Raw genomic sequence first — 72,089 nt, 5'->3', positions numbered from 1 at the left:
TCAGTAGGGAGGCAAAGAGTAGGCAAAGAGTAGCAGCCTGTTCTTTGCCACTGCCCTTCTGATGTCTCCTGGATCAATATGGAGTTGCAATTCTCCCTAGGGGAGAATGCCACACACCAGTGGCATTATGAATAAGCATCAAGATGACAGCGATTACATGGGAGTGGGCAAGAAGAAAAGGGGCATTTGTTCTGTTTTCTCGAGTGACATAATCCTTGAGGCTTATGATGTGTAGATATGGCTGAGGGAGTATAGGCAAAAGTAGAGAAGGGTTGTATGGAAAAATGATTGCAGCTGGATTCTCCACCAACTGTCAGGTGTGGGGTGAGCCAATTACATATTAATTTAGAAAATGATGGAATGTGATATTTCTTGTACCTGAGTGCCAAGGAGATTTCTTCTGAGGATCTTTGCTGTTAACGCCCAAGACCCACTTGGGTCGATGCAGACGGTTTGTGTACAGCTGTGCCTATTTACTAGACCACTGTCTACTAGGACTGTACGTTAGCTCTTTAAGCCCTCTTCCCCTTCCCACCAGCTCATCTCCAATATGTGCCAGATCATGTCCCATTGCATTCCCCTAGCTTTAAGGGAAAAGGAAAAAGCCAGTCGATATTCCCTATGGAATGCCCACTGGCTTTTCTTGAAGGCAGTAGTTAGTAGTTCTTAACTCTGGCTGCAAGTTAGAATCACCTGGGAAAATTTTGGAAAAAAGGATTATGCTCAGGCCCAACCTGTAGCCAATGAATCAGAATCTCCAGGTGTGGAACCCAAGTGTGAGAGTTTTTTGAAAGTTCACTATATAATTTTAACACATAGCCAGTGAGAGTGGCTGATCTGGGGCCCCAAAGTAGACCGTAGTAATGTAATTCAGAACTGGAGGCTTTGCTAGGATAGTTAAATATCACTAAGCTGAGAAACAGACTCTCTTTTAAAGTCTTGATATTATAATAACTTTCTAAGAACATGATGCATGGACACAGTCACTTGACCCTTTAGAGGAGAGGCCAGCCAATGAGTGAAGGGCATGAGTGTGGCTTTGACGAGGGAAAGTACTGGAAGTTTGGGGCCTTTTGGAATATGCTTACTGCTTGAGATAATGTCTGAAGGTTGAGACTGATATGAATTTTTTAGACTTTTAGGGAGATTCTTTACAATGGAATCAATTTTTCTTATCTTTTCTTTGCATAGTCAGACTGAAATGGTCAAACCTCTGGAGTGAAACTGACTTTACCAACAGCAGCAAAGAGAAAGTTCTGATGTTCACTACCGTGTTGCTGATAAAACCTAAAATTGATTGAGATGCCCCTTGGGAGGAAACTTAAATCCTGTTGCTATAAAGTGTTATAATAATCTCCTTTGTATGTTATATTCATGAGATGTGTGATATGCATTTAATGAGAACTCAGACGAGAGGGTAGAAGCTTGCTCTCTTTAAAGCAATGTAGAATAAAACTCTACATTGTTCTAAAAATGTAAAAAAAAAAAAAAAAGCAATGTAGAATAAAAACTCAGAGGTTGTATGGCAAGTTCACATTTTATTTTTTTCTCGGGAGGTTTTGGCTTTCTGTCAGGTCTAAGAGGTTATCTGTTTTTGGTGTGACTGAAGTGACCGTATGTCCTGATTTGCCCCAAAGGGTTTCAGTTTACACCTGTTGTCTTGTCAATAGCCCACCTTTTCATTTTCTAAAGTGTCCTGGTTTAGATGATAAATCACATGGTCACCTTTGTCATCCTATAGTGTACCTCTGGACTGGGAAGAAGAGAACTGTGTTCTAGTACTATTTCTTCCACTAACTAGCTCTGTGCTCAGTAAATTAATTTTCCTCATAGGGATTTAGGTTCCTTCTCAGTCAACAAAGGGGTATTTAACCCAGGGATCCAGGGACTAGCCTCCTGGCCAGTGAACAACATTGCATGCTTTTGTACGAATTTTGTATGTATGTCTTCATATATAACTTTGTATGTATATTTTTTTTCTGGAGAGAGTTTTTGTAGCTGTCATCATATTTTCAAAGGGTTTTATGATCCCCAAATGGTAAGGAACCACATTGGATGAACTCTGCAGACTTATTAATCTCCAGAATTCTGTGCTTCTGTGATTATGTTGCTTTTAAAATAGAACTTGGGAGTCAGTTAAAATATTGTCTGAGAATATCTCCACAGTGAGAACTGTATCATAATTGATTTTCCTTGTACCAAACAAATAAATGGAATCTTATTTTTAGAGACAGGCAGCCCACGCACTGCAGTGATGAAAGGACTCTCCAACGAGGCAGACAGGAACCCTGCAGTTGGGAATACAAAGCCTTCTCCTATGGGAAGACCACAGGAAAAAGAAACACCCAAGGGGGAGGCATGGGTCTTTGTGAAGTAAGGATGATTTACAAGGCAACCAAAGAAATGTCTTGGCTTTCTTATCTAAGGCTGATAGAAAAGAGAATGGAAGATAAGTAATTAAGGAAGTAATTATATTATAGACCAAAAGAAGGGACAGGGAGCTAGGAGTCTGCGGATGTTTTCCGTTCTGCCATTAAACTAGAGCATGACCTTGGGCAGATCAGTTTCCTCTGCTGCAAAATCAGAATCAAACTCTGTGATTATTTAATTGTCATGACTCAAATCTCTGTAGTTGCTCATTTCAGCTCATTCTCCCCCTTTCAGTGACCTTGATGAAATTTTCCTGTGCCCCTTTTTATTTTTTCAGAATCAATCCACTTGCCAAAGTCCTTGCTATACTGCATTTTTTCATAAAGGATGCCTCACGGAGAACATTTTATATTTTAAACACACGTATTTATTGTAGAGAGAAAATCTGCTTTGAAATTATGGCCAGAACTTTCCTAGTGCATTCTTTTGAAGAATGTAGCACTTGAGCAAGAAAACCTAGAGGTCGTTTTTTGGTTTAGAGTGACCACTGAAACAGTGATGAAAATAGCTATAAACAGCTCAAAAAGTGATTTGAGTAAAATTGTTCAGAGGATCAGACTGGAGCCTGGGAAGTCCTAGAGGCCTAGCCCTGATGGTAACAGGAAACGTTTGGTACTAACACAAAATTCCGTTCGAATTTTTCATCAAGTAACTCATGGGTGATGATGAAGAATTTTCTATTTACCTTGTTTGCATTGTTGAACAACTCTCATTCACAATTTCTGCTATAATATTTAGATTCAGGGACAACTCAAAGCACAACAGTAATAATTGTTTGTCAGGCAGCATTATCCAGTAGACTGGCTCAGTGGTCTCTGGAGTGAGGTGTGAGCACCTCAGGCGAGGTGCAAGATGATCCATTGGATCATGGGGAAAATGTTAAACTCTTATTTAAACTTCTATTAGGTGTACTATCAAGCATGTTTAGGGGATCCCCAGGCTAAGCCATTGTTTATTCTTTGTGAGGTGTTTGTCTTGGGAGATATATATATATATACAATGTGGTGTTGCTCTAATGAGTGCTAAGATTTCAACCCTATAAGAGACATGGGCTCTGGAGAATGTGAACTGGGACATTTCTAATGTGATGAGGATTGACAGGTTGTGTCTGATACTATGTGCTAACAGCCTGAAGATATTGAGAAAAAAGACTACACAAAATGAATGACCAATGGACAGTGGATTTGATACACGGTCCCTTGATAGTGACTTTTGAGGTAAAAGTCACACAGTTCAGCTATCTGAGGATTCTGGCAGGCATCACTATAATCACCACCCCCTACCCCTAAAAGGACTCATATTTTTCCTTCTGTGTTTTCTTTTATCAAGTGGCAGGTAAAACAAAATCTCAAGTTGATTATAGCTCTAGTATCACTTATGTCAATGTCATTCAAAATAATAAAGAATGAGGGGGAGAAATGGACAAACTCTTATGAGGAAGAAAACAGAATCCAATAAAAAGGTAGTATCCAAGGTAACTTTTAATGTTTGGCTGAGGCTAGTGGCTTCATTAGAATAATGTGGGAAAATTTTAAAAAATACTAATGCCTGAAACCCACCCCCAGAGATTCTGTCTTAATTGTCCGGAGTGGAGCCTGGCATCAACTTAACCTCCCATGTTTTGCTGGTTTGAAGACCTGCAAGGAATGTCCTGCCATCAGTTAATTTCTGTAATAAACATTAAACATGCTGGCTCTCTTTCTCTCAGACTGTTAGGAGGAGCCATACTTTTCCCAACCCATTAAATATTCATGGCCTTGAGAATTGATAAAAGTAGGAGCTGGTACCTATATAACGTAAAAGCTACATTAGAGAAAGTAAGAAACTTGGCATTTGATAGAAGAAACATTGGTCGTTCTATCATAAATTATTTACTCTCATGCTGTTCCTTTAAAGACATACTTCCTGATTTAAAATTCCCCTCTCCCTTTTTCATATTCAAGTGTGGACATTAACTTCTTCCTTGTCTATCTGGTGGTGCAACTCAGTAAAGAAAAATGTTGAAGAATCATGTAATGTTAAAAGAACTCTAGGAAGAAAAAAAAAAAAGAATTGGTTACCTCAATTCGTTCACTATTTTTTCAAGGGAAATGAATATTCGGATTTCCCTTTTAAGTTATTAGTTGCTTTGGGGATGATATATCTAAGGTTGCTCAGCCATTCTTCTCAAATTGGAATCTGCAGATGGAACTCATCCATTGTTTGGGTGTGCTTCCCCTTTGTGGTACAGATGCTTTCCTTTTGAATCCCTTCTGATGACATATGGAGCCACAGGAAATTTAGGGAACAAAAATGGTTTCTACATAAAACAATTATATACACTTTTGGAGAGATTCCTCTTTTTGGTTTATTCTTGGCACTTTGAAGTGTAAAAAAGAGGGAAGTTAAAAGTACAACAATTGGCATAAATACACATGGATGAAGGAAGAAATCTGATTGCTCTCCAACTCTTTCCACTCTTACGTATAATCTGTGTATCCCTGGGGTCGGTCAGGAAAAGAGAGTATGATAAGAATAGTAGTTTAATAAAGGGAATTTATTATTGGAAACTAGTAAAAAACAATGTGTATTAATCTGTTCTTGCATTGCTCTAAAGAATTACCTGCAACTGGATAATTTGTAAAGAAAAGAGGTTTGATTGGCTCATGGTTCTGCAGCTGTAGAGATAACATGACTGGAGAGGCCTCAGGAAATTTACAACCCTGGTGGAAGGCAAAGGGGAAGCTGGCACATCCTACATGCCTGGAGCAGAAGGAAGAGAGAGCAGGGAGAGGTGTTGCACACCTTTAAACAACTAGATCTCATGAGAACTCACTCACTATCATGAGAACAGCAAGGGGGATCTCCCCCATGCCCCCGCCCATGATCCAAACACCTTCCACCAGGCCCCTCCTTCAACACTGGGGATTATAATTCGACATGAAATTTGGGCAGGGGCACAAATCCAAACCATATCACAATGGTATTGGAAGAGAGGAAGAAACCAAACAGGGAATGCAGGGGTAAAACAGAGGTTAGTGGCAGCAGCAGATCAGTACCAGGAGGCATCTGGGTAGGAGATAGTGTGAGCAGAGGCAGGAAACCAGGGCTTCTGGATGCAGTCAGTAACCATGGCAAAAGCTGCCTTCTGGAGCCAGGTGGGATCAGGGAGGGAGGAGCTTCTTTGCTAGACTAGAACCAGAAAAGGGAGGGAGCAAATATCCTGACTTTTCCTTTCCCCAGCCCTCCAATACATCTCTAAGTGCTTACCATTGCCTGAACCTAACAGGAAGCCAATCATTTCTAACTGCAGTACAATTTTAGCAAAACAATACTAATTGTCACATTAAATTAATCTTGTTAATTTGAACTGTATTGGTTTGGTAGTTTTGTTTCTAATTTGTAAATTTGTTTTGGTATTACAATTGTTTAGCATAAAGAGTTTATATCTAGTTTTACATTTGTATATATTTTTTAAGTAGTATTCTAATGAAAGTAATTTGTCAACATTAGGGGCTCAGGAGAATATTTTTCCTCCAAAAAGAGGGTATACAGTACTCAAGTTTGACAATAATGACATAAGATTCTGATAGCAGGAATCACCCGGGACTTAATTGGGAGAACTGGGAAAGAGAATCTGAGGATTGCCTAAGACTTGAGTCACAGAGGGTAGGGAGTTCTCAGTTTTGCTTAGGATGACTATTTTAAAAACACACTTCAAAAAGGGAGGATGTTTACTAAAACTCCAACTCATAGGCAGACTTTGCTTTTTTATCAGAAGTATGTAATAAAATATTTTAAGTGGGGTCAACATGAATGTTGTCAACCATGAGGCTTGCCCCCAAGGTTGATTTTCTACATGGGTGATCTGCAATATGTTCTTTTTAAAAATGACCAGTTTTGCAGCCTTTCTGGTCACCAGCAGGAGGTATTTTTGACAGACCTGAAGGTAACCCTAGAGGCCAGACTGGGAACATCTCGCCTTTAGCCTCTAGTACAATGGGACATGGAGAGTAAGGAAAATCAGTTGCCCCATATTGGGTGAAGCCTTGTGTTCACTGATAGAAGCATTTTGTGTAAATTCCTGTCTATCCCATATGGAAAACAAATACAAAACAAATCCTTACCCAATCCTCCAATGATTGAGATACAAATAACATTTATATAAAGCAGAATAAGTAACTTCATTTTTTTTCTTTTTATTATTATTATTATTATTATTATACTTTAGGCTCTATGGTACATGTGCGCAACGTGCAGGTAAGTTACATATGTATACATGTGCCATGCTGGTGCGCTGCACCCACCAACTCGTCATCTAGCATTAGGTATATCTCCCAATGCTATCCCTCCCCCCTCCCCCCACCCCACAACAGTCCCTGAAGTGTGATGTTCCCCTTCCTGTGTCCATGTGTTCTCATTGTTCAATTCCCACCTATGAGTGAGAATATGCGGTGTTTCGTTTTTTGTTCTTGTGATAGTTTACTGAGAATGATGATTTCCAATTTCATCCATGTCCCTACAAAGGACATGAACTCATCATTTTTTATGGCTGCGTAGTATTCCATGGTGTATATGTGCCACATTTTCTTAATCCAGTCTATCATTGTTGGACATTTGGGTTGGTTCCAAGTCTTTGCTATTGTGAATAATGCTGCAATAAACATACGTGTGCATGTGTCTTTATAGCAGCATGATTTATAGTCCTTTGGGTATATACCCAGTAATGGGATGGCTGGGTCAAATGGAATTTCTAGTTCTAGATCCCTGAGGAATCGCCACACTGACTTCTACAAGGGTTGAACTAGTTTACAGTCCCACCAACAGTGTAAAAGTGTTCCTATTTCTCCACATCCTCTCCAGCACCTGTTGTTTCCTGACTTTTTAATGATTGCCATTCTAACTGGTGTGAGATGGTATCTCATTGTGGTTTTGATTTGTATTTCTCTGATGGCCAGTGATGGTGAGCATTTTTTCATGTGTTTTTTGGCTGCATAAATGTCTTCTTTTGAGAAGTGTCTGTTCATGTCCTTCGCCCACTTTTTGATGGGGTTGTTTGCTTTTCTCTTATAAATTTGTTGGAGTTCATTGTAGATTCTGGATATTAGCCCTTTGTCAGATGAGTAGGTTGCGAAAATTTTCTCCCATTTTGTAGGTTGCCTGTTCACTCTGATGGTAGTTTCCTTTGCTGTGCAGAAGCTCTTTAGTTTAATTAGATCCCATTTGTCAATTTTGGCTTTTGTTGCCATTGCTTTTGGTGTTTTAGACATGAAGTCCTTGCCCATGCCTATGTCCTGAATGGTAATGCCTAGGTTTTCTTCTAGGGTTTTTATGGTTTTAGGTCTAACATTTAAGTCTTTAATCCATCTTGAATTGATTTTTGTATAAGGTGTAAGGAAGGGATCCAGTTTCAGCTTTCTACATATGGCTAGCCAGTTTTCCCAGCACCATTTATTAAATAGGGAATCCTTTCCCCATTTCTTGTTTTTGTCAGGTTTGTCAAAGATCAGATAGTTGTAGATATGTGGCATTATTTCTGACGGCTCTGTTCTGTTCCATTGATCTATATCTCTGTTTTGGTACCAGTACCATGCTGTTTTGGTTACTGTAGCCTTGTAGTATAGTTTGAAGTCAGGTAGTGTGATGCTTCCAGCTTTGTTCTTTTGGCTTAGGATTGACTTGGCGATGTGGGCTCTTTTTTGGTTCCATATGAACTTTAAAGTAGTTTTTTCCAATTCTGTGAAGAAAGTCATTGGTAGCTTGATGGGGATGGCATTGAATCTGTAAATGACCTTGGGAAGGATGGCCATTTTCACGATATTGATTCTTCCTACGCATGAGCATGGAATGTTCTTCCATTTGTTTGTATCCTCTTTTATTTCCTTGAGCAGTGGTTTGTAGTTCTCCTTGAAGAGGTCCTTCACATCCCTTGTAAGTTGGATTCCTAGGTATTTTATTCTCTTTGAAGCAATTGTGAATGGGAGTTCACTCATGATTTGGCTCTCTGTTTGTCTGTTATTGATGTATAAGAATGCTTGTGATTTTTGTACATTGATTTTGTATCCTGAGACTTTGCTGAAGTTGCTTATCAGCTTAAGGAGATTTTGGGCTGAGACAATGGGGTTTTCTAGATATACTATCATGTCATCTGCAAACAGGGACAATTTGACTTCCTCTTTTCCTACTTGAATACCCTTGATTTCCTTCTCCTGCCTAATTGCCCTGGCCAGAACTTCCAACACTATGTTGAATAGAAGTGGTGAGAGAGGGCATCCCTGTCTTGTGCCAGTTTTCAAAGGGAATGCTTCCAGTTTTTGCCCATTCAGTATGATATTGGCTGTGGGTTTGTCATAGATAGCTCTTATTATTTTGAGATACGTCCCATCAATACCTAATTTATTGAGAGTTTTTAGCATGAAGGGTTGTTGAATTTTGTCAAAGGCCTTTTCTGCATCTATTGAGATAATCATGTGGTTTTTGTCTTTGGTTCTGTTTATATGCTGGATTACATTTCTTGATTTGCGTATATTGAACCAGCCTTGCATCCCAGGGATGAAGCCCACTTGATCATGGTGGATAAGCTTTTTGATGTGCTGCTGGATTCTGTTTGCCAGTATTTTATTGAGGATTTTTGCATCAATGTTCATCAAGGATATTGGTCTAAAATTCTCTTTTTTTGTTGTGTCTCTGCCAGGCTTTGGTATCGGGATGATACTGGCCTCATAAAATGAGTTAGGGAGGATTCCCTCTTTTTCTATTGATTGGAATAGTTTCAGAAGGAATGGTACCAGCTCCTCCTTGTACCTCTGGTAGAATTCGGCTGTGAACCCATCTGGTCCTGGACTTTTTTTGGTTGGTAAGCTACTGATTATTGCCACAATTTCAGCTCCTGTTATTGGTCTATTCAGAGATTCAACTTCTTCCTGGTTTAGTCTTGGGAGGGTGTATGTGTTGAGGAATTTATCCATTTCTTCTAGATTTTCTAGTTTATTTGTGTAGAGGTGTTTGTAATATTCTCTGATGGTAGTTTGTATTTCTGTGGGATCGGTGGTGATATCCCCTTTATCATTTTTTATTGCATCTATTTGATTCTTCTCTCTTTTTTTCTTTATTAATCTTGCTAGCGGTCTATCAATTTTGTTGATCCTTTCAAAAAATCAGCTCCTGGATTCATTCATTTTTTGAAGGGTTTTTTGTGTCTCTATTTCCTTCAGTTCTGCTCTGATTTTAGTTATTTCTTGCCTTCTGCTAGCTTTTGAATGTGTTTGCTCTTGCTTTTCTAGTTCTTTTAATTGTGATGTTAGGGTGTCAATTTTGGATCTTTCCTGCTTTCTCTTGTGGGCATTTAGTGCTATAAATTTCCCTCTACACACTGCTTTGAATGCATCCCAGAGATTCTGGTATGTTGTGTCTTGGTTCTCGTTGGTTTCAAAGAACATCTTTATTTCTGCCTTCATTTCGTTATGTACCCAGTAGTCATTCAGGAGCAGGTTGTTCAGTTTCCATGTAGTTGAGTGGTTTTGAGTGAGATTCTTAATCCTGAGTTCTAGCTTGATTGCACTGTGATCTGAGAGATAGTTTTTGTTATAATTTCTGTTCTTTTACATTTATTGAGGAGAGCTTTACTTCCAAGTATATGGTCAATTTTGGAATAGGTGTGGTGTGGTGCTGAAAAAAATGTATATTCTGTTGATTTGGGGTGGAGAGTTCTGTAGATGTCTATTAGGTCCGCTTGGTGCAGAGCTGAGTTCAATTCCTGGGTATCCTTGTTGACTTTCTGTCTCCTTGATCTGTCTAATGTTGACAGTGGGGTGTTAAAATCTCCCATTATTATTGTGTGGGAGTCTAAGTCTCTTTGTAGGTCACTCAGGACTTGCTTTATGAATCTGGGTGCTCCTGTATTAAGTGCATATATATTTAGGATAGTTAGCTCTTCTTGTTGAATTAATCCCTTTACCATGATGTAATGGCCTTCTTTGTCTCTTTTGATCTTTGTTGGTTTAAAGTCTGTTTTATCAGAGACTAGGATTGCAACCCCTGCCTTTTTTTGTTTTCCATTTGCTTGGTAGATCTTCCTCCATCCTTTTATTTTGAGCCTATGTGTGTCTCTGCACGTGAGATGGGTTTCCTGAATACAGCACACTGATGGGTCTTGAGTCTTTATCCAGTTTGCCAGTCTGTGTCTTTTAATTGGAGCATTTAGTCCATTTACATTTAAAGTTAATATTGTTATGTGTGAATTTGATCCTGTCATTATGATGTTAGCTGGTTATTTTGCTCATTAGTTGATGCAGTCTCTTCCTAGTCTCGATGGTCTTTACATTTCGGTATGATTTTGCAGTGGCTGGTACCGGTTGTGCCTTTCCATGTTTAGCGCTTCCTTCAGGAGCTCTTTTAGGGCAGGCCTGGTGGTGACAAAATCTCTCAGCATTTGCTTGTCTGTAAAGTATTTTATTTCTCCTTCACTTATGAAGCTTAGTTTGGCTGGATATGAAATTCTGGGTTGAAAATTCTTTTCTTTAAGAATGTTGAATATTGGCCCCCACTCGCTTCTGGCTTGTAGGGTTTCTGCCGAGAGATCCGCTGTTAGTCTGATGGGCTTCCCTTTGATGGTAACCCAACCTTTCTCTCTGGCTGCCCTTAACATTTTTTCCTTCATTTCAACTTTGGTGAATCTGACAATTATGTGTCTTGGAGTTGCTCTTCTCGAGGAGTATCTTTGTGGCGTTCTCTGTATTTTCTGAATCCGAATGTTGGCCTGCCTTGCTAGATTGGGGAAGTTCTCCTGGATAATATCCTGCAGAGTGTTTTCCAACTTGTTTCCATTCTCCCCGTCACTTTCAGGTACACCAATCAGACGTAGATTTGGTCTTTTCACATAGTCCCACATTTCTTGGAGGCTTTGCTCGTTTCTTTTTATTCTTTTTTCTCTAAACTTCCCTTCTCGCTTCATTTCATTCATTTCATCTTCCAGGGCTGATACCCTTTCTTCCATTTGATGGCATCGGCTCCTGAGGCTTCTGCATTCTTCACGTAGTTCTCGAGCCTTGGTTTTCAGCTCCATCAGCTCCTTTAAGCACTTCTCTGTATTGGTTATTCTAGTTATACATTCTTCTAAATTTTTTTCAAAGTTTTCAACTTCTTTGCCTTTGGTTTGAATATCCTCCCGTAGCTCGGAGTAATTTGATCGTCTGAAGCCTTCTTCTCTCAGCTGGTCAAAGTCATTCTCTGTCCAGCTTTGTTCCGTTGCTGGTGAGGAAGTGCGTTGCTTTGGAGGCAGAGAGGTACTCTGCTTTTTAGAGTTTCCAGTTTTTCTGCTCTGTTTTTTCCCCATCTTTGTGGTTTTATCTACTTTTGGTCTTTGATGATGGTGATGTACAGATGGGGTTTTGGTGTGGATGTCCTTTCTGTTAGTTTTCCTTCTAACAGACAGGACCCTCAGCTGCAGGTCTGTTGGAGTACCTGGCTGGCCGTGTGAGGTGTCAGTCTGGCCCTGCTGGGGGGTGCCTCCCAGTTAGGCTGCTCGGGGGTCAGGGGTCAGGGACCCACTTGAGGAGGCAGTCAGCCTGTTCTCAGATCTCCAGCTGCGTGCTGGGAGAACCACTGCTCTCCTCAAAGCTGTCAGACAGGGACATTTAAGTCTGCAGAGGTTACTGCTGTCTTTTTGTTTGTCTATGCCCTGCCCCCAGAGGTGGAGCCTACAGAGGCAGGCAGGCCTCCTTGAGCTGTGGTGGGCTCCACCCAGTTCAAGCTTCCAGGCTGCTTTGTTTACCTAAGCGAGCCTGGGCAATGGCGGGCGCCCCTCCCCCAGCCTCGCTGCCGACTTGCTGTTTGATCTCAGACTGCTGTGCTAGCAATCAGTGAGACTCCGTGGGCGTAGGACCCTCTGAGCCAGGTGTGGGCTATACTCTCCTGGGGCACCGTTTCCTAAGCCCGTCGGAAAAGCACAGTATTCGGGTGGGAGTGGCCCGATTTTCCAGGTGCCGTCTGTCACCCCTGGAAAGGGAACTCCCTGACCCCTTGCGCTTCCCGAGTGAGGCAATGCCTCGCCCCTGCTTCGGCTGGCGCACGGTGCACTCACCCACTGACCTGCGCCCACTGTCTGGCACTCCCTAGTGAGATGAACACGGTACCTCAGATGGAAATGCAGAAATCACCCGTCTTCTGCGTCGCTCGCGCTGGGAGCTGTAGACCGGAGCTGTTCCTATTTGGCCATCTTGGCTCCTCAATCCGTAACTTCATTTTTAAACTCAAAATAATTATAAACTATTTGAAGTATACAGAAAATAATATAATAGCATTTTTTATATATAGCATCCAGCTTTAAAAACTATGTTTTATGATATTCATTTCAGACCTCTCCCTCTCTTTCTTAAAAAAAATTTCAGATATAACCCAAGCTTAATGTTTATTATTGACCATTTCTTTAAAATTTAATTTTCCATTAGAATTCTTTGACTTATGAATTATTTTGGAAATTAAAAATTTTCCAGATGCCTGGGATCTTTTGGGCTGTTTTTTGGGTTGATGTTGGTCAGAGACTACAGTCCATGTGATACCAATTCTCTGATATTTCCTGAGATTTGATTTGTTGCCTAGGTAATTTTTTTTACTTTTATTTGTTCTTGAAAGTCAATATTTATAATCAAATTGTTGGGATAAGTTTCCATATATTTCCATTAGCTTAATCATATTCATTGCATTGTTCAAATTATCTATATGCTTATTAATTTTTTATCTCTTTGATATATCAATTTCTGAGAAAGAGACATTAAAATATTCCACTGTGGGTGTGTATTTGTCAATTTCTCCTTGTATTTTAATTTTTGTTTTGTGTGTTTTGGAGCTATAATGTTGTGGGAAAAGAAAGGCATAGGATTATGCTATTTTCCTGGAGAATTTTCTTTTTAATTTTAGGTAATACCCTTTATTATTTCGCAAAATACTTGAAGTCTGTTTTGTCTACTTTGTATGCCAATATACAAGCTTTCATTTGTTTATAATTTGCCTGGTATTCAGATGCTCCTTGACTTACAATGTAGTTACATTCTGATGAACCCATCATAAGTTGAACACATCAAGTCAAAAATGTATTTAATATACCTAACCTAATGAACATCATTGCTTAGCGTAGCCTACCTTAAACATGCTCAGAACACTTACATTAGCCTACAGTTTAGCAAAATTATCTAATGCAAAGCCTACTTTATGGTAAAGTTTTGAATATCTCATGTAATTTATTAAATACTATACTAAAAGTGAAAAACAAAATGGTTGCATGAGTACTTGAAGTACAGTTTCTACTAAATGGAGTGCCTAATGAGTATGTATTGCTTTCACGCCATAGTAAAGTCAAACAATCATAAGTTGAACCATTGTAACTCAGGTACCATCTATCTCTCTCTCTATATATATGTGTGTATATATATATATATATATAGTTTCATTTTTTCTGCCTTTCAGTGTCATTGTGTTCTAGGTGGGTCTCCTGTAAGAAGCATTCATGTGGATTATTATTTTGTCTGTTTATTTTTAATCTAATCAGATAGGCTCTGTGATTTAGTAGGTAGTTAGTTGTATTACTTTTTTATGACTATTTACATAATGTATTTTATGATCTCTTCATTTTTTCTGAAAATGAAATTATACTAATGTATGGGTGTAATTCTAAATACTACTTAGACTATATTACATATTTGATCTTGAAACATATCTTATATTTTTCAAAGATAAATTGCTGAGACTTAATTAAACTAAAGAGCTTTTGCATGGCAAAAGGAACAGTCAGCAGAGTAAACAGAGAACCCACAGAATGAGAGAACATTTTTACAATCTATACGTCTGACAAAGGGCTAATATCCAGAATCTACAATGAACTCAAACAAATCAACAAGAAAAAAACAAACAATCCCATTAAAAAGTGGGCTAAGGACACGAATAGACAATTCTTAAAAGAAGATTTACAAATGGCCAACAAACATATGAAATAATGCTCAATATCACCAATGAACAGGGAAATGCAAATCAAAATCACAATGTGATATCACCTTACTCCTGCTAGAATGGCCATAATCAACAAATAAAAAATAGTAGATGTCGGCATGGATGCAGTGAACAGGGAACACTTCTACACTGCCAGTGGGAATATAAACTAGTACAACCACTATGGAAAACAGTGTGGAGACTCCTTAAAGAACTAAAAGTACTACTACCATTTTATCCAGCAATCTCACTACTGGGTATCTACACCCAGAAGAAAAGAAGTCATTATATGAAAAAGATATTTGCACTTGCATGTTTATAGCAGCTCAATTTGCAATTGCAAAAATGTGGAACCAACCCAAATGCCCATCAATCAATGAGTGGAGAAAGAAACTGTGATATATATATATATATATATTTTTTAGTACTGATTTAGAAGTTTTACGTTCTTTTGCAGTCTATTTTTTTTTAGTGGTTACCTGTACACTTTGACACACATACACACAACGAAATACTACTCAGCCATAAAAAGGAATGAATTAATAGCATTTGCAGCAATCTGGATGAGATTGGAGACTATTATTCTAAGTGAAGTAATTCAGGAATGAAAAACCAAACATCGTATGTTCTCACTCATGAGTGAGAATTAAGCTATGAGGATGCAAAGACATAAGAATGACACAATGGACTTTGGGGACTCAGGGGGCAAGGGTGGGAAGGGGGTGAGGGATAAAATACTGCAAATAGGGTGCAGTGTACACTGCTAAGGTGATGGGTGCACCAAAATCTCACAAATCACCGCTAAATAACTTACTCATGTAACCAAACACTACCTGTTCCCCAATAACCTATGGAAATATATATATATCTTACGTTTTTATTTCCTTTTCTCTCCTTTCTTTGAATTGATCAAATTTTTATGTTTTTAGTACTGATTTAGAAGTTTTACATTCTTTTGCAGTCTATTTTTTTTAGTGATTACCTGTACCCTTTTGACACACATACTTGACTTACACAGTGTAAAGTGAATCCTTCTGAACAAGAAAAAGACCTTAGTACATTTTGACTGTAAGCAATCATATTTTTCACACTGACATTTCAGCTCTACCTTATTTTTAAACTCTTCAAATGAAATATTAGAAGATTTTTACATTCAATATTTATTTTTATTTACACTTTTTTTTTGAAGTGAGGTCTCACTCAGTTGCCCAGGCTGGAGAGCTGGAGTGCAGTAACTCAATCATAGCTCACTGCAGCCTTGAACTTCTGGGCTAAAGTATTCCTTCTGCCTCAGCTTCCAAAGTAGCTGGGACTATAGGCACACACCACCATGCCTGAACATATTTACCAACTTTTTTGTTTAATAGTCCTTTTGTTGCCATTATTTCTTCAATTTAATTTGCTTTTATCTTATGAGGGCCTGTGTTTGGTATTTCTTATTCTTTGTTGATTTCAACATTTATTTTTACTTTGCTTTCATTCTTGAATGACAACTTAGCTTGATAAAGGATTCTAGGTTGAAATTATACTTGAAGATATGATTTCATTTTCTTCTGGCCTCTGTTGTTGCTTTTGAGAAGTCTGCTGTAAGTCCAATTATTCCATTTTTTATTTTCCACTGATCTTAAGATATTCTCTTTTTGATGCTACACAGTTTTGCTTTGACGTATTTAAGTGCAGATTTATTTCTATTTTTCCCTTTCTGGCCTCTTTGCACACCCTCTTTGATGTGAGGATTTGTGTCAATTCCAGACATCACCTCTTTGAATTTTCTTTATTTTCTCTATAAACCTTTCTAGAAATCCTGTTAAATAGATGTATCTTGGACCTCTCACTTGAAGGAAACTAAAATATTTCACCCCCCAAATATACTTCTTTTATATATTTCAAGACAGCTGTGCAGAAGGCCTGGAAATATAAGAATAGCTGAAAAGCTGTCTTTTCTAGGGAGATTTGCTTCTGTAGAGAAAATCTGCATTGACAAAGCCAGGCTTTCTCTGAGGCTCTCCCTTGTCCAATTCAGGAAAAATTAACCGAGAATTTGACACCGTTAAGTGCCTAAAGAAACACTTACTACTTATTCTCTCTGAGGGCTGCCACCTGTGAGGTTTCCTCTACATAACAAGACCATCTTTACTAGCCAGGCTTCCTCTCTATTCCTCCCATAACCTGGTCTTGCCATCATAACCTGATTTACCATCAAAACTTGTTTTGGGCCATTCTCTGAGCCCCTGTTATTTCTGTAACTTCAAGATGGTATAAAAGCGTCAAGCATCTTGCTTTTCAGATCTCTGTACATGTCCTGTGCATGCTAATACACTTGTATGCCTTTCTCCTATTAACCTGCCTTTCGGCAGTGTTAAAGCTCTTTTAGAATTTGTCTAGCAGGCAAATAAATAAATAAAATAAAATAAAATAAATAACCGGCCTTTTTCTAGTTGATTTTTCAGCAAAACTTCTAAAGGGAAGTTTTCTCTTGGCTCCTATGCACACCATCTTTCATCTTGCTTACTTTCCACCCTTTATGTTTTTTACATTTAAAAAAGTCTCTCCATGTAATATGCTAGGATTTTTCTTCCAGTTAGCTAATTTTCTCTTCATCAGAGTCCAATCTGTTATTTAACCAATCCATTAATTTTTCTTTTTATCTTTTATTTGCAGATTTCCATTTGGTTCTTTTAAAAATTTTTTGTGTTCTTTTGTCATAATGTCTTATTCTTTCATTATGAATTTTATTCCGTCTTTAATCTCTTTAGTCATTTTAATATTTCTTTTATACTAGCTTCCAGATAATATAAAATTATTTGAAACTGGACGTGGTGGCATGTACCTGTGCTCTCAGCTACTTGGGAGCTGAGGTGGGACGATCCCTTGGGCTCAGGAAGTCAAGGCTGAAGTGGGCTATGGTCACACCACTGTACTTCCAGCCTGGGTGACAGAGTGAGACTCCATCTCTAAAAATATAATAAAAATAAAATAAATAAAATAATTTGGAAATGATATCTGCTTTTCTATGGCAGAGACCTTTGAATCCTGAGAGAGCTTTGGATCCTCACTCATGTTGGATCTTTACCTCATATACTATATAATTAAAAAAAATTATAGCCTGATCTTTAGCAAATTTTTTTCCTCTGTGGTAATCCCCGTGGTAATTCCTGTGGAATATCCTTCTAGAGATATTTTGGATTTTCTTCTTCAAGGAGCCCTGGGCAACCAGCCCAGGAGCAACATCTATGTCAGTCTCAAACTGGGGAAGTCCCATATCACAAGGAAAGTGCAAATTCAGCCTCCAAGCCTAGGATTGCTGTGTGCATGGGGCTTCATTTTCTCGTGGGAAACTTTCCTTTCCCACCCTGCTCTTAGGGCTGAGGCAAGCCTCTTTGCTATTTCCCTGGTGGGTAGGTGGACTTTGTCCAGTTCCTTTATACTGAGGTTGTAGCGCTGTAGGATTCTAGCTTGATGTAGAGGTCTCAGCCGCCACTGTCCTCTTTGCATGGCCCACCCTTGTATCTTGTCCTAGTGTAGATGGGAGGGCCTATTTCCCAGCATCATCTGGGCCCCTCTGCTTCTCCCATCCCAAGGCCACTGCTGCATCCATTTGGACATCCTCTGCCTTTCTGGAACCTGGTCATTTCCGTATTCTTGGAATTCTTCATTATTTCTCATGAGCTTAGCTGGGCATTTAAAAACAAATTCTTTTTTATCCTGTTTTACTCAGCATTTCTAGATATTTGTAGCTGAAGTCATTCTACTTTAGCTTGGCTGGACATGTTGACAGAACTCATTTTTTTTCTGTGGAAAAATGCAACATATTGTACATACTATAGGTTTTTTATTTAACAGCTACATAAGTTGATATAGAGAGTTGAAATGTGTTTACACAGTGCTCAACTGTGTAATTAAGTAACTTACACAAAAAATATCTGCTTAATAGAATGTTTGGTACAAAAGACCTAAAGCCTTTTTAAATTAGCCTTTTTCCTTTTAAGCTTTTAAAAAATTATTTGAAAAATATTCTGTATTCTGTGGACATATTTAAATTATCTCACTAGCATGTGACTATAGACTTAATGGAGAAAAATTCCTAGTGGTTAGATAACACTCATATTGCTATATATGGAGGGATAAGTAAATTGTTGAGTATGTGAAAAGTATCACATGGAAACACCGACAAACCAACAGGTATGTATTTTAAAATTCCCTCCACAAACAGATTCTAGAAGTTGCTACTAACCTCTTCAGAACAAAAAGGGTCAGGGAAAGGCTGGATAAGGAGAAAGACAAAATTCTCAACTGTATCACCCTGGTATAGTGAGTCAGGACTAATCACAGGCAGAACACCCTAAGGTTAGGGGTTAGAATGTCTATTCCTCATCTTCTGGCTACTCCGTTTTCATTCCACCTTTCCACCTTCTTACTCTCTTTTTATTTTTTTTTTTTTAGACAGGGTCTTTCTCTGTTGCCCAGGGCTCAAGTGATCCTTTTGTCTCAGCCTCCCGAGTAGCTAAGACTATGGGCGTGTGTCACCATGCTCAGCTATTTTTTTTTTTTTTTTATTCTAGAGACAGGATCTTGTTATGTTGCCCAGGCTGGTCTGGAATTCCTGGCCTCAAGGTATACTTTCACCTTGGCCTCCCAAAGTGCTGGGATTACTGGCATGAACCACTATGCCCAACCCATTCCACCCTCTTTGATAAAAGCACCAATTTCCTTTGAGGAAACCATTCTCCACGAACCTGTGTAGCTTCCGTGGGACTGTAATTGAAGGGGTGTGATTGTCTCTGGATAATTCCAGATTGGTCCTTTTATCCTGGGAATTTGAAGCTTGAGCTGAGTGAAAAAGATCAGAAAAATGATGAAAGAGGCACTTTCTATCAGTTCTATCTGGATTCCAAGAGCTGCCCTCTTTTTCTGGGTTGGGGAAGGCACAGATTTTTTTGAGCTCTATTTCCAGCTTTATCTTTTATTTAGTGGTCTAGAGGCCACTCCTTAATTTGGGCTTTATGTTTTACGCACACACTATCTTTCTCTGATAATATTCATACAAGAATTTCTGTTTTAACTTAAGCCAGCCAGAATCAGTCTCTGTTCTTGGTCACCAAGCAGCCCTTGGGGTGCTTTTCTTTACACACAAAATATATTTCTGATGAAAATAGCTTTTGATAAATTGTCATTTTAAAACTCACTATTTAAGTGAAACCAATGGTGAAATAAGTGTAAAACAATCATCTTTGTATGTCCATTTTGGAAATCAGTTATTTTCACATTTTAAGTTGTCTTCAAGTGAGTTTTACCTGAATTGTGCTTTTATTTATTTATTTATTTATTTATTTATTTATTCATCGAGATGGAGCCTCACTCTGTCACCCAGGCTGGAGTGCAGGTGCACAATCTCACCTTACTGCAACCTCCGCTTCCTGGTTTCAAGCAATTCTCATGCCTCAGCCTCTCGAGTAGCTGGGATTACAAACAAGTGCCATCATGCCCCATAAATTTTTGTATTTTTAGTAGAGATAGGGTTTCACCAAGTTGGCCAGGCTGGCCTCAGGTGATCCACTCGCTTTGGCCTCCCAAAGTGCTGGGATTACAGGTGTGAGCCTGGACTGATTGTGCTTTTAATGAATATAGTTGATTATGCCATGGCTGTGATATAACTTGACTTGGGGCCTCTCTAACCCTGCATAGTCAATTATGGTATGCATATGAGGCTCCACTGTGTGTACAAAGCAAAGATATTATCTTATTATTAAGCTTGTATGGACAAGACTTAATAGGAGTTGTGTGCAGGCTGGTCAAGCACCTCTTGTGGCCACACATTTGCTGAGTGGAAACAGCAGATTTGGCTTAAGTTCCCTTTTTTGAACTTTCATAATTAAGAAAGGACTCTCAGTGTTTTATCATTTTGAAATTGCAATATGTAATAGGAACTAATGAATCACTTTGCCATTATGAAAACCGAAGTAAAATTAGAATGTTGTTTTGCAAAAGCACATTGGCAGTTGTTCTGCTCAGAGTTGTGTAAGTTGCTCTATGTGTGGCAGTTCCATGAGCCTTCAAATATATCTACACCCTGACTTCTGGCCTCTGTGGTTTGGATCAGCATGTTCTTCCTGTTGAAGTGCCCCCTCCACTGAGACTTTGACTGCTCAATTCTACTCATCTCCTAGGGCCAAACCAAACATTACCTTGCCCTGAAACCTTGCTGAATTTCATCCAGCAGAATTAGTCATTCCATCATTTTATCCTTTCTTCATCCCACTGAAGATCCTATTGCCTCATCTAATAGATTGTGAGCATGTTGGAGAAGTGGGAGAGGGCACTGGCTCAATGCTTTATGCAGACTCAATACCTGTAGTCAAATTAGCTTGTCTCCTTACGTACTGAATACCCTGCTCCCTCACTGAACAGAAAACCCCTTTAATACATTTCTCAGATGATCTAATACACGCAGCATTGTCAAGAGACCACAATTATTTGCAGAAGGACTTCAATAATGCACAGGGTGGAAACCAACATATCCTCATTGCCTTATTTATTTGTTTCAGTTTAAATGCTATCAAATGTTTCACACTGAACACTCTGAATTGGGGAGATTCAGCAATGCTTTTTAGGGATAAATCCCTTTTACTGAGGAAAAAGAACTTCAATTTACCAATCAGATAGGAGAGAGATATTTCATTAGTTTTCTTTTTTCCTGACTTAAAACCACATCTGTTCCAATTTGGAGTTAGCCATGCTCCTGCTCATCTCTTGGTAAATAGGAGTTTGAACAGTGGCCTTCATGGGTCCCTGTGGCTCACGTGATCCAGTGTAGAGGCCACTCCTTAATTTGGACTTTAAGTTTTATGCGCACACTATCTTTCTCTGGCCACTACACTCTTTGTATTTCTGTCTGCTCAGAATGTTCTACCTTTAGTTCTTTGCCTAGCCAAATTCTGCTCATCCTTTGAGACCCTACTGCTACTCTACCACTAACTTTAAAAAAACACTTTGAGTGCCTTTTAGTAGACAGGGAGACAAGGCAGATAAGAACCTGCATTGAAGAGTTTACGTCCCAGTAACGGAGAGAGATAAACAAGTAAAAATAAGTAAGATAATCATCAACTGTGGCAGATTTTCTGAAACAAATGCACACTGTAGTATGACAGCGTGCCTGGGAGCAGGGTTTTTTCAGGAAGTTTGTATTGAAAGGCCTCTCAGAGGAGGTGACTTTGGAGGTTAGCCCCAAAAGGGAAGGTTTTGTTGATCCTTCTAACTGTGTTCAGCACCCCTTCTTGGTGCTTTTATTATCACTCTTGTTTCTTAACACATCACATTGTTAGCCACATCTATGTATTGCAGTGATGCCTGGTAAATGTCTAACAAAAAGCCCAAATTTATAGTGTTTGCCAATTTCTGTGGTGTAAATACTCTCACTCTCACCATGGCTGATTTCAAGCTACTAACTTGATGTCAATGAAGTGGAATTGAGAAGAGATGCAGAGAATTGGCTCTTGGGAGCCAATGAGAGCCAGCTTGAGCCAGCTTCAGCATGTCACTGTGCCTGTCTCTCCCACCAGGCTGTTGACTCTCTTTGAGGTAGTAGTAAATATTTAATGAATCAATGAATTCACCCATGTACAGGTACCTACTCAATCTAAATCCATTGTTTTTAGTGTTATTATTATTAACCATAGACTCCAAAGATGACACATGAATGGGAATAAGAGTTACGTAACTATTGTATGTGCCTTTTTGAAATTCAATGATAAAAATATTTATGAAGCCATCAGAATTCTTTACAATATTGGTTCTTCTCATAAATCAAAGGTTTGAACAAATTAGGAAAGGAAAGAAGAAAGATTTATCTTTACAAGTATACCACATACATCAGTATCAAGGCAAATAATATGTCAGAAAATAAAAATAAATTTAGAAAGGTTATACGTTCTACTCAGACAAAGGAAATCAAAAGCTGTATTTCAGACCTTGTAATGAGCAAAAAAATTTGGCTGTAACCTAACCATCACTGTTTCTCATCAAAATGTGGGGGACATGATTTTATTTTCTGGGCATACCTTAATATGCTTTATGTAGAACCTAAAACATATCCTTATTCATGAAACACATGAAAACATAAGCTAGTGAGTTTTTATGATTCTTTATCTTAGTGGTTATTTCCATAGACTTTGACACAGAAAAATGGTAGAGGAAAGACTTTTAAAAATACATATCTAAGAAAGATTCAAAATGTTTAAAACCAGAATGATTTATAAATGATTCCCCAGACTGATCTAAACACAATAGAATGTTCTCTGGGTATTTGACATGGTTGGAGCTATCCCTTCCCTCCATTTCTAGTACGGATGGCTTTCATCATGCACTCCTCGTTAGCTGAAATTTTATACTTAAAAAGCATAGGAGATTAAAGAGCTTCAATCTTTTTGTTACTCTTCCCATTGAGAGGTGAATTCAATGGTTACACATGAATAAAAACTGGAGCAGAGAGACATTTTTCCTTCCTTCCTTCCTTCCTTCCTTCCTTCCTTCCTTCCTTCCTTCCCTCTTTCCCTCCCTCCCTCCCTCTCTCCCTTCCTTCCCATCCTCCCTCTCTCTCCACCTTCCCTCCTTCCCTCCCTCCCTCCCTCTCTCCCTTCCTTCCCATCCTCCCTCTCTCTCCACCTTCCTTCCCTCCCTCCCTCTCTCTCCACCTTCCTTCCCTCCCTCCCTCCCTCCCCTCTCCCCATCCCTACCTTTCTTTCTTTTTTTTTTTTCTTTTTTCTTTTTTCTTTTAATTTCTTCATTCTTGTGGTAGAATGAATAAATGGCCCGGAGGATGTTTATGTCCTAATGCCTGGAACCTGCAAATATGTTACCTTCCAAAGTAAAGAAGATTTTGTAGATGTGATTAAACTACAGGTCTTGAGATGTGGAGATTATCTTGCATTATCAGGTGGACTAATGTAATCATAGGATTCTCATAAGAGCAGGCAAGAGGGTCAGAAGATAGGGAGAAGATGTAAGAACAGAGGCAGAGGTCAGAGAGGAGAAAAGATACTACACTGCTGGTTTTGAAGTTGGAGGAAGGGGCCAGGGGAATGTGTGCAGCACCTTGTAAACTTAACAAGGTGAAGAAATAGGTCCTCCTCTGGAGTCTCCAAGAAGAAGAAATGCAGCCTTATATATAGATTTTGGAATCCTGACCTCTAGGACTGTATATAATAAATGTGTGTTGTTTTAAGGCACTAATGTTGTGGAAATATGTTAAAGCAGCAATAGGAACAATCTCATCAAAAAGTGGGCTAAGGACATGAATAGACAATTCTCAAAATGTCCAACAAACATGAAAAAATGCTCAACATCACTAATGATCAGGAAAAAGCAAATTAAAACCACAATGAGATACCACCTTACTCCTGCAAGAATGGCCATAATCAAAAAATCAAAAAACAGTAGATGTTGGCATGGATGCAGCTATCAGGGAACATTTCTACACTGCTGGGGGGGAATGCAAACTAGCGCAGCCACTATGGAAAACAGTGTGGAGATCTTTTAAAGAATTAAAAGTAGAACTCCCATTTGATCCAGCAATCCCACTACTGGGTGTCTACCCAGAGGAAAAGAAGTCATGATTTGAAAAAGATACTTGCACACACATGTTTATAGCAGCACAATTCACAATTGCAAAATGGTTACTAACCCAGATGCCCATCAATGAACGAGCGGAGAAAGAAACTATGGCATATATATACAATGGAATACTACACAGCCATAACAAGGAATCAATTAACAGTATTTGCAATGACCTGGATGAGATTGGAGACTATTATTCTAAGTAAAGTAACGCAGGGATGGAAAACCAAACATTGTATGTTTTCACTGATATGTGGAGCTAAGCTATGAGGACACAAAGGCATAAGAATGATATGATGGACTTTGGAAACTTGGGGGGAAGAGTGGGAGAGGGGCAAGGGATAAAAGACAACATATATGGTGCAGTATATACTGCTCGGGTGATGGGTGCACCAGGATCTCACAAATGACCACTAAAGAACTTATTCGTGTAACCAAATACCACCTGTACCCTAATAACTTATGGAAAAAAAATAAAGCAGCAATAAGAAACGAATGCGCTTTCTTCCTTTCTTTTTTTTTTTTTTTTTCTATTTTTTTAAGAGGTAGTAGAGCAGGGTTGTCCAATCTTTAGGCTTTCCTGGGCTACATTAGAAGACGAAGAATCGTCTTGGGCCACACATAAAATACACTAACACTAACGATAGCTAATAAGCTAAAATTTAAAAATCACACACATACAAATCTCATGTTTTAAGGAAGTGCTAATTTTAGCAAATTTTGGAAAGCTTTCCAAAGTATAAGAGAAAGGAAGAGGTGCTAATAATTCTACTACTCTTCTAGGCTCCATTACAGGTAATATTTGGACATATTTCTATCTAGATTATTCTATTTTTAAAGAAATGGCTGAGGTAATATTGTGTATATAGTTTCACATCCTGGTTTTTTTTTTTCACATAAGTAAGTTTATATCACAAGAATTTTCCAAAAACACCATAATGTGGCAATGACTAATGTTGGGTATTCAGCAGTTTTAATTCTTTTTTTTTCTGGAGACAGAGTTTTGCTCTTGTTGCCCAGGCTGGAGTGCAATGGCGCAAGCTCGGCTCATCGCAACCTCTGCATCCTGGGTTCAAGAGATTCTCCTGCCTCAGCCTCCCTGAGTAGCTTGGATTACAGGCATGCACCACCACGTCTGGCTAGTTTTGTATTTTTAGTAGAGATGGGGTTTCTTCATGTTGGTCAGGTTGACCTCGATCTCCCAACCTCAGGTGATCCGCCCGCCTTGGCCTCCTGAAGTGCTAGGATTACAGGCCTGAGCCATTGCGCCCTGCTAGTTTTAAATTCTTATCATAAATAATAATGAAATGCATATTTTTGCATAATTCTTTGTGTATACTGTGGTAAAATATACAGCATAAAATTTACCATTGTAACCATTTGAAACTGTTCAATTCCATGGCATTAAGTATATTCACAATGTTATGCAACTATCACCACTATCTAGTTCCGGAACTGTGCATAAATCTGCCTGAATTTCACACCATTTCTGCATAATAAATTCATAGAGAGGAGAGTATTGCATTAAAAGAAAAAATAAATATTTTAAAGTACATCCAGAAAGGTGGTACTCATTTGCTTTTCTGCATATAAGAATACTGGTTATAACATTCCAGTTAGTCCTTATTTACACTATCATTCAAAATGCCTTTGCTGATTTATGAGTAAAAAATAAGATCTTATCTTTTATTTTGTTTGCATTTGATTATTATGAGGCTGAACATTTTCTAGTATGTTAATTAACTATTTTATTTTACCATGTGAAATGTCCGTATGCCACCGTGGTTCATGAGAAGGTGAAATCACAACTCTGCTCTCTGCCCCACCTTCCTGATTCAACTAGAGGACTGTATTCTTATCTGCTTTTTATCTTAGTTTCTGTGAAGGATTTTATTGGAAGAAAGGATCCCTTGGCTAATGTTTGAAAACGACAAATCTGGACTAATGGTTTTCAAATATTTGTGTGTATAAGTAATACCTGAGAAATGTGTTAAATATACAGATTTCCTAAGACCTATCTCAGAAGTCTCAGAAGCCAGGAGATTTGCATGTTAATCTGGTGCTAGATTATCTCTTGCAGACTGCCCAAAACCCACATTTTGAGAAACGCTGTCTTATCTTGTTTCCCATAGACCAGGACTCACAAGATGATTCTAAATCTAAGATGATCTTGAGTGGGGTTTAATAAAACCAATGTGGTGTTAAATAAAACGGAATCACATAAGATGAGAGATTTTCTTTTGCCTTCTCTTTCAGTCCTTCTGAATAGATTAAGAGAAGTCTCAGTTCGATGTGAGCGCATCTTTAACGTAGCACATATTAACCACCCTTTTAAAAAAAACAGAAACAAGCCTTAGGCTCAGAGCTTTTATCAGGTAATAGTATCCGCTTAAATTTTAATGGCATTATTTTTTATTCAGTTTATTTGTATGGTTACCTTTTAATTATGAAAAATTATATTACAATTTTAATTATGGTAGTGATATTAAGATATTAGGAAATAACAGTAGAAGTATTATGGGTAAAAATAGTGAAGGTTGTAATCAAATGAATCATATCTATGAATTACTGGTTTGGAACATGAGCTGCTGTACAGAAAGAGCAGATCTAAATCCAGAGCTGGGTTGGGGGTGGTTTGGAAGATCCTTTGAAAGGGGACAGAAGTGGAGGTGGCTAAGGAGCTTTGGAAACAGCATTGGACACTATGTTCTCGGTGAAGGGACAAAGAGGGACACTTTTTCATAATTTTTACCTTGTGGCTCGTACTGCCAGCCACTTTAACAGGGGTGATGCACTTTGCTGTTTGTTTCTGCAGATGATTCAGGTTAAAACAGAAGAACTTATGTCTACCTTCAGCGACACATACGTGATTCTTTGCAGGACTGAAGAGTACTAGGCCTTGCCAGCTGGCAGCCCAGGATTTAGCAGAAGGTAAAAGATGCTGCTGTGAAAAGTTACAGATACTTTCCCTTAGCCTCTTCTCTAATGCCATGGAAGAAAAAAAAATCACTGACTCACTATGCCATGTAAGGCATAAGAAAGACTCTAAGAGAGTTTGTAATGGATTCCCTTTTGAAGCTTGGTAGAGACTGAATTATTATTGACTAAGAAAGTTTCAGGCCAAAAAAAAAAAATCCAAATATTATGGATTTGAAAAAGCTGATTTTATTATTTTTTTAAAATTTTTATTTTAAAACATTTTTATTTTACTTTAAGTTCTGGTATACATGTGCGGAACATGCAGGTTTGTTACATAGGTACACATGTGCCACGGTCGTTCGCTGCACCTATCAACCCGTCATCTGGGTTTTAAGCCCTGCATGCATTAGATATTTGCCCTGATGCTCTCCCTCCCCCGACTCCCTGACAGGCCCCATTGTGTGATGTTCCTCTCCATGTTTCCATGTGTTCTCATTGTTCAATTCCCACTTATGAGTGAGAACGTGCAGTGTTTGCTTTTTCTGTTCCTGTGTTAGTTTGCTAAGAATGATAGTTTCCGGCTTCATCCATGTCCCTGCAAAGGACATGAACTCATTCTTTTTTATGGCTGCATAGTATTCCATGGTCTGTATGTGCCACATTTTCTTTATCCAGTCTATCATTGATGGGCATTTTGGGTTGGTTCCAAGTCTTTGCTATTGTGTGTATATATATATACAAACACACTATATATATAAATACACTATATATATAATATATATATTTGAGATGGAGTATCACTCTTGTTGCCCAGGCTGGAGTGCAATGGTGTGATCTGCAACCTCCACCTCGCAGGTTCAAGCAATTCTCCTGCCTCAGCCTCCCAAGTAGCTGGGATTAGTAGCCTCCCAAGTGGCATGAGCCACCACACGTGGCTAATTTTATATTTTTAGTAGAGACAAGGTTTCACCATGTTGGTCAGGCTGGTCTCGAACTCCTGACCTCAGGTGATCCACCCGCCTTGTCCTCTCAAAGTATTGGGATTACAGATGTGAGCCACAGTGCCCAGCCAAAGAAGCTGATTCTAAACCAACAACCACGGTGTTTTCCGATAGACTGTTTAGCATTCATATAAGAAGCATTATTTACAATGCTAACAATTTTCCTTTCACAATAATCATTTATCTAACTGGCTGTAAGGTAGGGTAAACTATAGTTTACCCTATTATCTGATTTACCAAACAGATCTTGGTTTTTAAAATGTTAAATCATGTTTTTGGAATAAAAATTGTAAATGAAGAATGCTTGTCACCACATGTTAGTAATGGAAACATTCTATTATTTTTAATTTTATGTATGTACAGACAAGAGCTATATGGGAAAGTAGCTATTACAGACCCATTATAGTTTCATCATTTATAACCAGGGTTGGTAGTAAAGCAACAGAAATACATCTTCAATGCAGAACTTGCTCCCAGCATCTCTTTCCTTTCATCCTTGACCATATTGCATCCTGGACAGGAGGAAGACATCCTCAGCCCACCGCCCCTTCCCCTCTAATGTGGGCTGAGTGTTGGGTCAACTGATGAGCAGTGGAGACTCTTCATTTTGCTTTGTTGGTGCCTTGGAGGCATGTGAGGGCACAGCCTCAAATTCCAGAGATCTTGCCTTCAGGATTTGAGGCGGGCGAAGATGTGAAAGAAGACCTTTAGCCACTCAGTGTTATCAAAAGCAATCACCAAAGAAGTTTTTGCATCTGGCATTGTGTTGGGACGTCCATCAGCAGTACCATACGGTCTTTTTAGTGGACAAGTATTTACACCTTGTTAACAGCAGTGTACACCTAGTGGAAAACTCCTATTCATGGCATGGCAGAATTGTAAACATTTCCTCCTTCACCAAATTTGTGGATGGAATAAAATGTAGCCTTAAACTTTATTGGCTTCTCTGGTCTTCCATCTGCGGGGCCCAAAAACTTTCAGAAGTGGGAATACTGTGGCATCTGCTAATGATGATTGGAAGAAAGAGTAGACATGACAGTATCTATGGGTGCAGTACCAGAACTATTACGAAATGCTTCCAGCTGCGATTTCAGAGGAATCCCCCCTGAACCCCTGTATGTGGTTCTCCTATTTCAATCACACTTCTAGCTATGACTCTGCTTATACAAGATGAAGTTGATGGATTCATTAGAAAGTTTCCACTGAACTTGTCTGGTCCAATTTCTCTTTCCTCAAGGGCATGGACACAGCTTTGGTTCTCCTTCCTGCACTTACCTGTCTGCTGCTCCCATTCTTCCCATTAGGGCATAGAAGATTACCTAGCAGGTGAAGGCACCCTACACTATTTGATTTTTAATGGAGAAACCCTCCAGTCAGAGATAAATCTTACTTGGAGTCTAGGTAGCTATAAGTCTGAAGTGTCAGTACGGCATTTCAGCACTTTCAGTAGGAGCTCCCAAGGACCAAATAAATCACAGAACCAGCCTTTGAGATACTGAATTTGGCTTGAAATAGAATGTGAGGTGATGATTCTGCTCTATTATACCAGAGGCCAAGTTTTTCCTGAAGTAGCCATAGCCAGGTGAGGGTGGCCTTCTGGAGGAGTAAGGTTTGAGAGAACTATGTTGGAAGTCATTAAGAGAAAGAGCCTATTACCCAGCTGCTTCCTGTTCAGAAGCAAGGGCCCTGGTGGTTGGTACAAGATAAAGCTAAGCACGAAGTCTCCTCTCTTGATAATCTAGATTGACCCAAAACAACTGAGTCTATAAAGAACCCAGATTATGTCATGTGCCAATCTGTCACACACCGGAATGTATATCTCATGATTCAATAGTTTCTGTTGTGTATGCAGTTGTGATGTGCATGTCAATTCCCATCTTTCTTAGGTAATGTGATAGTGCAGAGTCTTCATTGTCCTTGGAGAATAAGATGCATCATGTAAGGTGGCAGTCTGCTAAGATTGCTACTTTAAGGAAGAGGTGCTTCTGCAAAAGAAACGTTGAAGTTAAAAACGACTAATGATCAATTGATTGGGCTTGGACACAGACCCTAGCACTTGAGTACCTTACACTTTTTAACTTGCACTCCAGCTTTGATAAGGCTTTTCCTGTGATTGTACAGCCAGGAAATAATAATTCTCTTGGCTTCGCTCTTGGTTGACATTTGGGAAATGGCTGCCCTTTAGAACTTGGCTCTGATCTCTTTGGTATTTGCCTGATGTCTTGAGACTCCATTCTTCTGAGCTCCTGGTGTCTTAGATTCTCCCTGAAGTTAAGAACACTATCAATCCTCCAAACCTGCCTCTTATACTGTGACAACTGATAATGTACTAAATTCAAATGAAAATCTTAGGCAAGACCCTTTAGGGTCTCCTACTCTTCATATGAAACTGCATTTTTATCAGTATAACAAATATAATTTTCAAAAGTCACATAAATTCTACCAGTTTGAAAGTAAAAGGGGTTCAAATGCTTTGCATCATGTTTCTAGGGTTTCTTAGGAATTTTATATGAAAAGCACTTTTTACTTCCTGGCCAGCCAAGAACTCCAACTGATTTCAGCTGCTGCTATTTGGTGTGTGAAAAAAAAAAATTCCAGAGAATTTTGTTATCAGTAATGCTATGCAACCTGGCATAACACACTTGACAATATCAAAAGAGATGCTATCATATAAATGTAACAGGGAGCAGAATGCAGTTGTGTTTCATGATTTGGCCAGAAAAAACAAATTACCTTGAGTGATCCAAGGCAACCTGACTTCATTAGACCCCCGGCCCTTGTACACATTACAATTCTGTCCCAGTAAGGAGATTATGAAAGAAAGGTTTTCATGGCTCTCACAAAGGAGATCCTCTCCTTTTCAATTACATCTGATTTATGAACTGTTTAAACTATTTCCCAAAGTCTGCCTTCACAGCCTCTCACTTGTCTGATAAACACTGCACAAAAATTCTGCTGGTTTGCAAAATACGACTCTTACATGTCTGAAGTCCCCTTTCGGATCCTGGGAGGAAGGAACATTGAAGTCTCCAAAGAGCTGCTGGTGACAAATGTCTACTGCATTTCCTGATGGCAGAGAACAAAAGTGAGACGTGAAAGAGAAAACATACATGCAGTGGAATCCTCTCTCCTTCAGCTCCTTTGGAGCCAAGTGCTGAGCTATCTGATTTTTATACTCCTACCCTCTCAGCCTTTCTCCGTCTCACACTATGGTCTGTTCTCCACAAATATCTCCTTTTTGGTTCCAAACCAGATGGAATTATAGAAAACAAACTGTAAGTTCCCAGGCCCACAACTTTCTCACAGCCAGGAAGGCAGTAAGTGACAGGACATGGATTACCCTCTCCTCCTCAGCCACCTCCACCTTCTTTTCAAAAGCAAATTCTTTAAAAAATATAGAGAGAGCATAACTCAGCAGTCATTTGGCAATGGGTGAGCATGGTTATCTTTCAAAATAATAATGACGCCAAACTTTATAGAAAAAGGAAACCGTTCTCTTTGTTCCAAAAACCCTACAATGTAGATAAATATCTCTCAAGGCATAAATACAAGGACATTTTTAGAACTGGCCCATTTGCTAGTCTAGACTTATAGGAAAGCATCATAAAACTGTTATTTTTCAATGGGTCAAATTCTCTTCCAATGCAACTCTATCTGCCCCAGAACTGAAAAGAATCCCAGTTTTAGAAAGAATTTGGCAGCCCTAGGCCAGTTCTTTTCTTATTCATCTGCTATAGATCTTGATCCACATCATATCAACAAGAGTTTTGAAGGTTTTTCTGTGTGCTTTATTTTTTAACAACAGAAGCATCTTCTACCTGAGCTCCTCAAGATGATTTCTCAGACTCTACTGAGTGTGAGGTGGTCTGAGTGTTTGGCCGGAAGGCAGGTTTGCTCCTCCTGGACCTAATGTCTTGGTCTTATGAGAGAATTTTGTGGGCCCCTTTGCCTCTTGCTCAAGGCACCAGTGAATATCATTTGCAGAATTAGGGTGTTGGCTCAAAAGAGACATAGTGTATTATCCCATAGAAAGTATGAGAGCATCTGGGAATTTTGAGGGCGTTTATGAGTAACATCTCTGGTAGACACATGAGATCAGCCTTCTTTCCGCTCACCACCACCAAAGATCTGGGGGCGGATGGGCAGAGGTGAGGTGGTGTGGCATGGCAGCTGGAACACAAGTGGAAATAGTCAACTTGGCCATACTAAAACCCTATTTGCCATCTGTGTGTGAGGCCGTTCCAGCATTTGGTGTCCAAGGACACCTAGTCCTGGCTTCACTTGCCTTCCTATTTTTAAGGGGGAAAGGCTTCATATACTTATTTAAGCAAAACGAAAAAAAAAAAAAACTTGAATATCAAGTAATTGTTGAGAAAGCAACACAGTGATAAAATTTTAAAATATACAAATCAAGACTATATGGCATCAATTTTGCTAGAATGATCCATGAACTTTAAATATCAAGGAGCAAAATCTTGGACATTGGGCATTAGTTTTACTAAGATATCTTTCAATTCAGAAGAGGACAAAGTTTTTACGTAGTTCCCTGCATCAGTGATGGGAGTGTTGAGTTTTCATGTTTTTTGAAAAAAGTAGAAGTTAAATTACTTCTTTTGACTGTCCAAGGTGGTGCATTTTATGGAAGAAGAAGAAGGCCCTGTGCTGGGAGTCTTACATTTTGCTATGGCCTCGGTCAGTAGCTGAAAGTGGTGATATGGAGCTCCCCTGCCTATCTGGGCCTCAGTCATTCTTTCTGCAAGGAAAGACTAACGGGGTTGACATTTACTGCCTTCACTGAGGTCTCTTAAAGTGTAATGACACTCTGGGCATGGAGTGGATTTTAGTAAGAGTGATGTGATTCACCTGCCCTCTGAATTCATGTGCAAGATGTGAGCAGAAGCAGGAGCAATGGAGTGTGTGAGTGTGTGTGTGTGTATGTGTGTGTGTGTGTTTAGAGCTAAAAGTAGTGACCAAGGACAGTTGAGCTGCTACAAGTTTCATTTTTTTATATTCAGTAGAAATCTCCTATTGCCAAATCTTTGAGGAGGTAGCTAAGGCTTTTTCTAAGATGCCGACAAATGTTCCTCTTAGCTATCATGATAGATTTTTGACCAGGAAAGCCACTCTCAGAGACATGTGATGATTGTCCTGGGGTGATGTGTCTCCATTAGGAGATAAGTGGTGGTATTGATGCTGAAGTGATCTGGTGGAGGAATGGCCTGAGACAGAGATTGCAAACTACGTAACAACCCACCATAACAACTCTGATCAACCCACAGCGGCTGTTGATGAGCATTCTGCAGGTAAACACAGACTAGCTCCAGAGAGAAGTGTCATAATCAACTTGTAATGCCCGTCTCAGGTGTGACAGGGCAAGTGGTGCCCTTGTGCCATGTTGTTGTCTGTGCCATGTTGCACTGTGGAACATACCAGAGAAAACACAATCAGATGGATCTGGCTTCTAATTAATCAGATGGATCTTGGCAAAGTTGTGTGACTTTGAGCAAGTGACATAACCTCTCTACGTTCAATGTCCTTCTCAAGAAATGGGGATATCTTCCTTGTGGAATTATTGTGAGACTGAAGCAAGATAATGCATGCTTGCTCTTATTCTTGTAATTGTGGCTAGTAAAAGGTAATTAGTGTCAAGTGAGAAAGCTCTGGATTAGAGATGTGGTTTGGGCTTGCACATGCATTTTTCATGAATGTGAGGGGACTTACTGGAGACAGCAAGTCATGGAGGGCTTCAATTCAGACTCGGCATAATAGAAGGCTTGATGATCATTTTCCCCAAACAGGGTCAAAGTCGTGTGAATAGGAGGCATATACATTCTTCAGATGGAGTTAATGACATAATCTTCATTAGGAAATGACTCCCTATGGTTATGAACTGTGCATAATTGTAGGTTTGGTGAGAGAAATCCAACCCCATCCTGGGGCATTGCCCCTGTTACTCTCTTTTATCTACAGAACCAGAGCTCACTCTTTTTTGTTTGTTTGTTTTTGAGACAAAGTCTCACTCTGACCAAGCTGGAGTGCAGTGGCACAATCTTGGCTCACTGCAACCTCTGCCCCTTGGGTTCAAGTGATTCTCCTGCCTCAGCCTTCCAAGTAGCTGAGATTACAGACACCAACCACCATGCCCTGCTAATTTTTTGGTATTTTTAGTAGAGATGGGGTTTAATCATGTTGGCCAGGCTGGTCTTGAACTCCTGACCTCAGGTGATCTGCCCGCCTCAGCTTCCCAAAGTACTGGGATTGCAGGTGTGAGCCACTGCACCCATACCCACTCTTCTTTTGAGTCTAAATCCCGTTCTTCTCTATGAGCAGACACGAAAGCTACTGGCTTTCAGCCTGAGCCTGCAGAATTTGAAACATACAGGAAAGGAACCAGCAACTGGGCATCCAGGGGAAGGGGGATAGAATCAGAAATACTAAATGAGGCAGAGCTCTAAAGGCAAAGAAGATGTGGAAAGAGTGAAAGGGTAGAGTTAGGATGTTGGGAGAGGACCATGTGGTCACTCTCGGAGAGCTGTCGTCTTGGGATATAGAGTGTTCTAGTTGCATCTCCCTATTCCTTAATGGCCTTGGAACAGTTTCCTGAAGGCTGGAAACCTCACAGGGTTCACTGCATCATCTGTTCAGGGAAGGTGGGGAAGTGCTAGTCAGAAATGGTGGTGGGGAAACCAGTTCCTTGTCCATCCAAAGGACTTTGAAAAGCACCATCATTGTGAACCACCAGGCAGCCTGGAGCCTCAATTTCTGTTTACCTACCCAGCTGCAGAGAGAGTACAAAACAGTAAGGCTGGTCCTCTATGAGGTCAGATATAAAACATTACATGGGATAGAGAAAAAGGACTTGTTTAGTTAGGTTTCTTTAACATTATTATCATCATTATTTCCAGACTAAGGTGACCTCTCTACTGGCCAAAGGGACACACTGAACTGTGGATCATCTTTCTGGAGTTCCCTTGATATATAAATGATGCTCAATGGGGACATCTGAATGTATGCTTGAGGACATCAGAGTTTCCCATTATCCATTTTATTGTTACACCCATAAAGATTCTCCCCTTAGGACTGAGTGAGGGCAGGTGCTTTCTTGGTTTCCAGAAAAGGATAAAGGCTTCTCATGGACCTTATAACCAGTAATAACAGAGTTATCTATATACTCAGGAAATTGACTACGTGATGTCAAAGTGTATGTTAACTATGTAACTCCCCATGTTTGTTATTCCCAGCCTGTTTCTCTGTAGTTCTCAGTAAAATCCTGGAAAGGAATTTACAGAGGATGGGTGAGGGGTATGGATGGGACAGAAGAAAGTGGAGGAACCTGGAGACCTGGCCCAAATTAAGACTATCCAGGATGAAGTAAAAATCATGACAGAAGGTGTATAAGATGGAAGGATGGCAAGGTCCTTGTGTCCCACGGAAAGAGAGCAAGGGGTGCCATCTTGGGCCAGAGAAGATGTCTAAGCTGAGGACCCACAGTGATCACCCAAAAGTTTGATATCCCCCTCTCATATCTGCAAAGGACACCCTTTGTAAAAAGTTCTCAGCACAGACCCATCCCAGCAATCATAACACAAGAAGTAGCCAGTCTTCTAAGTTTCCACTTTCTATTCCTATCCTAACTGACCAATCTCTTTTGTAGCTGTTGTTTGAAAGGATTTTCAGTTGCACAACTTTCTGCACATGTTGTAATTTGAACATAAACAGTGAAAATCTTTGGAATGCTTCCCTTTCAAATGTTCGTGGTTGACAAATATCTTTTCAACTAACATTTTCCCACTTAAAATGTAGTAAACTATTTAGTTTCACATTAATCCAAAGTAAGAAGGGGCTTCTCCTCCGCTTGGTTTTCCTTTCCTCCTCCTCCTCCTCCTCTTCTTTTTCCTCCTCCTCCTCCTCCTCTTCTTTTTCCTCCTCTTCCTTTTCTTTCTCTGCCTCTCTCCTTTGATCTATGAGATGGTTGTTGGCTTATCATGGCAGTGTGACATTAAATTTTTTTTCTCTTTGCAAATCCATTTTGAGCAAATCCTATGATAGGGATGGAGAGATCACATTTAGAAAAGCTTCTTAAAACCTTAAAGCTTTCATTTAGTAAATATGACAAGCACTGTAATTTATACATGGGATTATAACATTCTAACCTCTATTTGGGCTCTGCTTTCCCAACTCTTAGGGGTAATGAGATGATGAATAAGTTAATATTTGTTCAAGGATTTGAAGCAAAGCAATGTCTTAAATGCTTATGTATTTTGACCTCAAATTGCACTCCTACAGAATTCCCTGTAAGTAAGAAAAAGGAAGTAGGCAGTGGCAGAAACGACACAAAGCAACTATTTGTGCTTCTCTCAAACCTCCAGAACTCAGTAGAGGAGTAGGGGAAGTGCTTATATTTGACGATCCTTGTTCCAGAGTGATTCTTGCTGGACTTAAGTGAAGGGGCAGCATTGATAGATCTCTCCTCAGTGACTTCTAGTACTTTCTGAGTGAAAAAGTACTTCTAGTACTTTCTTTACCCCAACACCCAGAGCCTTCCTAATATCCAGTGGCTGTGACCCTTCACCAGCACTGTTCAGCATGGTGTGCTTCCTCCCAGGTTTAGACCCTAGTGCCAAAAATTTCTGTCTTTTGTCTTTGGAGCCCAGAGAGATGACTGAGCAGCTACACTGCAAATGCAGTTTGACCCGGGGGATTAATCACTGCTAATATCTCAGGAAAGCTTTTTCAACAGTCATTACAGTAAGGAGAACAAATGCAAATACCAGAACAATAAAAACAGTAATAATAGTGTCAATCATCGAGTCCTGACCGTGGGTAAATGTCTGTGTAAAGTCCAGATGTTATCTAATCAATCCTCACAGCAGTCCTGCGAGTGGGAATTATTATTCTCATATTACATGTCGGGCAGACAGGCTCAGGGAGGTTCACTAATTTGCCTAAAGTCACACAGCTAGGAAGCAGCTGAGTCAGGATACACACCACCAAGCCTCAGGCTTTCTAGGCTATGAGCTCAAGACTTGTAGGTGGCCCTCTCACCCCAAAAACCTTGCACATGCCTTGCAAATAGAAGGGGATAAATAAACGTTTATTATCCAAATTGAATAGAATTATTTTCTGTGTGATTTAGGGAAGTCTCAACCTTCCGAGGCAAACATTTTACATTTAACAGACAAGAAAAAGAGTGACTATTGTTTGTATGTTAAGTCTTATAGCTGCATGGAGAGGAAGGTAGGGGGCTGAGGAGTTTCTCACTCATCAACTGAGAATTATTGAACAATCGTTTTTTTTCCCCCTTCTGGCCTTTGAAGTCAGATCACATAAACAAGTACCTGACTGCATGAAAGGGTGTATTTGCTTGACAAACGTCTGAGAAAATCTTAACAGCACCAACTAAGTGATCAAGCATTTACTAAGCACACAGACTTAGGCAGAAACATGGATCTTGTCTTCTAGGAATTTGTAATCTAACAGAAACAAAGCAGGACCTCAGAGAACTTCCTGTGTCTGGTTTCTTGTCAAGCACACCCTTGGCCAGTACATGGGGGAAACTCTGGAAGTGAATTCTAAGGGGACTTAGGGCTCCTTGATGATAGTTTTAGGAGATGTGAGTTTCTGCTTCACTGGGTGAATTTCCCATTTCCCACTATGTCAAGAATGTGAGGCAATTCCAAAGGAATGTGGTATTGTAATACATCTAGCAGGAAACCCACACAGACAGTTCCTTTTCCTTCTGGAGTTAGAAGATGAAATGAAAAGCGGAAATAGCCACACTGCAAGTTCCAAAGCTGTGCTTTTACAAGCAAAGTCTGATTCATAATATTGACTTGGTGTAATCTCATAGTATATGGACATGTCTCTAGGGTCTGTGTTTAACAAGCTCCCTCCCCGCTACCAAGCCCACCTTAATCCTACTCTTTATCTCCCGGGAACCTCCTCAAAATCAGTTTAATGAAAATAACATTTACTGGGGAAGGTCCTGAGACCCATGAAATGCATGGGTGTGGAACATCAAAGATTAAAAAGATCATATTTCCCAGGAGCTAGAGACCAGCCTGGGCAACATGGCAAAGCCCTGTCTCTATAAAAAATATAAAACAAACTGGCTGGGCATGGTGGTGCACACCTGTAGTCTTAACAACCAGGGAGGCTGAGGTGGGGAGATGGCTTGAGTCCGGGAGGTCAAGGCTGCAGAGAGCCACGATCACGACATTGCACTCCAGCCTGGGCAACAGAACAAGGCCTTCTCTCAAAAAAAAAAAAAAAAAAGAAAGAAAAAAAATAAAAGAAAGACTTTTCAGCTGTAGAGATCCTTTATTCCCACTGCTGCCAGGGAAGGCTTCCCAGAGCAGGAAGCCCAGAAGGCCTCTTGTTTGTGGTTCTTTCTCTGCAGCACATGGATGCACTTCGAAATTCACAGCAAGGTAGACCATGGGGCTACTTAACCCAACTTTGCAGGCACTCTGTATGTTGGTCAGAGACTGAGTATCATTCACTTATTGTGTCCCTCCTCAGACTGGACACAAAGTGAACTAAAGGAAGATTCATAAAATTGTTTTGCTTAAAGATTGAGTGGACACTGTGGAGCAATGCAGATCAGGGCTGGGAATTTTTATTTAATCTGATTGACTTGTCCCTTGTACCACACTGAGGAGGGCCATGCAGCTTGAAGGGTTCTGAATTCATCTGATTTCTGACTTTTCCTTCTTCGCATCCTTCATCTTGTAGTTCTGTGTCCCACCTCTCTCTCCCCCTCACCTCCCTCCCATTTTCCAACATGAAGGAAATTATTTCTTTTGGTTTATAAAACTCTACACTTCAGATTTGGGGCAAAAGCTAGTTGGCTCTACCTCGGTTTTGCTAATTCCAAAGGGCTGGTGGATGAGCTGAGATCTCCTGGTGGGGTGAAGGAAGAAGGCAGCTCAATGTTTGCATCAGTGTGGTGGAAAATTAGGATTCATCTGATTTCCTAATGAATTACAGAAGAGCATGCATAACCTCACCACAGTTGAGTATTTGTTTCTTTCTGAGGATAATACAGGTTAGTTGCAAGTGAGCAAAGCTTTTCCTTTACCCTTAAGATAACTTCAGCCTTATTTCTTATGAAATAATATTTCTGCTGTTATTTTTCTAATTCTCTTCTTGCTCCTTTCTGCTCACATTATAGGGATAAACCCATGTTCTCAGAATGGTCTTTATGGCCGTTTGAACCAGTGACATCTGCTTTATATAGACACTTCATGATCTTTGCTCCATAGAAAGTGTGTGTTTGTGTGTGTGTGTGTGTGTGTGTGTGTGTGTAAGTTTATCCTGCCACTGTTCAGTAGACTGCTTTAAGTGTTACATGAGCTATATACAGCTATGGGTAGGTGGAATAAAGAGAGATTCGGACTAGGTAATTAGGAAAGTTTTCTTAGCCTTTGAGGGCAGTATTGGAATAGGGCCTTAAGAAGAAGTAGAATTTTATCAGAAAGAGTTAAGTTGGTAAATAGTTGGCAGAGATGAGAGTACTTAGGAAACCAGGCAGGAAAATACTCAGACTTAATAATAACAACCAGTTATACTTATTGAGAACTTACTATGTGCTGGGGACAGATGTAAGCAATTTATGTGTTTAAACTTACTTAACTTTCATGAAAATCAATGACAAAACTTTCATTGTAATTAGGGAAGACACTAATTGGATTGGACACAGAAGAGGCAGGGGAGTATATTAAGCAGTGAGGTGAGAAAGATGGGCTGGAACCATATCCCAGAATAACTTGTCCTCTTATAGATCCTGTACTTTTTCTTCCTGTAAGAATCAATTGACTTTTTGTATTTTGGGTTTTGTTTTATTAATGAGGTAGTGATGTGATTGACTTATGATGGAGAACAATCACATTGGTTGCCATATGCAGGATGGTTGGGAGAGGAGAGAAACGAGTACAAAAGTCCGAATGGAAGGGCCAGAACAGGGTAAGCAGTAGAGAGAAGGAAAGGAGGGAAAGGACATCAGAAACGTAACTCATTGTCCAACTCAGGTGTTGAGTCAACACGCACTTACTAAGAGATGATTATGCTAGGTGCTGTATACTGTGCAAAATACCTGAAAATTAGATTACGAGGACTTGGCGTGGAGTAGAAGTTAAAATGAGAAACTGAAGATGATTTAGTTTCGAGTCTCAAAGTATCAAATGGAGGTGACAACATTATCCAGGAGTGGAACATAAGAAAAATAAGAAACCTGAAAAATAGGATTTACACATCTTCATTCCACTATGGCTTTTTTGTATAGAATGCCTTAATTTTTTTTAAAAAAAAATCATGTTCCTCTCTTCACCAAAAAAAAAAAAAAAAAGAAAACAAAATGGGGCCAGGGAAGATTCCCTATTGTCTACTTTCGATTTGGCCTTGAAGACCCCATGTTCTGGCTCCAACCTACTTTTCCCATTCTACCTATTTTTCTCTACTGCCCTACAAGAATCCTTTATTCCAGCCAGGCAAATCTATTTATCTTCTCCTGACACAAACATTATGCTTTTGTATACAGTGATTCTTATCTCTACCTAAAAGTAATCCACCCTGAAACCCTACATTACTGTCCTATTTTCTCCCTTAATATTTTGGAAAACCTGTTATGGTCTGAACATTGGTTCAAAATTTATATGTTGAAACCTAATTTCCAGTGCAACAATATTAAACAGATGGAGTCTTTAGGAGGTGATTAGGTCATGAGCTCAAGAATGGGATGAGTGCACTTATCAAAGAAACTCAGTGGAACTTGTTCACCTTTTCTGTCGTGTGAGGTCCCAGCAAGAAGGAGCCACCTGTGAAGTAGATAATGAGTCCTCACTAGACACCAAATCTACTAGTGCCTTGATTTTAGACTTCCCAGCCTTCAGAACTGTGGGTAATAAATTTCTGTTTGTTTTATTTATTTATTTATTTATTTATTTATTTATTTATAGACAGGGTCTTGCTCTGTCGCCTAGGCTGGAGTGCAATGGCACAATCACAGCTCACTGCAGCCTCGAACTCCTGGGCTCAAGCAATCCTCCCGCCTTGGTCTCCCAAAGTGTTCGGATTGCAGGTGTGAGCCACCGTGTCAGGCCAAATTTATGTTCTTTGGGTTTGGAGTCTGTCTCAGTCTTGTCCTGCTACTGTAATAAAATATTTGAGAACAGGAACAGACTAATACAGACCCTAAAGCCTACGCCTTGCCTGACCATTCCAACCTCAAAGATGGCTCCCTCCTTTATAGGTGCCTTATTTCCTCCAATGGCCATATGAGTGTCTTATGGAAAGATCATGCCTGCTTTATATGTCTGTGGTTCTCAGGATCCCTAGCGCAGTACCGAACGTTCCGTAGTCCCTCAAGTGTTCATCAGTTTCCTAACTGAGGTGAGTTTGTAAGACTTTACATGCTCCACCATGTTGCAGCAGAGACAGCCGGGATGAAGTTCCCCTTCCTTTTGGAGCTTGGCTGTTCAGATTCCTTTGGATGCAGTGATGCTTTATGGGTGCATATAGCTCTGACTTTGCAAATCACCTCCAGAAACAGCACTGTGTTTATCAGTAATCATGCAACACACGTTCCTCAGATAAGGACATAGCTTATTTCCTGCTTTAGTGTTTAAAGATATAGTTCATTGGTTGCTGGTATTATCTTTTAAAAGAAAGAGAATTAAGTACTTTTCTCCAAACATGCTGGACAAACTTGAGAATATATGAATTTCGCATGTTTCTTGTCCTTCAGCCCAATATTCTAAATGTGATATCTGCTAATAAAAGTATTCAATATTCACAAATAAAAATGGTGTCTTAGATTACCTCAAACAATGAATAATCGTGTTTATACAATTATTCATTGTTTTTGAGAAAACATTGAGATTTGAGAAAAACATGTCCTTCTAAACATAAGTTTCAAAATTAATTGCAACTGAGCAGAAAACCCACAGTAATTTAAACTTTTAATTTTAAATGTTGTAATTGGGTGCCTAGTGCTGAGAAGAAAATTGGTTTGTGGCTTTCAGGGAAATCACAGAGTATATTACATATTTACATTTTTTTAAGCCCCAAGAAGACTGTTTTTATAAAAACAGATAATGTATTGATTTGTGTTTAGTTGTTAAAATGAAATAGAATTGGATAAACCTCAGATAGCTTGAATACCTTGAAATAGTCAAGATATTTACATATATTATATTTATAACTACGTTTTTATGTATAAATGCTTTACGTAAAGGTATATATGTGTCTCTGTGTGTGTGTGTGTGTGTAAATGTGTTGATGTGTATTTATTATCTGATTTGAACATATTATATACCAAGTAGCTGCCTGGCATCAGGGATGCACAAATTATGTATTCATAAACCACATGTCAGAATTGCCTTAGACATAGACAAGATTGAACTGAACTTCATTTTGCTATTTGTGGGACATCCAATGCCTTTGGGGGTGACAAACATCAAATTGAAGATGGGGGTTATATCTAGAGTGGAGTGGGAGGGAAATAATATTGAAGAAACACAGGGAGTTTCAAATATATTGATAATGTGTTTCTTAGGCTGGCTGGTGTGTGTACCTGGAAATTTATTGTATTTATCCTTTTTTTTTTTTGCATGACTTAAATGCTTTTTAATAAAACTTTTAAATGCCCAATTCCTTCTTCAGAATTTTGTGAATTCATAGGTGTCTTATGCTTTTGTGCTTACCTCCGATTCCAGCATTCTGCTTCTACTGCATGTGTGCTATCTGAGAAAACTTTCCACCATGCTGATTGGGTTGTCTTCTCTCCACAGTGGCTCAGTGGAGACATGAAATTGAAATTCAGCACTTTTCCTTGGTTTGAACACATGCTGATCCCACAGATGCAGTAGTCTTAAAGTTTGCAGATATAGAAGCATTTACATCTTAAAAATGAAAGCAACTTAAAATTCGCTGCTGCCACTGAGAAAGAGCTTCTGGCCTTTCTACCTCTAGGGATGTTATCACCAGCACTCCCGGCCTAGGCAGCATCCTGAACTTTCCCATCCTGTGTTGGCTCCCTTTCGTCTTCCCCATTCTTTCCCTTCCAAGTTGCATTCAAGAACTCCAAATTCTTTTTGCTCTATTATCGAAGAACCGTTTTGGTCTTTCCCCTCTCAATTCCCGACACCACATTATAGGCATTGAGTAAATATTTGTTGAAGATGAATACAACTCAGTTCCTGGCCCACTTGCTCATGTCCAAAGCCCACAAATCCGCTCAAAGTTTCTATTATATAAATAGCAAAGGCCTGGAAGAAGTCCTGACGTTTCTTTTTATAGGTGCTAATCCCTTCAGAAGGAATTGCAGTTTCGAGTAGTAATTTTTCATTTTCTCATACGTTGAGGCCCCAACCTCCAGAACCTTAGGCTGTGACTATATTTGGAGATTGGGCCTTTGAAGAGGTGTTTAGGTTAAAATGAAGACATGAGGGTGGGCCCTAATCCAATCTGACTGGTGTCCAAGAAGAGGAGATTAGGATAGACAGAGAAACACCAGGAGTGTGCAGAGACACAGAGTAAATACCATGTGCGGTCACAGCAAGAGGAAAGCCATCTGCAAGCCAAGGGGAGAAGCGTCAGGGGAGTCCAATGCTATAGGTACATAGATCTTGGGCTTCCAGATTCCAGAATTGTGAGACAATAAATTTCTGTAGTGTAAGCCATTTAGTCTGCAGCATTTGTTATGGCAGCCTGAGCTAAGACACAAAGTCTTGGATTAGGAGAACAGGATAGAATTACAAAGAGAACAGCAGTCTTTGGTAAAACCAAAAGGCACATCATTCTTTGAGAAAGTGCAATTTTAAAGTTAAGATTTTAAAAAGAGGAAGTTAATCCTGGATGACTAAAATCTACTTAATCAGATTATTTGGTGGGGTGGGGCGGGGGAGCAAGATTTAAAACCAGGGTAGGTAAAAATTTTGGTGAGGAAAAAAAACAGGCTGCAATAACATTTTTAAAAGTATGCATTCAAATTATTTGGTATGCATTTGTACATAACAATTTTAGAATTTTCTCTGACAATGCTTGGATGCTTGGCATAAAATATTATAGAACTGGAATCGGGGAAATTGTTATGGATGGAAAATGGAGGGATATAAGAGATTCTGGAATATAAGACGTCCCCACTAAAAAGACTGAAAAGACTGACTCTGGCTTCCACTTGGTAGAAGGCAATTTAAGTGAGAAGGAGGCCAATAGTGTAAGAGATAGAATCAGAACTGAGACACTGAAGTCATGATGAGGCCAAAGAGGAATTTTGGTCAATGAGACAAAATTCATTGGAGCTGACAATAAGGTGATTACAGAGAAAATACATTGAACTTGAAATCTGGTTGAGGTTTTGGGTATTATCTTAGTTTTACTTCTATTTGTCATATTAACTGAAAGGATTCGGATAGGTATAAATCCAATCAACAGACTTAAAATCTGGTTGAGGTTTTTGGGATTATCTTAGTTTTGCTTCTACTTGTCAAGTTAGGTGAAAGGATTTGGCTAGGTATAAACCCAGTCCAATCCTTCTCCACCCAACTGATTTAATAATCAGTTGGTAGCCATCTGGTAATTAAATCATGAACACTCAAAGTGGAGGGTAATCTGACATGATAGCTATTCTTTTTGTCTTGGTTTGATCCAGAATTTGGTATCAGAATTTGCTTTATTTCAAAAATTGTGCTTTAATGATTATGGTCAACTGCATTAATAAGATTTTTAAAGTTTTAAAAATAGGAGAAGAGTTACGAGATAATCTTAACTAATACGAAAATTTTGAAATATTATCCAGAGCATGTAAGTTTCCACTGATCTAAGGGAAATGTCACTGGCAAAAGCAATTTTTTCATTCCAAAAATACTGATGGAGGGCCATGTGCAAGACATTGTGCTGGGTCCTGTGGAGACAAAATAGGAAAAGTCCTGCCCTCAAGTTCTCACATGCAGAAATATGAGGAACAGATACCTATGAGACAGGTGGCTCATGCCTGTAATCCCAGCACTTTGGGAGGCCGGGGTGGGTGGATCACCTGAGGTCAGGAGTTTGAGACCAGCCTGACCAACATGGCAAAACCCTGTCTCTACTAAAAATACAAAAATTAGCTGGGCGTGGTGGTGGGTGCCTGTAGTCTCAACTATTCAGGAGGCTGAGGCAGGAGAATCGCTTGAAGTTGGGAGTCAGAGGTTACAGTGAGTTGAGATCGCTCGGTTGCATTCCAGCCTGGGTAACAGAGCAGGAATCCGTCTCAAAAAAAAAAAAAAAAAAAAAAATAGAAAGAAAGAAATATTTTAATAAGCTCCCAGCTACCACTCAACCACGGTTGATTGGTCCATGAATGATCACGTGATCCAAATGAGACCAGATTCCTTTTCTTGAGAATTTTGGCTACATGATGTAAAACTGGGATCCAGGTTATATACCTTGGAGAGAAAGCTGTTCTGCACGGAGAAAATTATATTAACAAAGAGAAAGAATCACAGATGAGATAGAGAGGATTTGGTAGTGTGCATATCCCCATTTTCCAGGAATTTGAGAGCTGTCTGCTCCTTGCCATTCTAGTGGCTTAGTCAACTTTTTCTTTTGTTTCTTTTTTTTCTTTTCTTTTTTTTTTTTGAGACAGGGTCTTGTTCTGTCACCCAGGCTGGAGTGCAATGGTGCGATCTCAGCTCACTGCAGCCTTGACCTCACTGGCTCAACCTCCCATCTCAGACTCTTGAATAGTTGGGACTACAGGTGTGTACCACCAGGCCCAGATAATTTTAAAAAATTATTTCCAGAGATGATGTCTCACTATGTTGCCCAGGTTGGTCTCCAACTCCTGAGCTCAAGGAATCCTTCTTGCCTCAGCTTTCCAAAGTGCTAGGATTATAGGCATGGGCCCCCCACCTGGCCTAGTCAACCCTTCATTAGACTATAACTCAGAATCCTTCCTTTAATTTTCATTTTAAGACTTAAGCTGATTTGAGTTGTATTCTACCACTTGCATGCAAGAAACTTCTAATAAATATAGTGAAATGAGATATACACTAAAAAAAATTTATAGCCCAAAATCTGCTATAAAATAGGCCCCTAATTCTGTAGCGCTTCAAAGGAGAGGTAGATGGTACCTGGGTTATTAAGGGTTATCAAGAAACGATTTTACACAGGAGCAACATGTAGCTTCCCCCCACTCCCTTATTCAACATCAGAAACATCTGGCAGGCCCCATCCAGTGCCTGTCGTTCCTTTTTCCTTTGCTCGAGATGCCAAGCGTTTCACTTGTTTTCCACTTCTCATTAGAGCTGATGTCATCCTATCTTGTCCCTTGGAGTTGTCCTGTCTGGTTTCAGGATAGGACACAGTCTTACTCCTGTCTCTCTGCCTTATTGCCCCCAAAGAATAAAGCACAGCAAACACCCTTTTGCTCTGTTTTCTTCTAAGAGTTTATGAGCTACTAAAGAAAACAGAGAGTAGTAAACTGGCAACATGGAAAGTGCTGTGCCAGGTGTCTCCTGTTCAACCCTCCAGATGCTCGCTGTACCCTTCTCCACCCAGCTCTCTGCTTGGGAGGATAACCTATATGGAGCACGTTAATGGGTTTGCTTACTGTTTGGCTTCTGGTTGAATTTTTTAATGAGAAGAGAATGAGGTCAGTGTATTTATTCCTGTGGCTTCTCCCCTACAGTGTCCCTAAGGGTGGCTGCTTCCCTTGGCTGATGTTCACAGCTCCTCTTGACAGGAGAGATGGATAAATCATGACCCATGAACCAAACCCAGCCCACCATGTTTTGCATGGCCTGTCAGCTACATACATTTTTAAGTGGTTGAAAAAAATTGTTTAATTTTTATTTATTTTTATTTTTTGAGACGGAGTCTCGCTCCGTCGCCCAGGCTGGAGTGCAGTGGCGCAATGTCAACTCACTGCAACCTCCACCTCACATGGTACACGAAAATTGCATAAAATTCAAATTCTGATATCTGTAAATAAAGTTTTACACTCACACGTTTACATATTGTCTATGGCTGCTTTTGTGTTACCATGGCAGAGCTGAGCAGTTGAGAGGGAAACAAAGCCTGCAAAGACTGAAATATTTACTCTCTTGTCCTTGACAGAAAAAGTTTGCTGACTCCTGCTCTATGACTCTCTCCTTCCAGTTCTAGTAATCTTCCCTCCATCCCTTTCTCTTCCTTCAAGTGTGTGGGAGTGGAGAGAACTGTGGAAGCCCTGGAGTACTGAACTGTATTCTGCGTTTTCCCAACCCTCTGCTCATATCTTTTGTTTGTTTTTGAGACGGAGTCTTGTTCCATTGCCAGGCTGGAGTGCTGTGGCCTGATCTTGGCTCACTGCAACCTCCGCCTCCCGGGTTCAAGCGATTCTCCTGCCTCAGCCTCCCTAGTAGCTGGGACTAGAGGCGCGTGCCACCACACCCAGCGAATTTTTGTATTTTTAGTAGAGACGGGGTTTCACCATGTTGGCCAGGATGGTCTTGATCTCTTGACCTTGTGATCTGCCCGCCTCAGCCTCCCAAAGTGCTGGGACTACAGGCGTGAGCCACCGCGCCCGGCCTCTGCTTGTATCTTTTAAAATACAGTTGTCCCTTTATGAAACTCTTCTCAGATCATCCTAATCTGAGTATGCCATCTGTTTGTTGCTGAGACCCTGGCTGATACATTTTACAAAGACAGTACCTTAAAAGGACAGGAGTTAAGGTGTCTATTTAGTCGGTAGCTGGGGGCTTAGTTGGATTTCAGCTCTCTTTTTTGTTTTTTGTTTTTTCTCTGAGACAGAATCTCGCTCTGTCGCCCAGGCTGGAGTGTAGTGGTGCCATCTTGGCTCACTGCAAGCTCCGCCTCCCGGGTTCACGCCATTCTCCTGCCTCAGCCTCTCGAGTAGCTGGGACTACACGCACCTGCCACCAAGCCCGGCTAATTTTTTGTATTTTTTTTAGTAGATACAGGGTTTCACCGTTTTAGCCAGGATGGTCTCAATCTCCTGACCTCGTGATCCACCCGCCTCGGCCTCCCAAAGTGCTGGGATTACAGGCGCCAGCCAGTGTGCCCGGCCCAGTTCTCATTTTTATTGCAAATGATAGAAGTCATGGAACTTCTCCTTTAAAGTCATTTTCTTTCTTTCCCAGAAAGGCCACATGGAAAGCAGTGCTCCTCTTCTTCACTGGATGTGATCATTTTTGCACAAGAGATTACTGAATCATCTTGCAATAACATAAGACTTGCCTGCCTGCCAAAATAAGACTTGCTCTGCTGAGGATGGCAGAGCAAGGAAAGGAGGAAGCACCCAGGTCCTTGACAAGGTCAGTTAGTCGCTGATTCATCTTTGCCTTCTTGTTATAGGAAATAACAAATTGCCATTTCTTTAGCCATTTCTAGTGGAGTCTTCTGTTAACTTCAGTAGAAAGTATCCTGACTGACACAGACTCTAATTTCTAATTCATCCTTGTCTTCTTTCCTTCTGAGGTGTACAGACATTTTTATACAGTAATTATGACACAGTTGAATGGTGATTGGGAGGCCTTTTTTCCTTCTTCTCCAGGAATGCCTCTGCTGTATGTCATGAAGGAATGGCATGATTCCTTCCACTCTCATGCCTTTAAGATTTAGTTCATTGAACTTTAGAACTGAAAATGGTCTTACAGGGAATCTTGTCCTGGGCTTTGTAAGCTGAACTCCTAAGAGTCATCACAGTTGCCCAATGCAGTGGGAGTGAGCAGGGCCCAGCAGATCTCTTCAGCCAGGGGAGTGTGTGTATTGTCCTTACTTTTTGGAGCATTTTATAGTAGCTGATTAAAGTCTTTCTCAAACAATTCCAACGTCTGTGTCATTTTAGAATTGATGTCTGTTGACTGTTCTTTTCCCACGTAAATTGAGATTTTTTTTTGTTTTTTCATAGACCATGTAATTTTGAATTGTATCCTTGGAATTTTAAATATTATGTTCTTAGGCCCTGGGTCTTATTTGAATCCTATAAAGAATGTCAATATTTTTGTTTTAGCAAACAATCAGCCTGGTTAAATTCAGGCTGCAAGTTTCTACCCCCCTTTTGTCAGTATGGCTTCAATGTTAATTCTATTTGCAAAGTATTTTGAAACTTCCCTAGTTAACATAGTTTTAAAAATTCTTTTAAGCATATGGCTAAGCTGACAAGAAAATAAGGAAGTCTTTACAAGTAAAAAAAGCAAGAAGTCACGAGTCTAAAGAGATAAGCAATGGCAATCCTTCGTATTCTACAGATTTCAATGGGCCAATTTTGGGGAGGAAAGAGGCAGCCGAGACCAGTGTTCACACTAGGGAGAAGTCAGATTGGAAAGTTTTCTCTTGTTACATAAGACCTCTGACCCTCAAAGAGCACCTTTAATTAAAGGATGAACTAAAACAAGAGAGAACAACAATGCAAAAAAGCAAAAACAAAAATATAGAAACTTGTACTAATGAAGACAAGAAGTGTCTTCTGAGAATTCCTAATCAACAGTCTCTTAAGTAGATTTGTGTGCTGAATTCACACTATATGCGTGGTCCCCAACCCCAACTTTAAAGTGGTCTTATATTGGTGCTGCCTTAAGGAGGAAGCAAATACAAATCTCTGGAAAAATTTGCCTAAAACCCAATTCTTAAATCCTATAGACAAAGTTCTAATGAACATAAATTTATAAGGAAGATATTGATTTACTTAAGAATTTGAAGTTAAATATGCACGCTTAGTTGCATAGAGTAACCAGTAAGAGAATATAAATAAAATGTAGAACTGCAAAATGAGCAGAGAGGAAATTTTTAAATGTAGGGAAAAATAATTTCAAAAGGTGGCAAGAAAGGAGGGAGAGAGAAAAAGAAATACGGGAAATATGAAGAAAGTAAAACAGTTAAAAAAAGTGTTAAAAATGAATCCTAATTTATTAGTAGTCAACAAATAATATAAATGGGCTACATTTTCCAGTTAAAAGATAAAAGTTATTACATTGGAATAAAATTCCAGCTATATTCATTTACAAGAGGTGTACCTAAAACATAAGAACACAATAAGATGGAAAGTAAAAGAATATCAAAAGACCATTATGGTAGTTGTAAAAGACATATGCAAATTATTTGACACTTTCCCTTTCAAAAGGTAGCATCTAGGGGCTGGGCACCGGGGCCCATGCCTGTAATCCCAGCACTTTGGGAGCCTGGGGCAGGTGATCACTTGAGCCCAGAAGTTTGAGATCAACCTGGGCAACATGGTGAAACCTCTTCTCTACAAAACGTACAAAAATTAGCCAGATGTGGTAGCACATGCCTGTAGTTACAGCTACTCAGGAGGCTGAGGTGGGAGGATCACTTGAGCCTGGGAGGTCGAGGCTGCAGTGAGCTGTGATTGCACCACTGTGCTTCAGCCTGGGCAACAGAGCAAGACCCTCTCTTAAAGAAAAAAGAAAAAAAAAGTAGCATCTAGTTTCTCTCCCCTTGAGTCTGACAGTCCTAACAAAAAGTGGTGGAACTGGTAAAGTGATATCATGAAAAAGATATTCCACTTGACCGTCTGTTTTGGATCACTTCCCTAAAGGAATCTAACCACCATGTTGTGAGAACACTCAAGCAGCCTGTGGAGAGGCCACTGAAACCTCTTGCCAACAACTAGCACCAACTTGCCAGTCATGTGAGTGAGTCATGTTGAAAGCACATGCTCTGGCTCTAATCAGGCATTCAAATGACTATTCTCAGCCAACACCTTGACTCCAACCCCAAGCTGGAACTGCCCAGCTAAGTCTCTCCAGAATTATTAACTCACAGTGTCTGAGAGGATAATAAATGTGGATTATTGTTTTGAGCCACTACTTGTTAAGGGCAATTTGTTATGTATCAATAAGTAATGAATATATTAGGCAAATACTATAAATATGTAGCAGGTGTAACTATATAATTATCAGACAAAATAATATTACTGCCAATAAATAGTGTTAACATATAATGATAAGAGATTTTGGTTCACATGAAAGAAGTGTCAGTTACAAACTTATATGCACTGAATAATATAACTTCAGGATATATAAAGCAAAAATTTACAGAAATATAAGGAGAAATTTTAAAATCTGTTGTGGTGAGAGATTTTACCATGCCTCCATCCACAATTCGTATATCAAAGAACAAAAAGTCAAAAAGATATAGAAGATTTGAAAACACAATTAATATACTTGATTTAATAAGCACTCCACCCAACAATTGGGAGAATACTCACTCTTTTTACGCATGCATAAAATAGTTACACACATCTGACTGTATAACAGAATCGAGCAAATCTACACATTTCAGAGAATTGTTATCATAAAATCTATATGGGAATACTGAAGAATATGCAGTAATACAATACTTTTGTTATGGCAGAGGAGAAGTATATTTCACTGAAAAGAGTTAGGGCAATAGAGCTATAGAGGCAGAGAGAGAGACAGAAAGAAAGGGACAAACAGAAAGAGAGAAAGAGAAATACAGAGAGAGAGAGAGATGGAGGATGCACAAACTAGATCTACAAATTAGGCAACAATGTGCATGGCATCATTTGAGAAGTACACACATCTAATAAATGTTTTGATAAACAGCTATTCCATTCACCTGGCCCATGCCTAAAAACTTACCCACATATTTCCTCTTTAGCACTAAAAGCATTTGTTAAAATGTCAGTGTTACCTAGGAGGATTAACCCACAGGGATAACAGCCTTTAGACTCACTTTCTGTTTTTTTGTTTTTTTGTTTTTTGTTTTTTAATCTTTCTAACCGGGCCTTTGGCAAGACCTTGAGGGACTACATTGGGGAATAAAGAGAGAATGCCTTTGGGAGGCCGAGGTGGGCGGATCACGAGGTCAAGAGATTGAGACCATCCTGGCCAACATTGTGAAACCCCATCTCTACTAAAAATACAAAAATTAGCTGGGTGTGGTGGTGCATGCCTGTAATCCCAGCTACTCAGGAGGCTGAGGCAGGAGAATCACTTGAACCTGGGAGGCGGAGGTTGCAGTGAGATCATGGAGATCATGTCACTGCACTCCAGCCTGGCAACAGAGACTCCATCTAAAAAAAAAAAAAAAAAAAGAGAGAGAGAGAAAGCTTTAAATGAGGCAAAGAAGAGACAACTGGCAAAAGTCCAAGACATGGGATATTGCCAAACCAGAATGCAGTTCTGCAAAAAGGGCAGTGGACACCATGTGGGCAGGAGGATACAGAGAGACAGAGAGAGACGCAGCACATTTTGGTGTTTGCATGTCCCCACCTTCTTGGCAACCTAATCCTAAGTCTGAAGCTGTGTAAGTAGCCTCTATACAAAGCAGCAGAATGGCTGAACAGCAGGCTTCTCCTCTAATCACCAGCAAGCCTGCCCAGTCCCGGTGGATGGATTTAACTTCATCCCTTCTTCTGCTCCTGCTAAGATAAAGTCTTCCCTGAACTATTACTTTTTCTGTAGACTTTTCCCTTCTTCACTCTTACCAGGCCCCTGGAGCTATAACTTGTTGCTCATTCTCCATTCATTGACTTGGGGTTTAGTCCGAATTCAGAGGGTGTGTTCCAGATTGACATTATCTTTTATTGACCCCATGTTTTTCAGGACACCTTAGTGAGTTTAATTTGGGTTACTGATCACCATACTTGGAAGGGAGCCCCAGAGTTCAGTAAATTTCCCCAGGCTTGGTCTATTTGTTCTAACTTTTCCAATTTCCTTGATGGCCATTGCTGAGACTTTATGAAACTTTGCAGCTTGTCTACCTGTAAAATATATATATATATATATATATTTTTTTTTTTAAGAAAAGAAGAAAATGACAAATTACCTCTTTTAATTTTACCATGTAAAGGCCAAATAATCACAAGGCCCCATGTGGCCGACTCTCAAATCAACATAACAATAAAAATAATATTGTCAAGTGAGCAAAAGGAAATAAAAATAATTTTAGTAGAATTCACACCTCTTTAAGGTCACTAAGAATTTGATTCACACTCCACAGTGACCCTTCTTTAAAAGACCTTTTTCCTTTCCTCCGTTCTTTTCCTTTTACATTCTATATTGCTTCTGAGCTTTCTATTTTCCTTTGTGAATAAAATGACTTTCTACTTCGCTGATAAAAGTAACTGTGGGGGCTTGCATTTCCGCTTCCACCACTATCACCACAGCCTGATATTCAGGACCTACAGATCCCCCAGTGCTCCGGCACTCAGCAATCCCGTGTCTTCACAGAAAGAAGGCTATGCTGCGTCTGTGGAAGGCGAGTCCTCCCTCTGACAGATGTTCTCTTCAGAAATTCCTCCATGCCCCTGTCAGCAGGTACTAGCATTTTTTTTTCACATTTGTTGTGAACTAGTAACCCTAGGCAAACATTAATGTAAAACAACAACGTTTCAAGTTGTGGGAAGCAGGCTGCCATGGAGGGCATCTCGGATTTGCAGTGACTTTGAGCAGGGAAAGATCTGGAAGGAGGCAAAGCAATACATCCATCAAACCCATGGATGCCCCTAACAGAAACAGGCCACAAATATTCAACAAGCACCGAAGAGAAGTACAAATAAGAAGATTAGAATTCATAGTCCAAAACAAGGATTAGTCTATGATAGATCCAAATGGATATATCCATGCTAAATCCGTTTACCTCAAATATCCATATGGTATATCCATGCTAAACCCATTTAGCTCAAACCCATTTAGCTGAAACCTCGAAAAATACAAAACTTTTTTATATTGGAAATATATTGTATAATTTAGGCCTGAAAAGTTGCAGTAAGAGAAGTCAACGTGTTTAAAGCCAACTCCTTGTCCTGCCTCCTTATCAGTCTTCTTTATCTTTAACCACCTTTTTTTTTTTCTTTTAATGATGCATCCTTCTTCTCAGTCTACAAAAATGCCCAAGTCTCTTTCATCTTAAGAAAAATATCTTTTGGCTCTCTTCTTTCTATTAAAATGATGCTTCTTTAAAGAGTAGTTTAAACTCTTTCTTTAAAAAATTAATATTACTCTTTTTTTTTTTTTTTGAGACCGGGTCTCAACTCAGTGAGCAAACTCAGCTCACTACAACCTCCACCTCTTGGGTTCAAGCGATCCTCATGCCTCAGCCTCCCAAGTAGCTGGGATTGCAGGTGTGCACCATCACACCTGGCTAATTTTTGTATTTTTACTAGAGACGGAGTTTCAGTACGTTGGCCAGGCTGGTCTCAAACTCCTGACCTCATGTGATCCACCTGCCTCAGCCTCCCAAAGTGCTGGGATAACAGGCGTTAGCCACCACAACTGGCCTTAAAAATTAATATACTTTTAATTGAAAAATCACAATTGTATACATACATGGGATACAATGTGATGTTTTGATATATGTAAGCAATGTGAAATGATTAGATCAGGCTAATTAAAATACTCCTCACCTCACCTATCATTTTTTGTGGTGAAACATTTGAAATTTACTTAGTTATTATTCTGAAATATACAATACATTATTACTGATTGTACAATAAATCTCATAATTATTCCTCGTATTGATCTGAAACTTTGTATTGTTTGTCTGACAACTCTCCATTCCCTCCCTCTTCCCCTCCCATCCCCAGCCTCTGGTAATCACCATTCTACTCTCTACTTCTGAGGTCAACTTTTTTAGATGCCACGTATAAGTGAGAACATGTGGTATTTGTCTTCCTGTGCCTGACTTATTTTACTCAGCACAATGCCCCCCAGGTTCATCCATGTTGCCACAAATGAAAGGATTTTTTTTCAAGGCTGGGTAGTATTCTATTTTGTATATATCCATTCGTCAGTTGATGAACATCGGGGTTGATTCCAAAACTTGGCTATTGTGAATAGTGTTGCAATGGACATGGAAGTGAAGATATCCCTTCAACATACCAATTTCAATTCTTTTGGATATATACTCAGAAGTAGGATTGCTGAATCAATAGATTGCTGGATCTATTTTTGTTTTTTTGTGGAACCTATATGCTATTTTTCACAATATCCAACACTTTCCTTTTCTCCACATCCTCATCAACACTTATAGTTCTTCTTTTTGATAAAAGTCATTCTAACAAGTGTGAGGTAATATCTCATTGTGGTTTTAATTTACACTTTTAGTGCTCACCATTCACTCCTCCATTTATTGCAGCTTTTTGCAGCTTTGCAAAATTCACCAGGGAAATCCTTATCATTTGGCACCAAGGACACAACTCACTATTTATCTTCCCGTGCCCCTCACTTTGATTTATTTGACTTGTTGACCACTTTGTCCTTCTTGGTACCCTACTCCCTAGATGTCTAGGATATTGCCTCCTCTCTCAATCTTGCCAGCTTGGTCTCCTCTGTGGATTTTCCTTTCTTTGCCCATATTGATGATTTGAAGTTCCCCTCCTAGAGTTGCTGCTTATATTATGCTATTATTCTATGCACTTTCCCTGGCCTTACTTCTCCATACTTGGGCTAACTACTATCTCCTTATATTTGTCAGAGTGATCTTTTAAAAATATGAGTTTGAACTTATTTCTCTGCTGCTTAATCTCATCATTCATTCCTTGCTAAGTACAGGAAAGGCTGAAATTCCTTAACAGGACTTATAAGGTTCTCTTTGCTCTTGAAGCAAGCTGTTTTTTTTCTTTTTTTCTTTTTTTTGAATGTTTGTTCAGTGAGTGAATGGATGACTCACAAATCTGTGGCTCTGGCCCTGAACTTTTCCTTGAATTTTAAATTTGCAGACCCGACCCAGAGGTCTGCAAACAGCTCCCAACAGCTCCCAGACCCAAACAGTTCCAGCTGGATGTTTCACAGACCTCCCTCAAACCCACAATACTCCAAACTGAATTTATCTCAGCCCCACCTGCTCCTTTTTCTATATTATCCAAGTTACCACCATCAGAGACACCTGACAATTATTCTTTACATTTGCTCGTTCCCTATATTCACTGTGTCATACTGATTCACCTCCCAAATGCTCCTTCAATTTGTTCCCACCTTTCAGCACCATAATTTATATCTTTGTCTTTTTTCACCTAAACGATTGCAATAGTCCCCAGCTGATTGCCTTAATTCCAATCTTGCCTTCCCCCAACTTCACATCCTCCACGCTATCATCAAAGGAATCTATCTAAAAACCTTTAAATGTCCTCATTTAAAAATCTTTCAGCGGTCTCTTATCCCTAGAATAAAATGCAAGCTTCATTGCACAACGTAAAAGTCATCTACAATCTGACTCTTCTTTATAAATCCAGACTCATCTATTTTCTGCCTCAAAGCTCAATAACACACAATGGCTTGTGATTATCTGGACATACCATACTGTTTCATAGGCTGGAACATTTGCTCGTGTTATTCCCTGTTCTGGGCCTGACTTCTACCTCTTCTTCATCTATTGAACTGGATACAATCTTGTCCTGCAAGATTTGTATTGGGAGCTGCACCTTTACCAGGAAGCCTTCTCTGATCATCTAGGTATGACTAGGTGTTCATATTTATTATGTTCCAGAAGGCAGAATGGCTAAGTGGTTGATGTTCAAACTGTTTAGGTGCTTAGCCCAGAATCACAGCTTACCAGCTATACAACTTTGGGCAAGTTACATAATTAATCTCTCTCTGCCTCAGAAAGTACTCAATAAATGTTAGCTACCACAATTATAATATTATCACTAGGAGCCTTGCTTTCCAGTGTAAATGCACAGCCCACCTCATGTACCAGGAATCTCTGAGAGGAGTTTAGAAGGACTTTACTCTTCTGGATTGATTACTATCTTCAAAAGCAACAAAGAAGTATTTGAATGAAGAAGCAATGTGAACTACTCTTCTCATTCTGGCAACTATCTTCTTAGCTAAGTTTTCTGAGGGCTTGGGGGAGGTAGATGCATGGACTCATTCTTCCCTCCTTTTTACATTATTTTCCTTCAGTGTGTTTATCCATGGGGAAAGCTGGTGATGTCATATGTTTATGTGACCTGAAATGTTACTCACCCTATATAACATCATTATTTGGGCTTTTAATTTAAAATGACCAGAAGAATGAGTTAAAACACAGAACTATTCTATGCCAAGACCAAAGATTTTAAAAATATCTATCCAACAGCGATATACATTTGATTTGTTTTAGCAATTTGATTTGAGGTAATTCTTTTTTTTTCCTGAAGTGTTTTTCCATCTTCCATGTTTCAGATTCTCCACAAAATAAATTCTTCAGTAGAAATGACTGAAACAAACCTGAGGCTTTATGAGCAAGCCATAAGAAAGGCAGAACCATTGGCAATAGGACCAAGAAACTAAAACACCCATTCTGTCCTTGTATCCTGCTCTTGCCAGTATAAAATTTATGTGCAGAGAGTATTTTCCAGATCCTTTTTCTTTTTTTCAGATCCAGTTTAATGACCCAAATTATAAGATTTGGATAACTTTCTTTGGCTGCTCTTTTCAGAATATAGTTGACTTCACCATTAGGCAACATCTCCTGATATTTAAACTAATTGTTTTGTTTTGTCAGCTTCATCTCTCTTTTCTGGGTCACATTGTACTGATTTAATTCTAACTAGATATTTGAGCTCTTAAGTTTGAAAACTCCTCAATCACATTATATGCCCACGTATAAACTCTCTTGTTTTAAGTCTGATGGTACTATGTTAAATCATGACAATTTGACTTGTTTGGGAGTGGGTGGCTTCGGATAGCTGGCCCTTTTAGCATAAATCTTTCTGCATTTGTATGTTTATGTCACACATTTTGTGTAACAGTCATTCTACAGTGTGGTAGGTACATGCTGCCCTAACTCATTTTTTTAAATTGCGATAAAATTCACATAACACAGAATTAACCATATTAAAGTGTACAATTAAGTGGCATTCAATACGTTCATGATGTTGCACAATCATCACCTGTATCTAGTTCCAAAACATATCCATCACCCCCAAAGGAAACCCTCTATCCATTAGCCAGTCATGGCCATTCTCCTCTCCCCTCTGCCCCTGGCACCTTCTAATCTGCTTTCTGTTTGTTTGGGCTTACCTGTTCTGGATATTGCATGCTGCTCTAACATTATCATCTCAAACAGTCCAAATGCCTTATTTTTGGTTAGTGCTATGCAGATTTCTAGGATTTTCCTGTGGATCACCTCATTCTTTATGAATATTTGAGATACTACTATTACTAGATAAATCCCTGTTCTAATTCTCTATTAGAAAGGCAAGTTCAGGGCCAGGTGCGGTGGCTCATGCCACCAGTACTTTGGGAGGCCAAGGCGGCCAGATCACGAGGTCAGGAGACAAGACCATTCTGGCCAACACGGTGAAACCCTGTCTCTACTAAAATACAAAAAATTAGCCGGGCATGGTAGCACGTGCCTGTAATCCCAGCTACTTGGGAGGCTGAGGCAGGGGAATCACTTGAACCCGAGAGGTAGAGGTTGCAGTGAGCCTAGATTGCACCACTGCACTCCAACCTGGGTGACAGAGCAAGACTCCATCTCAAAAAAAAAAAAAAAAAAAAGGGTGAGTTCAGATTTTATTACCTTGGTTGTTAAAGATCTGATTTCTTTAAAAATATCATTTATGCATCCACAGAAACAGAGGTCCAGCCATTTTAGTTAACTTATCAGGTTAATCTGTGCCTTTCTCTGCACATCCCTGTGATCAGCAGGTGTTTGAGATTTTTAGTTGTTTGAAGATGCAGGTGTGTCTATTGACTGTACCTATGCAGCTTGACTCAACATTCCATCAAAAGAATGCCAACCCCGGGGTATTGACTAGGTATGTTGATGCTGATTCTTCATTCCACCACGGCCAAGTGAATCTTGGAGTAAAGATTTTTTTTTTTTTAATTTCCATTTATTTGCTTGGAAGAATGATATGCAGACACTACTAGTTGTCATTCTATGCTTGTTCTCCTTTTCTATATATTATGTAACTCATGATTTTTTAGCTGATTACAGCAACTACCTTAAATATTCTATTTGCCAGCCTTCTTTCCAGCTGATTGTGGCCAGTTACTAAGTTCTAACCAGTCTGGCCAATGAGATGCCTATGAAAGCATCCTATTCAACTTATGAAAGTATCCTTACAGGGGAGAACATGCCTCATTTTGGTTCTTTGTTCTTCTAGCTGGAAGGTGGACTCTATACCTGGAGCCCCAGCGGCCATTTTGAATATGAAGCAATCTTTGAAATGGGAAGCTGGGTTCCCAGTTAGAAGGAGTCTTCATCCCTGACACCCAGAGCTGCATACCACTTCTAGACTTTCATATGACAAGGAAATGTTTTAATCCTGTGTAAGTGACTATGTTGGGTTTTCTGTCATGTGCAGCCAAACCTAGTCTTAACTAATACAGTTCCCAATATAAGCATATTCCACTGAAACCTTGAAGTCTTTCTCGCATTCCATCTGGATTTGCCCCATTCTCTAAGGAAAGGATCTTATTATACACGAATGTTGTCATACAGTGTACTCAATGTCCATCCAGCCTTTGAAGATATTCCTATTTCCATTAAAAATCTTTGTGTCTTATTAGTATTAGTATTAATCTTATTTTCCAGAAGTAGGATCCTAGAGAAAAGAATGATATAATTTCAAAAAGACCCCAGAAGTTATCCAATCTCATTGCCAATCTGACGAGGCTAAAACCTTGGCATCTTACATGAAAGCTGTGAAACTAGTATTGTTTCAAAAATTCTTCCATCTCTATTGTTATTGCCATTACAATCATTCACAAAGTAATTAGATGTCAGGATAGTTTGTTTTTATAAAGTGGCATGGGTATCTCACATGGAACAAAAACTCTGAAATGAAGAAAATGACATTATTATAATTAATGCAGTTTTTAAGACTAACTGTGTTTTAAGACAAATATTTCAAAGCACAAAGCATAATGGGAGAATGTGTTAAAAGTTAATAGATTGTGAACACTGATCTTGAGTCCCTCTTGACTTTTAACCACTTACGTGATTTTTGAAAGCCATTAAAAATATAGTATTAAATAGAGGTTGTCATCTTCCTCATGCTTTCAAAGAAAACAGAAGGCAGAGCTAATTGGAATTGAATTTAATGGAAGAGTTGAATGAAACTGAATGAAAGATCAGCAGCTTGGGAGGCCGAGGCAGGAGGATCCCTTGAGCTAAGGAGTTTGGGACCAGCCTGGACAACACAGAGAGGCCCTGTCTCTACAAAAAATCAAAAAATTAGCCAGGTGCAGTGGTGCATGTCTGTAGTCCCAGCTACTCAGGAGGCTGAGGCAGGAGGATCACTTGAGCCTGGGAGGCCGAAGCTGCCATCATGGTCGTGCCACTACACTCCAGCCTAGGTGACAGAGTCAGATCCTTTCTCAAAAAGAAAAAAAAAAGGAAAGAAAGAGCAGCTGAATTGATTCCCAACTTCATCTTACTTCATCTTGGTACTACGAGTCATAAAAGCTTAGAAGAAACATACATAGCCAAGCCACTCACTAGAAAGGCAATGAAAATTATTTTCCTTTCTGATAAAAGTTTCATGTAATGATTTCACTGTGAGAATAGTTCCATATTTCATTATTCTATAAACAAGCCAACTCCCTCAATTTGTTTTGTACAGGGATGGGTTATGCACACATACACACACACACACACACTCACACACATACACATATTATGTTATATGTAATATAAATATATTTACATGAGTATTTGTAGCTTCTGTCTTTTCTAAATGATAGAGATTCTGTATTTCCTTACTTGATGGGCCCATGAGACTGTCTTATGACTTTGGGAATCATAGCTGGACAGACATCGAAAGAACAGACAACTACCATTGGTGGTGCGTGCCTGTAATCCCAGCTACTCGGGAATCTGAGGCAGGAGAATCACTTGAACCTGGGAGGCAGAGGTTGCAGTGAGCGAAGATCGCGCCACTGCACTCCAGCATGGATGACAGAGCGAGACTCTGTTTCAAAGAAAAAAAGAAAGAGAGAGAGAGAAAGAGAAGAAAACATCTTATGAGGTTGGGAATCATAGCTGGATAGACATCAAAAGAACAGACAACTACTGTGAGAAGAAAACAAATACATTGGTAAGGTGGAAGGGATGAGAGAAATTGAAAATACAAGCACTGAGTTGCAGGCTGAGTTCTAGGGGAGTTTCAAAGGACAGGAACTGCTGGGGGACACGGCTACATATGGGTGGCAGCGCTAGTGGCAAATGGACAATGTGGGTTTCTAGTCCGTATTGTGAACATAATTTTCCTCCTGGAATTTTTAAGGAAAGTGAAAGAAAAATTTACACTGTTTTTAGTTATTCTTGGATGTTAGGCTGACGTTTTCTTTTTTTTTTTTTTTTTTTTTTTTTTTGAAAAATTATTGTGTTTATTGGATTATATGCAGGTGCGGTTCTGTACTTTATTCTACAAATCAGTGGTTAAGTTAATGATGCACTAGTTTAAATTTAGCAAAATGAAGCTTTACAAGCTCAGCTGAAAAATGATTCTTGTTTTAACCAGTATCTTCACACAGCTGTTTAAATACCATATTGTACTTTTTTCCCTTTCCTTATTTAAGATGGCACATGGTACTTGTGTAATCTTTGCTTATTTTAAGTTGGCATAAAAGAATAGTTTTCTGAATGTAGCACTGAGTTTGGACTGGACTATTTAATACATTTTAATGTATACATTTCTACTTGCCTCAAGGATGTATTGGTGATCTTTTGGGATCAGAGTTACATTTTGCTGGTTAGAATTAAATCTGAGCTCTTCTTCCTCCTCATCAATTTTCAAAAACCAAACTGCCGAGTTAGCTTTATTGACACCAACCTGAGCACTAGGGAGGTTGATTTAAACTATCTTGTAGTAATTAGAAGAAAATGTGAGTTTTTGTCAAAAGGAATAAAAATAGATGAGTAAGATAATAATGGAGGTCCTGTCTAACAAAGACCTGGAGGTAAATAAATACTAAAAGCAATTTTCATGAATAGAATGAATGGACATTTCTGGTTCCTTTTTATCTTTTCCTCCTTTTCTCCCTCCAACAAAATCCATTTCAGAAGTGAGCACTGAAAAGAGTGGTTGATCTTTAAGTTAGCCCACATGTCTTAGTTAACAAAACACAGGCCACCAACCATCTAATGGGATTTTCCTTAATCTTTTAAAACAAATGCTTTTTAGATAAAGCTTCTAGATTTCAGTTACTGTGCGTTAGCTAAAAAAACTGGAAATTGCTGTAGCATACAGGAAGAGAGGACCTGGTCTCTAGTTAAGTGATAGAGAATTCTTCTTGTACAATTAAGTGTCTTTCTTTCTTTTTTCTTCCTTCCTTTCTTCTTTCTCTTTTTCTTCCTTCCCTCCTGTTTTTTCTTCCTTTCTCTCTCCCTTCTTTTCCTTTGTGTTTTCTTGTTTCACCTTTTCCCCTCAAATTGTAACTAAATTATCCTATCAGAAATTAGATTTTTTAAAAAAGAAATAGTTGCTGTTTGAATCTCTGGTCTATGTTTGGACAGTGCCATTGATAGAGAAAATCTGCTTTAGACATATGCTTTAAATTTTTGAATATTCTAGAGTCCTTGTCAAGGGCAGTTTTGACTCTGTCCCTTCCCTCATTCTCCCAGAGGACGTTTGGCTATGTCTTGAGGCCATACTGGGTTGTCATGACTGAAATGGGGAGATGCTCCTGGCACCTGCTGAGTAGAGGCTGCTAAACATCTGCAATGCACAGAAAAGCACCCCCATAACAAAAAGTTATTCAGCCCAAAATGCCAGTGGTGCTGAGGTTACAAAACTGTTGGCCGGGTGCGGTGGCTCACGCCTGTAATCGCAGCACTTTGGGAGGCCGAGGCGGGCAGATCACCTAAGGTCGGGAGTTCGCGACCAGCCTGACCAACATGGTTTGAAACGCTGTCTCTACTAAAAATGCAAAATTTTCTGGGCATGGTGGTGCATGACTGTAATCCCAGCCACCTGGGAGGCTGAGGCAGGAGAATCGCTTGAACCTGGGAGGCGGAGGTCGCAGTGAGCCGAGATGGCGCCACGGCAACAAGAGTGAAACTCCGTCTCAAAAAAAAAAAAAAAAAAAAAAAAAACCGAAGAAGAAACTGTTTCAGAGATTTCTTTAAGTATTCCTGGATCTTCAGTTTAGGCACAGAAGTTACAAAGTGAATTAGGAAGTTTAAATAAACATGATAGCTAACATTGAGTTCTTGCTATACTGCAGGCATTGTTCTAATACTTGCAGTTCTCATAATACTTCCGTGCGGTAGAAACAAGTAGCTCCATTTTACAGATGAGAAAACTAAGAAACAAAAGTTAAATAACTGGCCAAAGAACATGTAGGTATTAAGAATTGTAGCCTTAATTCTTGATTCTTGAAGAAGCACAAAGGGGTGGGTTTGGAGCGTAGAGTTTGTTTGAATTGCCACCTCTGCTTCCGAAATTCATTGACTCATGTGAACAAAATTACCTTTTTATCCATTGTATTTGTGGAAATATTCAAAGTTATACACTTCGGTATTAATGTTGAACACACAATTCTGACTACTGTTAATTTAGTGATACATAATACTTGTGAATAATTTAGGCTTCGGGGAAAAAAATCAATGCAAATATTTTTTTCCAAACCCTGAAATATTCAACATGAAAGATGGAAATGATTATGAATTATGAATTCTTCTCTATTGTTACAATTAATAGTTTTTATATTTATACTGAAGCCACAATGCTTTCTTACTGCTCTCATTAATTTTAAGACTTATGGAGAAAAAAACCCTCAAGTTGGAGGGACAATTTCTTGTTTTCATCATTTCCCTCTAAGAGGCCAACAGGATTATTGCTCAGTGGTTGTGTGGGCAGCTTAGGTCATAGGGCAAGGTCCCTCACAGGGAAAGGCAAGCCCATTATTTTTGGCCCAGTGTCTAAGAATATGGATCTTGAGGAGCTCAACCTAAGAAAAACATCATTCAGGGTGTTTTCAGGGAAACAGATCAAGCAGAGGGATATAGGCCTTGTTCTCAGAAAGACTGCTTTGACTGTTTTGATGTTTCCAAGTTGAGTCTATTGTTTTCCTGTGTGATTTTCCTTGGAAAAAAGAAATGATTTCCATGGAGATGGAGAAGTTGGATGAGTGGATGAGCAATTGACGAATAGATGGGATGTGAATGCTACAAAAACAAATCTGGTTGTAATTAATTCCTGAGAATTCTAGAAAGCAGCTACAGCTATCATCAATATGAAACTCTGGACTAAAAGCTCTGACACCAGATCCTCCTGTTTCCTTTAAAAAAGTCAACTCACATTTCTCTGATTCTCTTTGATTCATTTCTGCTGAAAAAGACCCAGAATTTGATATAAAACAAAGAGACTCGTCCCTGAATCAGCACTATGAAACCTGAATAAATACAAAATACAGCTGATTCACTTTCTCTCAGTCACATTAAAAAAAAAAAAAGTAAAATCCAACTGATGTGCTCTTCCACCCAAATATGTCATATTCAATCCTTAAACTAAAAGGTGAAAAATGTAATTCACAGTCCACCAACTTTCTAAATCACAGCCCCACCACTCCACATGGATACAAAAACTGATAAAAGCCAACAACCAGAAACTATCTGCAGATGTTTAACTTCATTGTATTCAGGTTAGTCATTTGCCAACAAAGTCAGATTGTCCACATTGCTATCTGCTTCCAGTTCCCTGCCCTGCCACAGTATCTCTTAAGTTCTCTTAGGAAAAGCAGTAAAGATGTCTCCCTGACACTAGGAGGGTGAACATAATCGCCTGAGAGCTGACTATCACTAGCTTAACCTCAGGAAGGATTACAACACACTTCACTCAGTTCATCTCTCTCTCTCCCTTTTAACTGAATTATTAATTTGTTCATGTTTCTAGTGTTGGGCCTCAGAAACTGATACTCTAAAATATGGCACTTTGACATGCTGAACTGAAGGAGCCTTCTCCCCTTCCTGTCTCCCAAAGCACAGGATAAATTTGTTCTCTGATGTTTCCTTATCTGCCGAAAAGTCTGGACCCATCAAAGAAGAAGACAATTACCCTAAGTTTTCCCTGAGTTTCCATTAACTCATCTCCTATCGCAGGAAGGAAGACTGAAATCTGTCAACACACCTGGACAGACTTTTGTCACAAACCATTGTCCACTCTGCAGGCCCAACAGACTTTGTCTCTGGCCATTGTATATTCTTCAAGCCCAGTGAATTCCCCTAAAAATTGTTTTCTGTCCCTATGAAGTCACCTATACATCTCCATTTCCTTCTCCCCTAAGATGTAGGGTATATAAACACCTCTACCCCACGGGGTATGAGGCAATCACTCTGTGATTCTCCCTTGTGGATACTGGTCATTTGTATGCCATTTTTCCTACTAATCTGCCTTTTGCCAGTTGATTTTCAGTGAACCTTCAGAGAGTGGAAAGGAAGTTTTCCTTTGGCCGCTATGCTAGGCATATTAAAAAAATTGCAGCAAATTCAACTAGTCATTATTCCAGAGCACCAAACTCAGCTAACCTGGAGGGCATGGAGTGGTAAATAAAGAACTTGAAAGAGGAAAAAGAAATCACGCTAACATATCTGGTGTTCGTTAATTTAAGGAACCACTGAACAGCGTGAACTGCATCATTCTTATCATCACCTCTTTTGTAGGTGTCATAGGCAACTCTGTAGGTAAGTTTCTCTAATCACATAAAAAAGGAAACTGAACTATATTTGTGTTTTATGCATTAACCTTTTGTAAGGTTTATATATGAGTCAACCCATTTTTTTAAACAAGAGTTACCTCACAAATAAACTTTTTTCGTGCCTAAGATTTTCTTAAAAGTACATAAGATATTGAATAATATTGAGTGGTTAGAACAGTAATGCCATTGTGCTGAGAAAGAGAAGAATGGCAGAGGGTGGGGCAGTGCTAAAGGAGAATTTACTGATTTTTTAATATTTAGAGCTTTTAAACTAAAGACACATTGTTTAAAGTTTGCAAATCGATTTGAAATGCATTTAATAAGAAGCCCTTTGAACATAGATGATAGTTTGGTTGTTCAGCTGGGTTCTGGAAATGCTTCTTCCCATTCCTGCCAGTCCAGATAACAGGTTTGCCTGGATTCTGCACATCCCTCTCTGCTCTCCCTGACAGGCCACAGAAGGGTCTAACTCAGAGCTGGCTTTACCTGATCAGTTCTGAGATTGTCAGGGTGTACCTGGCGAAGGCTACAGGATCTCCCACAAAGCTGGAACTTGTCTTCTACTCACAAATGATTTAACTGATTCCCACATGACCTTCTTCCCCTCTAAAAAAAGGAAGACAAAGGAAGCAAAAGGGCGAGGTGTTAGATCACCTCATGGAGCAGTGACTTTTATATGTCTTGTTGATTATTGTTATATCCTCAGTAGGGAGGTCAGTGCCTAGTACACCACAGGGACCTCATAAAAATTTGTTAAATAAAAATCAATGTAATCCTTACAATAATACTGGGAGAAATGAATTAACCCCAACTTACTAAAGAAGTTCTAGTTAGTGGAAAAAATGAGATTTGAACGTAGGCCTAGATCTTTCTACTACATTACGTGTCTTATTAGAAACCCCTCCTCATCTCCCACCAAATTCAAGTTATTTCAAGAGATCTATTGAATATAGAGTTGTTCTTTTCTTTTTTTTGAGACGGAGTCTTACCTGTTGCCCAGGCTAGAGTGCAGTGGCACGATCTCCACTCACTGCAACCTCTGCCTCCCGGGTTCAAGTGATTCTCCTGCCTCCCTCAGCCTCCCAAGTAGCTGGGATTATAGGCACTCACCACCACACCCCACTAATTTTTGTATTTTTAGTAGAGGCGGGGTTTCACCATGTTGGCCAGGCTGGTCTCAAACTCCTGACCTCGTGATCCACCCGCCTCGGCCTCCCAACGTGTTGGGATTACAGGCGTAAGCCACCACACATGGCCAATTGAAAATAGTTTTTCTATGCCACAGATTAAGTGATCTCTAGACAAAAATGTGCAGATAATCCACCACAGGCTAAAGTGGCCAACCAAATAACTTGGGTTTTAATAGACACTTTAGAAAGCCTCCTGCTCAACTTCCCACCCGATGAGGAAGCAAATGTATATTAGGACTTTACACAATGCCTGGCACACAGTTAAGTGCTTAAGAAATATTCATTCTTCACAATGCAAGGAGCTCATGGTAGACTGTGGTCTCAGCCTTGGCCAGAGCACTTTCACTTACTATGTTACAACTTTATATGGTGTTCTGTTTTAAGAAGGAATAGTTCTCCCTTGAAATGTAAACACCATGAAATCAGGAACTTTGTTCTATTCAATAATGTACTCCTAGTGCTAGAGGAGGATCTTAAACATGGCAGATGCTAAAAAAAGTCTGTATTTTAAATGTACGGATAAATGAATAAACCATTGTTGGAAAGGTATTAAAAACAGTACCTTATTAGAAACAGTAGTTCTCAAGAAATAGATTGGGAATTCAGAGGAAGAGCTGATACCCCAGCATGGGAGGTGGCCCCTGGAGGAGTCATTTGAAGTCATGTGACCCTGTGGGAGATGAACGGTTCCCAAGCTGTGGTGTGGGTCCTCCATGAGAGCAGCCTTGGTCTGGTTCAAATGACATGTGTCGGATGAGCTTACACCTGCAGAAAATTTAGGGAAAGGTAAATAAGGAAAGGTAAGCCAATGTTGGAAATGTACCAATCACATTTTGAAAAGATAAGATGGTTTGTGGTGTCCCTGCTCTTCCTCTTCCTCTGTCTGTCATTCCCTTCTACAGAGATCCTTGATTTGTAGCCAATCAATCCTTATCTCTGCAGCATGAATTTGTACAAAATCAGGTAATCAAGGAATCCAGAAGATGAAAATTAAGAAGAAAATTGTATGCCAACTGACCTTGTGCCCAGATGGGGGATAATATTTTTGGCAGCTCATTCTTAAATGAGGAAACAAAAATGAAGTAGAAAAAAATTTAATACCTTGATTTTTTTAAAAGAGATAAAATAGCTTTGTGTTATCTCCTATAATCTTTATAAATCCTTCACTGGGTGCAAGCTTCCTGCCGAATCTCTGAAAAACATATCACATAACACAAAACCACCAGGTTTCATGATGAAAGTAGAAAAGCATCCAGTGCACTCCAAGCCCACCCCCACCTTGATACTACTTGTTCACAAAAGATGGGTTGTGGCTCCTGGGGATTTGTTGATCAAAGTTCCAGTCATGCTGACTGAAAGGGTGTTCTGTTTTCAAAGTGATTATTGAGCCACTTTAAAAACACTTTAACTTGTGGGTTTGCCTCATTCTATTTGAGTCCAGATTTCATAATAATGTAATGAAGGAAGCCCTGTGGTACTGCCTGTGTCATCTTAATTTATCAGGAAACCACAACCTTGCACATCTTTTCCAAGTGACTTTTTTTTTTTTGGTTTGTTTGGCCACCATAGCCATGTTCAGGGCTGTTTGGATCCTTCCTGGTTTGGTGCTTGGCCTGGGTTCCAGGGTTGAAGAGCCAGTGCATCAACTCCACAAGGTTCTGAGTCCCTCTTGGCACCTTTAGAACTGCCTGCTCTCTGTTCCTGCTATCAGGTTTCAGGCATTCCTGTGCTCTTTGAGTAATCAAGATTTTATTGTAAAAACCCATTCAAATCCCCAAAGAGCTGTGAAATATTTGTTTCACTTTTCTCTCTGCTTCAGTGGGTATTTTATGTGAACTGTAAACTTGGGAACATAAAAAGAAAAAATTAAAAAGAAATATGTAGGCTCGGTAAGAATCAGAAAAAAAAAACCCACGAACAATGTTTCAGTGAGTACGCTACGACTATAGAATGCATTTAGCCAATTTGATACATTCTTTACATTTTCTTTATGATTTGTTCCTGTTGGGATGACTGAACATTTATTTAAACTGTAGATAAGATCTTCTTGTTACTTAAGCACTTGACTACTCTACTTTTAGAATTTTTTAACCAACTTGAAAAGGTACTTAGTTATACTAAAAGTGTATTTTAAAAGGAATCTGTTGTTTCTTTTAGGAACATCCATTTCTTTTATCTCTACTTTTATTCTTTTTTTTTTAATCAATTTTCATTTTAAGTTCCAAGATACATGTGAGGGATGTGCAGATTTGTTACATAGGTAAACGTGTGCCATGGTGGTTTGCTGCACAGATCAACTCATCCCCTAGGTATTAAGCCCAGCATCCCTTAGCTGTTCTTCCTGATGCTCTCCCTCCCCTACACCCTCCGTGAGACCCCAGTGTGTGTTGTTCCCCTCCCAGGTGTCCATGTGTTCTCATCGAGGAACATCAACTTCTAAAATTTTTCTGAATATTTATAGCCCACAAAATGTAAAGGGCCTGAATTTCCATTCATGATTTTGTAATAATTATGTTTTTACATAATTTCAAAATGCTACAATTCTAGATATTTAATATTTCTAATGTACTTTATAAAATTGAATTCAGAAATTTACAGATTCTTCTTCTTATCTAATTTCTATTAATGATGAAAGAATTGAATTACCCACATTATAATTGGGAAACATAAAAATACTAAGGACGTAAATAATATCTACTGTACACAACATTTTAAAGAACAATTGCTAAGCAGGTAATGCAACAGAAAGAACACCATACTGAGTTGCAGGAGATGGGAGTCTTCTGTGTGATCCCAGGACAGTCACCTGACCTCTCTGAACTTGAATCATTCATATTATTTCAATTTTTGCCATACCTGCATAAACATATTTATTTATTTTTCAAAATCAATTTTGGGAAACACCCAGCTAGATGAACTTTATTTTATTATTTTTAAAATAATTTATTGAAGTGACAAAAAACTCTATCTATGTATGGTATACAAATGATGTTTTGAGAGAGAGATATGTATATATATAGTAGAATGAATAAATCAAGTTAATTAACATATGCATCACCTCACATAATTATTTTTTTGAGGTAAGAACATTGAAAATATACTCTGTTAGCAATTTTTCAAGTAAGCAATATACTGTTATTAGCCATAGGCACTGTGCTGCACAGCAGACCTCTAGAACTTATTCTTCCTGTCTCATTGATTTGTACCCTTTGGCCAACATCTCCCTATTCTCTCCCCAACTTCCCTACCCCTGGAAAACACATTATACTTTCTGCTTTTATGTATCCTACTTTTTAGATTCCACATATAAATGATATCATTCAACCTTGTCTTTCTGTGTCCAGCTTATTTCACTTAGCACAGTGTCTTTCAAGTTCACACGTTGTCACAAATAACAGGTTTCCTTCTTTTTCAAGGCTGAGTCATATTCCATTATGTCTAAATCCCACATTTTCTTTGTTTTTTTTAAATAGAGCATATTATATTCTTTTAATTTTTAATTTTTGTGGGTACATAGTAGAGTAGGTGTATTTATTTATGGGGTATATGAGATATTTTGATACAGGAATGCAATGCATAGTAATCACATCAGGGTAAATGGAGTATCCATTACCTCAAGGCTTTGTGTTATAAACAATCTAATTATACTCTTAGTTATTTTTAAATGTACAACTAAATTATTTTTTACTATAGTCACCCTGTTGTGCTATCAAATACTAGGTCTTATTCATTCTCATTTAAATACCACATTTTCTTTATCCATTCATTTGTTGATGGACACTTAGGTTGATACAAAATCTTAGCTGTTGTGAATAGCTCTGCAATGAACTTGGAAGAGCAGGTATCTCTCTGACATACTCTTTTCATTTCCTTTGGATATATAATCAGAAATGGAATTGCTGGGTCATATGGTAGTTCTAATTTTAATTTTTTGAGGACCCTAATACAGTTTTTAATAACAGTTATACTAATTTACATTCCCACCAACAATATACAGGGTTTCCTTTTTTTTCACATTTTCACCAGCACTTGTTATCTTTCATCATTCTGATCATAGCCATTCTAACAGGTGTGAGATAATATTTCATTGTGTTTTAATTTGCATTTTTCTGATCACCAGTGATGTTGAGCATTTTTTCATATACCTGTTGGCCATTTTATGTCTTCTTTTGAAAAATGTCTATTCAGTTTTTTTTGGGGGGGTGCTAGATGAACTTTAATGTTCATACTTATTTTATATATATGTCCAATTAAAGTCAGCCGTGAAGATGGGCACCCAACTCTATAAATCTTTGGTTTTCCTCTTTTTAAAATCACTTTCTATGAAGTTGTGGGGGATGTATAATGAAGCAGCAGTTCTTGTTTCCACTTTCGACCTGACTAGGTAAACAATCCTCTCTTGCATAATCAAAACAAATTTTTTTCATAACATTTATCTCACAGTCAGAGAAAATATGTGTGACTAAATGAAACAGGTTACATACCAAAGGGAAAATCTTTGTTCTTTTGTCTATTCAGGAAAGCCATATATTTTTTAGCTGACCAATTTCTTTCTCAGAGTTCATATTAATTCATATATCACCATGCTGGGTTTAATCTTACTTAGCTTGTAAGTGCGGTTCTTCATCCCTGTCTTTTTTTGATGTTACTTGTGGCTCACAGCACTTAAAGTTCCTTAGGATGTCTCAAATTCTTGAGATTTCTGGACACCTTTTTTGATGTTTGAAATCGAAATGTTGACTTGTTTCTGTGAAAAGGGAAAGCAGTCACTGCAAGTCATATATACACACACACACACACACACACACACACACACACACACACACACACACACATATTTAGAAAAGAAATCTGGAAGTTGCCAAAGGAAGTTATGAGAATGCTGAAAAGTAAGAGAAATACCCTGCAGGAAACCAAAATTTTGAAAAGGCAGGGATAAGAAGACCTCAGACATTCCAGAAGTTTTACATGACACCCAACAATTAGGTATATTTTTTATTTTGGCCAACCCATCTGCTATTTTGGGGTATAATTTTTTTTTTTTTTTGGCAATGCTGTTGACATGCTGTCTTTCATATAAATTTACCACTTTTACCCTTTTTGGAAATATGCTCCTTCTAATTTCCCTGAAAACTCGAGTCACTGGATGGAGGTAGAGCAGGATAGGAGAGGGGAGGAGATAGGAACAGAAAGGGTGCTATTGATAAAGTGCTGCGGCAGAGCCAATGAAAGTCAGCCATGGAGATGGGCGCCTGGTTCTACTGAGGATCCACTTCATTAGCAAGCAGGCTTTACTGCTTGGGGTTTCCTGATGTAAAGAAATGAAGCTACATGTATTTCTAGTGATGGATTTATCATTAGTTATACACATTTTT

General features: G+C 39.2%; 2 long non-coding RNA genes and 1 pseudogene across 2 annotated transcripts; 2 read left to right on the top strand and 1 right to left on the bottom strand.

Annotated features, from left to right (window-relative positions):
- The first annotated feature begins 12,803 nt into the window (after positions 1–12,803).
- LOC129057886 (uncharacterized) lies at positions 12,804–28,575 on the top strand. The gene is made up of 4 exons (XR_008522664.1): positions 12,804–13,008; positions 26,260–26,378; positions 26,819–26,934; positions 28,444–28,575. It is a non-coding gene; the product is annotated as an uncharacterized LOC129057886 (long non-coding RNA).
- Positions 16,746–16,823, top strand: LOC112132462 (U7 small nuclear RNA; annotated as a pseudogene).
- On the bottom strand, positions 28,239–31,212 carry LOC112132322 (uncharacterized). The gene is made up of 2 exons (XR_002914137.2): positions 30,904–31,212; positions 28,239–30,188 (listed from the first exon to the last, which is right to left on the bottom strand). It is a non-coding gene; the product is annotated as an uncharacterized LOC112132322 (long non-coding RNA).
- Between the last annotated feature and the right edge of the window lie 40,877 nt (positions 31,213–72,089).

The sequence above is a fragment of the Pongo abelii genome, chromosome 11, assembly GCF_028885655.2.
Source record: "Pongo abelii isolate AG06213 chromosome 11, NHGRI_mPonAbe1-v2.0_pri, whole genome shotgun sequence".
Classification (NCBI taxonomy): Eukaryota; Metazoa; Chordata; class Mammalia; order Primates; family Hominidae; genus Pongo; species Pongo abelii.
Note: the sequence above shows the minus strand (reverse complement) of the source record. Positions and strands in the feature narration are given on the sequence as shown.